The sequence below is a fragment of the Helianthus annuus genome, chromosome 15 (genome assembly GCF_002127325.2).
Source record: "Helianthus annuus cultivar XRQ/B chromosome 15, HanXRQr2.0-SUNRISE, whole genome shotgun sequence".
NCBI classification, from domain to species: domain Eukaryota; kingdom Viridiplantae; phylum Streptophyta; class Magnoliopsida; order Asterales; family Asteraceae; genus Helianthus; species Helianthus annuus.
In genome coordinates, this window is record NC_035447.2 from 166,152,823 (window position 1) to 166,224,911 (window position 72,089).

At 36.2% G+C, this 72,089-nt stretch overlaps 3 protein-coding genes and 2 long non-coding RNA genes across 10 annotated transcripts; 2 read left to right on the plus strand and 3 right to left on the minus strand.

Moving 5' to 3' along the window:
- Positions 1–5,338: 5,338 nt before the first annotated feature.
- On the minus strand, positions 5,339–17,140 carry LOC110912895 (serine carboxypeptidase-like 13). 2 transcript variants are annotated; one of them, XM_035983639.1, is made up of 15 exons: positions 16,926–17,140; positions 16,687–16,832; positions 16,522–16,598; positions 10,215–10,337; positions 10,048–10,150; positions 9,934–9,971; positions 9,715–9,813; positions 9,545–9,637; positions 9,217–9,336; positions 9,030–9,101; positions 8,381–8,499; positions 8,173–8,286; positions 8,048–8,093; positions 7,905–7,963; positions 5,339–5,625 (listed from the first exon to the last, which is right to left on the minus strand). In XM_035983639.1, the coding sequence occupies exons 1-15, from the start codon at positions 17,060–17,062 to the stop codon at positions 5,604–5,606; spliced, it is 1,368 nt and encodes a 455-aa protein (XP_035839532.1). In that variant the 5' UTR covers positions 17,063–17,140; the 3' UTR covers positions 5,339–5,603. The 2 variants fall into 2 exon arrangements, with proteins under 2 accessions (XP_035839532.1, XP_022013422.1); XM_022157730.2 differs by lacking the exon at positions 5,339–5,625 and having other exon boundaries at positions 7,731–7,963; positions 16,926–17,139.
- Positions 17,141–17,592: 452 nt separating this feature from the next.
- LOC110912894 (serine carboxypeptidase-like 13) lies at positions 17,593–22,017 on the minus strand. Of its 2 annotated transcripts, none has more exons than XM_022157728.2 (14): positions 21,798–22,017; positions 21,562–21,707; positions 21,416–21,492; positions 20,486–20,608; positions 20,309–20,411; positions 20,200–20,237; positions 20,020–20,118; positions 19,851–19,943; positions 19,655–19,762; positions 19,468–19,539; positions 18,857–18,972; positions 18,650–18,763; positions 18,444–18,571; positions 17,593–17,836 (listed from the first exon to the last, which is right to left on the minus strand). In XM_022157728.2, the coding sequence occupies exons 1-13, from the start codon at positions 21,932–21,934 to the stop codon at positions 18,478–18,480; spliced, it is 1,320 nt and encodes a 439-aa protein (XP_022013420.1). In that variant the 5' UTR covers positions 21,935–22,017; the 3' UTR covers positions 17,593–17,836; positions 18,444–18,477. The 2 variants fall into 2 exon arrangements, with proteins under 2 accessions (XP_022013420.1, XP_022013417.1); XM_022157725.2 differs by having other exon boundaries at positions 18,526–18,571; positions 21,798–22,015.
- A 6,699-nt stretch (positions 22,018–28,716) lies between these two features.
- On the plus strand, positions 28,717–29,919 carry LOC110912896. The gene is made up of 2 exons (XR_002578241.2): positions 28,717–29,086; positions 29,174–29,919. It is a non-coding gene; the product is annotated as an uncharacterized LOC110912896 (long non-coding RNA).
- Positions 29,920–36,506: 6,587 nt separating this feature from the next.
- LOC110912898 lies at positions 36,507–39,325 on the plus strand. Of its 2 annotated transcripts, none has more exons than XR_004880279.1 (3): positions 36,507–36,641; positions 37,632–37,715; positions 39,148–39,325. It is a non-coding gene; the product is annotated as an uncharacterized LOC110912898 (long non-coding RNA). The 2 variants fall into 2 exon arrangements; XR_002578243.2 differs by having other exon boundaries at positions 36,515–36,641; positions 37,627–37,715.
- An 8,531-nt stretch (positions 39,326–47,856) lies between these two features.
- On the minus strand, positions 47,857–52,443 carry LOC110912890 (serine carboxypeptidase-like 13). 3 transcript variants are annotated; one of them, XM_022157720.2, is made up of 14 exons: positions 52,258–52,442; positions 52,020–52,165; positions 51,858–51,934; positions 50,409–50,531; positions 50,210–50,312; positions 50,095–50,132; positions 49,919–50,017; positions 49,594–49,686; positions 49,382–49,504; positions 49,225–49,296; positions 48,918–49,036; positions 48,342–48,455; positions 48,221–48,266; positions 47,857–48,147 (listed from the first exon to the last, which is right to left on the minus strand). In XM_022157720.2, the coding sequence occupies exons 1-14, from the start codon at positions 52,401–52,403 to the stop codon at positions 48,064–48,066; spliced, it is 1,383 nt and encodes a 460-aa protein (XP_022013412.1). In that variant the 5' UTR covers positions 52,404–52,442; the 3' UTR covers positions 47,857–48,063. The 3 variants fall into 3 exon arrangements, with proteins under 3 accessions (XP_022013412.1, XP_022013413.1, XP_035839528.1); XM_022157721.2 differs by lacking the exon at positions 49,919–50,017 and having other exon boundaries at positions 52,258–52,443; XM_035983635.1 differs by lacking the exons at positions 49,919–50,017; positions 50,095–50,132; positions 50,210–50,312.
- Between the last annotated feature and the right edge of the window lie 19,646 nt (positions 52,444–72,089).

Sequence of the window (72,089 nt, forward strand, 5' to 3'; positions counted from 1 at the left end):
TTAATCTCTCTTCCTCTTCTTCCTCTTCTTCGAGCTTTCTCCGTCTTGCTTCAGCAGCTTCCATGACTTTCCTGCATTTTTCAGCACATTTCAAATCTTAAGCATTTGCAATGAAAGCATTAACATTTGAAGTGTTTTTGGACATCTCTTTGGCCATGAGTTCTTGATCTGGGCAAAAATTGTCCCAACAAAAACCTTCAGCCAACTTTTCATCATCTTGTTCTGCCAAACATACTTTGCTGTTTGTTGGAAGATACTTATCCCAGGTAAAATTGTCATATTTGCCTAGACATGCTCTTTTTGACCTGTCAATCACATCTCTCCCGTGTGCAGTTTGTGCCTGATGCTGTGCTGGTGGCGTGACTTGATGATAAATCGCCTTTTTGTGATAATCGGTGTTTCCAAAAGGATTCTGGGCTCCAGTAGCTTCACGATTTTTGCACTCCCTCTTGAAATGCCCCTTTTCCCTGCAACGAAAACACGTAACTTTAGATTTATCAAATCCTAAAGTTGAAACATTCGCATCACGAAAATCATCTCGGCCTGTAATTTGTTTAAACTTCTCAGCTCGTCTCATCACACTAGCCATGCACCATTTAATGTCCATTAATTCCATTTCTTCAGCATCAATTTGATCGTAATCCTCTTTCGTGAGCATTGGATTACCGATATTTCCGGCCACAAAACTACTATAGGATTCCAATATCATTCCCAACAAAGACATTTGATTTTTAGCGACCTCTTCAGTATAATCTTGATCATTTTCCAGATTTAGAACAATATTGCACTGAAGTTTTCTTCCATTCTTTGTTACTGAAATGTTTGGATCGAATGATGAAAATCTTGTGCTGCTTGATCTCTGGGATGATTTCTTTTCAGAAGAGTCTTTAACACTGAACGCAGTTTCAATTTTTGGAGAATGATTTGTCGTTCCAGTGACACCACTTTTGTAATACAAGCTGATGTCCTGTTCTCCATCATAGTTCTTCATCCTTGCAATCTTCCTTTGCTCCATCTCTTGAGCTTCCAGGTGTTTGATGAAATCTCCCAGTGTCATATTTTTATAATCTTTTCTGTTAGATCTCAGCATCATCAGAAACGTTCCCCAAGTCTCATATGGTAGCGCATCTACAAGTTTTTCAATCAATTCGTCAGTATCTTTCTTAATTCCAAGTTTTGTCATATTTCTCACCAAATTACAATATCTATCAATTATTTGCTTGGTGTTTTCAGATTTCAAACCACGGAATAAATCGAATTCTTTCTTCATGAGAGACATTTTGTTTTTGAGCATATCATCACTTCCAACAAAGTTTGCTTCCAATTCTGTCCAGATAGAATAAGCAGTTCCATCATGTTGAAGCAGTATCAAGATATCTTCTTTTATCGCTTGCTGAAGCAGACTCACCATCAGTTTCTCATCCCTGTATTTCTTTTTATCCTCCGTACTCATTTCTCTAAGTGTTAACTGAGTATTATTTCTTGTGGGCCTAACATATGGTTCTTCAGTGTGTTCCCACGCATCTAAGTGATAAGCCTCAACCCAGTTCCCAAACCGTTCAGACCACGCATTATAATCATCAATATCCATGAGTTTAGGCGGTTTCTGAGACGTTCCGGTTTCGTTCTCAAACAAAGCATTTTGAGTCATTGTGATCGGACTAGCAAAGGCGTTATAGAATTCGTTGTCCATTGTTCGATTGTCCAAAGTTCACAAATTTCCAGGCTTAGGCAAAGTTGTTCACAAAAGCGAAACCTTTGTTGTCACTATAAGCGAAACCACTGGATGTACAGAAAAGCGAAACCAGGTTTGACCAGATGAGCGAAACCAGAGTGTATAGATGAGCGGAACACAGGATATCCTATGAGCGGAACCTTTAAGCGTATTATGAGCGGAACCTCAGAGTTGTCACAAAAGCGGAACTAGGTCAATATGTTCACAAGAGCGAAACAACTATGTCCCTTGGAGCGAAACTAGCTGATGTTTGGAGCGAAACCACCTGATGATGTCATCTTTTGCACGAGTCCGTAAAAGCGAAACCTTGAAAATCCTAAGTTCTAGATCGATTTTAGTTTTGAAACTTTCAAGGATTTATTAATACAAGATTCCGAGTGCTGTGTATGAAATCGAGCCGGTTTTATCGTGAAAAATTTTGTAATTTTGAAGAAAGTGTAGAAAAATAGAAGAAATGCAGCTAAAATGGCAAGAACTCTTCCTCCTGAGCTCTGATACCACTTGTAGGATCGTTTTCGGCCCAGACTAAGTCGATTAGAAGAATTCCTATCCAAAACAAGAGGCGAAAACTAATGCTTTGGTGCGATTACAGCTGGATTCACTTTAAACTGTTGTTGTATTGATCTTGAACACGATTACAAGCCCTGACAACACTTCGGAAGCACTTCGTGGCTTACCGGAAGACAACACCTACAACTATTACTTAGTTTCGCTTGAATGACCACCTATATATAGTTCACCGGGTTTCGCTTATTCAGACATGACGAATAATTGAAACTACATCAATGCCATACAAGCGAAACTACTAGACTGACACATAAGCGAAACCTAGGCTATTCCATATAAGCGAAACTATACAATTACATGATTCTAGGATTTCGTGCCATGTCTAACCTATACACAACTAGACTCGATATAAGACGTAGTCGACAGACGTAGTGCACCAACAAAATTAAAGATCCGTTAGGATTCTAATAGGTTATTATAAACCTTCGTTCCAAAATAGGAGATCCAGTAAAAGAAACTTGCACTTGCTTGTTGTGGTTTGTACTTGCTCAGGTAAATACTTTTAACTTATTTTCCCTTATACGGGCTTGGGGTATGGTATATAAAATACCGCTTGGTCGGGCATTTGACCTTAATCGATTAGTGGTTAAGTATTATCAAGATGACCTGTTTAAAAATTTGTTTCGTTTGTTTTACGCCTTTGGGAGTTTAATGACCATGTCCCGGATATCCTTGGCATCATTCATGAAATGGCCACGACCTTGACACGCGGGTGTAGGCGTACACCCGACAATGTGTCCATATTTATTAAGGTATAACCGTTGGTTTTTCGCGCCGCGGATTTATACTAAGTGGTGTGTCTATTAATCTTAAACCCGACACGAACCGGGCGACTAAACGCATAACAAACATGTAATTCTTTTACAAGTTTAAATTTGATTAATTATCCCAAGTTATAAAAAGTTTTGTGCCATGTGCATTCAAATCAATTTTTTTTAAAACTTTTTTAAAATAAGTCAGTTAAATTGTATTTACCAGTGTAAACTGACGTATTTTTCCCAAAAAGATTAAGTGCAGGTTCTACACGAAATAGGCTGGCCTCTCCTTAGCATCGTTTAGAGTCTCACAAGCTTGGATGCAATAAATTTGTTGAACAATTCTCCTTTTTATTTTGATCCGCCTGTGGATCTGTTTCGACTACTTGTGATACTTGGATATTACAATTTGTTGGTTGAAATAAATCTATCTTTTTGCTTCCGCTGTGCATTTATAATTTGTGTTGTTTGACTATAATGATATCAACTACGTCACGATACTCCCCCACCGGGCCCACCGGTGACACGTGGAAAATAGGGGTGTGACACTATCTTACTAACATGTAGTCATTTGGCTCAACATGGAGTTTAGTATTTTATAACTATTCTATACATAACGCCCCGACCTCTACACATCAATAGGATCGTAACCTACGCCCCCGGCCATAGGCTACGCCCCAGACAGCTTGGCCGATAGCTCCAGATGGGGTCTACGACCCTAGTTATCTACCCTACTACCACTTCCGGAACTAAATGTGTGCGCTGAGCTGATCTGTGCACTTCCATAAATTGTGCATTTTGCTAATTTGTGCACTTCGCTGATATGTGAATTATGCATTGATCTGTGCACTACAATAATTTGTGCATTTACTTCGCTAATATGTGCACTATGTAGTGACCTTTGAACTATGTTAGTCTGTGCACCTCGCTAAACTGTGCACTACGTATTGATCTGTACACTTCGATAAACTGTGCACTACGCATTGATGTGTGCACTACCCTAGTCTGTGCACTACACATTGATCTGTGCACCATGCTAGTCTGTGCACTTCACTAAACTGTGCACTATGCACTAACTTGACGAATCATCTATCCCGACTTCCACTTTAACCATCTTAAAGGTTAATTACATCAATGTTGACCCATTTATCCCAACTACTTTCCTTGTTGCTTAATGAACCATCCATGCCAACTTAACAACATCTCGTAACATTGTCATACTATAAATTACTTATCCATTCTTGCTTTTCATTCCACAATTACACATAAACATAAATATATCAAACTAAGAGATTAGTTCACAAGTCACTTACCTCGAGTCCTTGTTCTTGCTTGTTTCCTTGCCTTTTCCTGGCCCGTTAGCTTTCCGTGCTTGAGTCCATCTTGACGTGCTTCATATCCTTTCAGGTCACCACATTCACATCATTGTTAACATATATGATCATTCATTTTAACAATCATTTCCAACTCCTATGTCACATTGACTTTCATTGGTCAATTACTAACATGCATAAGACATAGATTAACAATCACATTGTTTGTAAATCAAGCAGTCCAACTTTCTGTCATGTATATCATATCAACAATTTAACATGTATCGCATGGTCTCTCTCTAATCTCATAGTTGTGTTAGGTGTAACGCCCGGCTATTTTGAGCCAGTACCATACTAGTGTGACATGTGTAATGAATAAATAAAGGCAGTATTTTATTAATATTTGGTATTTTTTGTGTTGGAAAATACAAACTTTGTTAAATATTATGTTGGCAATAATAAGATAAACGCATATCGCGTAACAAACAAAATGCGACACGAGTGTCGGTGACAGCCCGGATAATGTTAAAATCCTAAAAATATTCCGTTATGATTTAAATCCTCTTTTTAATCATATTCGTGAAGAAAAATTAATTGAAACGCTTAAAATCCTTGCTTTGAGAAATTAAGTGCGTACTGTGCAATACCAAGCGGTTTCAATTATGTGTCTATGTTTTCGTTCAACGACCCCGTTCCGTTGTGGGGTGTGTGCACAGGTAGTCTCAAGAAGAAATCCTTGTTCACTATAAAATTTGAACATGGCATTTGACGTAAACTCGCCACCATTGTCACACCTAATTCTTTTATCAATTTTCCAAACTGGGTGTGTACCATTTTATGAAAGTCTGTTAGCAACTTGCGTGCTTGATATTTAAATTTTAGCAAAAATACCCAAACGAATCTACTAAAATCATCAACAATAGTCAAAAATACCTTGCCCCCGAATGAGTAGGAAATCGATACTTTCCCCAAATATCATAATGTAAAAGCTCAAAACAACTATGAGTTTTAATGCCACCAATAGGAAAAGGTTGTTTGGTATGTTTTGCTCTTGAACAAGAGTCCACCTTTTATTGAAAACAGATTTACTAAGAAAATCAATTTAAGAGAGTTTGTCACCGGAAGCGTGTCCAAGCCTTTTGTGCCACGTATCAATAGTAGTCATCATGGCTTTCCTTTCTTTCCCAATCATTCCCATTCGGTAGAGACCACCCTTGCAATTACCCGCACCAATCAAGTTCCTCGTGTGAAGTTTCTGCACAACACAAAAATCGGGAAAAATGTTATGGCAGGTTGGAGGTCGTTGCTTAAACGACTTACCGACAAAAGATTACAGGTGAATTTGGGAATGTGTAAGACATTTTTTATTTTTATTCCTCCTGGTAAAGTACACTCCCCTCTTCCTTCAACGGGTATAGCATTCCCGTTGGGAATGAGCACCGGAGTTTCAATCCGATTATGGGTCTTGTTTTGTAGGATCACATCTTTGTAAGTGATATGCTCGGTCGATCGCGAGTCTATCACCCAATCATTATATTCATTACCTTGTTCTGCCATGCATGCCGTGTCGACGCAAGCAACCTTTGGCTTGATTTCTTCACGTTTTTTGTTTCCCGACCACCACTCGGGATACCCTATTCTTAAAAAAATAAATAAAAAAAACCTTCTCAAGAATGTCCGTCTATGTAGCACGGGGACTCCATTTATGTGGCCGTACCCATCTCGGGTACTTGTCGGGGACGGAAACACCATGGGTACTCGTCGGGGACGTTTCCTAAACGTTTCCAATGTCGGGGACGTATCTGGTAGAAGTATCCAGCCCGTTTTCATTTATTTTTAAGGTTTTTACTTTCAAATTCCACAACCGGCCATTAAATAAATAGACCTATCATATTCGTTTTCTCTAATCTCTAAACTCTCAAGTCTCATCATCTCTAATTCTCTATCGATTGCCGATCTCTCACTAGATGAACTGGAATTTGAAAATGATTTGATTATTGATAATTAATTACCTTTGGAAGATGTAGTATTTTTGGAATTTGTTTAATGTATTTTTATGTTTTTATATTTTTTGGAATTTGTTTAATTAATTACCTTTGAGTTTTGCCGTTCCTCGTTCCCGTATCGTCCCCGTACCCTGATCCCGTACCCGTTCCAGTGCTACTTAGATGTCCGTCTTTCCCACAGAAGGTACAATGCTCAACAACATTATTCAGTTTAGTATCCTTTTGTGCGGGTTTGTCGTGTCGTTGATGCGTGATTCCCTCACGTTTGGGAATGAAAGCTTTGAATGCCACTGCCTCCACAGTTGGTCTTTTCTCAGCTGTGATGGCTCTCTGTCGTTCATCCTCGACAACAAGGTGATATGCTGATCCCAAGGTCGGCACCGGTGTCATGGCTAGAATTTATGTTTTAATCACAGTGAATTCTCCATCAAGGCCCATTAAGAATTCATATAGTTTTTTGTTTTTCTTGATGCTCAACTAGCCTTTTTCCAACACCACATATACACCCATTGCAGGTGCATTGAGGCGTAGGAAGAACCGATTGGATCTCATCCCATAGGCTTCGAAGTTTCGTGTAGTAAGCCGAGACGGATGATCCGTCTTGGTGAGTGGTAGCGATTTGGGTTTTCAGTTCATAAGCCCTTGGTGCGCTTTCCTTTCCAAACCTTTCACGAACGTCGGTCCAGATTTCTGATGAAGTATTAGCGTATTTGACGCTACTTCGTATCTCCTTCTCCATGGCTGTTGTGAGCTACCCTTTTATCATAGCATCACATCGCATCCATGCCATGTGATTTTCTGCAGATTTATCCGGCTTCTTGATGGTCCCATCAACGAAACCGATCTTGTTTTTAGCAAAAGGAAAATTCCCCATTTCTTGCACCCAATCGGCAAAGTTCTTATCGGACAGGAGATCGTTTAAGGTTAGTTATGATTGGGATTGATCGGGTTACTGGTGTTGTTTTTGTTTGAGGTTTGGTCGTCGCCCGCCATGGTAGTGACACTAGAGAGAAAGGAGTTGGCTGCTAGGTTTTCTTTTAATTGAGCACGGGATGTTCCTGCTCTGATACCATCTCAATTTTGATAGTACCAAAGGCTTATTTATGTTTCATATATTTCTCAATTGAAGATCTCGATATACAAAAGGCATATAAATATGGAGAAGGAAAACATAAAAAAGGAATATACAGAATGTATGGCTGTAAATGAGGTTGGTCAATGGAGGGAATAAAGGAGTGAATCATGGGATAAAAATAAAATCTCAATAGTTGAAGCCGAGTTGAGCTCGAGAGTACACAGTATGTTACGAGCTGGGCTCGATTTAAAATACCAAGCTCGGCGAGCTCAATCTAACCGTTGATGTCATAATTATTTTTTTCAAATGATCAACTTGGATTTATAATCATTATGCTCAGGTCATAGATGGTACAACAACAGAAGAAGTGCATATATTGCTGACTATCACCTCATTTCGACATGATAGAATGCAATGATGGTTATAACTTATAATGGATGGTTAGATATCCACCTCTTGAACATGGCAACACTTTCTCTAGGTTTGTACTCCGGGGCTGTGTGCCCACCGCCCTGTAACATAAACAAACCGTTTCAGTTATCAACTTCGTATCTACACTCAAACAAAGAACAATTTGGATAAATCGGATTCCTTGCCTTCACAGTGACAAAGGTCATCTTATTCGAATAACTCTCTGTGTACCTATCAATATAAAAAAAACCAATATATATAACTATTTTTTATTACACTGGGCTATGAACAACATTAATCTGTAGATTACCCAGCAATTTGTCCATTAAGCTTCCATGATCGCCATCGATCGATGACAGAGTAGTTTAATTCTTTTATCCATGCTTGAGTTGACTGGTGAGGAATGACCATATCATGATCACCGCTGCATTAAATTATAAAACTTCATTAGTGACTTTGATGATATATTCTTTCACTAAAAAGATTAATTGCAACTGATGTTGTGAAATGAAGAGAACCTGTAGATGAGAGAACGGTAACCTTTGTTGCTGAGGTTTAAATGGTATGGTCTAACATCATAAACTGTTCTTGTGAAGTTCAAATCTGGGTTGCATCTTATCCACTCTCTTATGCTCCCCTGTGTTGTTGTAGCATGTGTGAGCAATGCTATAATACCACAAAACATATACGTATACATAAAGAGAGAGAGAGAGGGGGGGGGGGAGGGAGGTTCCTGTGCAAACTTAAAAATGGTGTGAATTATACCATTGGCGGAACTAGCCCAAAAAGTTAGGGGTATCCTAATTTTTTTTAGGAACATGGGTATCCTTTATAACGGAAACGGAGTTGAGGGGTATTTTTACACTACGGAAATGGAGTTAAGGGGTATTTTTACACTACGGAGACGGGGTTGAGGGGTAGCCCGTGCTACCCCTGGTAAGCTTCTAAGTCCGCCTCTGAATTCTACAAAGCCGTTAGGATGCTACACGTGTACTTTAAACAAAGGGTATATGCGTCCCTATAATTAGTTTAAACGAAGGATATCGTCATTCTTTCAATTTCAACCATTGGAAAAAGCATGATCAAGGCTCTAGATCTACTTTGCACCGAATATCATGTTCTTATTTGATTAGGTTCATCTCTCTTTATATATGTATATAAGAATACCTTTCGAATATGCAATGCTTCTCTAACACTGGCTTCATTAATCCAGTAGTAAGCTTGTTGAGTTCTATCTTTCTGCACAGTACAAACACATCCGTAAAATTTGCTATAATTGTCTTACGAGTTGGTTCGATTTTGTTTCCTACTATCAAGATATATGTTGGAAAAGAAAGCGATAGATTAGGCTTACACGACAGCTAGGTGAAGAAAGAGGATCGTTAAGCAGCTTCCGAGTGGGTAGTTTAATGAGCAGCATAGGATTACCGCAATAAGGTTCCAAAATATGTGGTTCTTCAATCCCATCTATGCACTAGAAATAATTCATTCAAGTTTGTTAGAATATTTATATTAGTATAGGTTAGTTTATAATTATATGTTAGAGTATTAATATTAATATTCGTATAGGTTACGCTTGTAATCTTTGAACTAGCTAGTATATACAGTCTTTACATTATCTTCATACCTTAGTATAATGTTAATATATTTCTGACTCATTCAATGAAAATCAAGTAAAGAACCTCTTGGTAGAAGTCAAGATTTTGACGACATCCTATGTTGCTTGTGCCTACATACTCTGCTCGATACTCTCCACGACACGTTTGGAACAATGACTACATGTTGTAAATGAAAAAAAACATTAGTTGCTAAAACAAGTAGGAAGTATACAAGATCATAGGACGGAACAAACCTTGTAGAGTTCCTCTGATATAAGTCCCATACCATTAGCAAAAAGAATTCGGTAATTAATTTCTCCTGGAAAAGTTGCAGGGTTGCCAAGAACATATCCCTAATGCCCAAAGTTAAAAAAAATAATAATAATAACATACAAACACTATTTCACAGTTATTCAAAGGTACTGATGAGATTAATTCATAATTTATTTTGATAGGATAAGACTGAAGACCACCTTTAGATTGATGTAAGGCACATTGCCAGCTTCATTGCCTGCACATTTGCAGCCAATAAGTTATGGAAAATTCGAGTGCACGTTATCGTAATTTATGAAGAATACCAGTATTACCATCTGATATGAGTTGTGTGATTATTGGGACTGGGATTCCAGAATAGGAATCTCCTCCAACATAAAATGCATTAGAAACGAACTCCGGGTGACTTTCAAACCACTGCACACAGAAATCCAAATTGTTATCATAAATGTTACTCCAAGAACCAAATCACTTCCTGTACCTTTCTCATAAATTCATGGGCATGGACACTAAGTAGGGTGTCCGTGGATCGCGAGGCCCATTTGGTTCTTGCATATGAAAAACCAGTACCAACAGGAATATCTAGGAAAATTATACTTGCCATCTGCATGAATATCAATAATATTCCCAAACCATTAATCATAAAGATTTTGGCATCAAATGAAGTTTCCAAGTCACACAAACGCACGAGCACATATATGACGCTTTCCTTCTAGAACAATATTATGTTGAGAGCTGCAAGAACCACATAAAGCACTTGTACATAGTGCACTGATGGGTAGGCGGTTATATAAAGGGTGAGGGTATTGATACATCCCTACTTTTTATGTGCACATCCCCCCCCAGAGGCAGTGTATAGGGCTGTAAGGGGTGTATATGGTGTGAAAGCGTTAAATGTGTCAGAAAAAGTGAATCTATACGCCTCTCATTGCACTATGAGCGGCGTACAGGTACGACTTTTAATGAATTTAAGGTATAATTACTGACATTCAGGGAGTTCAGTCTGAAAAGTGTGAAAAGGAAACCCCGTATACGCCCTTATTGATCTATACGCCACTTATCGACCGAGAAAATGTTATTTATCCAAGCATACGGGAACTATTTCATTCAAATGTTCAAAACTCACAAAACACCGATGAAAATGATGAAAATTCTCAAATAAAAACGTTGGTTGAAACCGTGAAGCATAAAGATGTCGTTTTTGGGACATTGGTAATGTTTTTGGCGAAGATTCGAACCAGTCATACGTCTCACGTCTCTGAAAGCGTTTGGTTATCCGGCGTTGATCGAGGTAAGGAGGAGGTTGTGTCCGTGCCTCGTTGTGATGACGGGGGTGTGCGTCCCGTGTTACCTAATTTGAACCAGGTGTTCGTAGATGAGGCAGAACCATCTTACATTGCCCAAAGTTATCCGCGACACGAATACGGGACTTACCATTCGTATACGGAAAACCAAGACAAGTTAGAGTATGAGAAAGGTGCTAAGGACTTTCAGGAAAATGATAACAAAGTCGAAGAAGGTGCTAACGACTTTGAGGAAAATGATAACGAAGTCGAGGAATGTGCTAAGGAATTTGAGGAAAATGATAACGAAATCGAGGAAGGTGTAATGCACTTTGAGAAAGGTGTTGACGACGACGAAGGTGCTAACGAGGAAGGTGTTGACGACGACGGACGTGCTAACGAGGAAGGTGCTAACAAGGAAGGTTCTAATGACGAGAAAAAAACAAAAAAAAGGTATGACATAACCGTCAATTACGTATTATTCATGTTATATAATGTTTATATAATTTTAGAGTGAAAAAATGATTTTGTATACGTGTTATTCGTTATATATAATTTTTATTAGGTATGAGAAAACTAGAAAACGTATGACCCGACCCGAAATTTCAAACAAACCCGAAAATTGTGTCATAAATATTAACCCGATTTCGTTATCATTTTAGTGAAATATTTTATATGTTCTGGTGAAATATTTTGTTAAAAATAGATTAGTTCATGTTCTTTCGTTTAGAAAAGGAAAATGTTCATGTTCGTTTATTAATAGTGTAAACGAACAGTTCACGAACATAAACGAGCATAAACGAACGCAATCTCACATAAGCGAATCTAAACGAACATAAATGAGAATAAAATATATTTAATACCATACAAAGGTTGTTTTGAAATCAGAAACTCAAAACATGTAATGGGATGGTAAAGAAATATGTAGTTTTGAAATCTAAACGAAACTAAACTGAACATTTGGTTCATTTACAAGCCTAAGATTAGTCAAACATGTTGTAATCTAAATAAGAGTTAAGATATGGAATAAATATGTAGAATATTATATATTTACTAATATGTTGACTCAAAATAAAAATGAAATTTGTTTTTTTCTTTTTTTTAAAAGAAAATGAATTAGTGTATATATATATATATAGGTTGAGGATCCTGTAAAAAGTGGGACTTTTGTGAGAAGTGTGAGAAATAATTTGGGAATGACAAGTGTCCTTTATCCTAATTAATTCAAAAGGGTATATTAGTAATTTGACATTTTTATCATTTAATTGATTTCCAAGAATAACTGCCAAAAAAAACTGCCGATGAGTTTTTTAAGGTTTGAATCGAATTTTGAATTAGGAGAAATTTTAGGAAACATTATACATCTGATTGTTTTATATTCTTCATCATCTTTTAATCGCAACATCTTTTAATCATACATTGTTCATGGCGTGGTGTTTTAAAAAACTGGAGACATTGACTATGATTCAAGTCATGGTGTTTTATCTGGAGACATTGTTCATGGCGTGGTGTTTTACCTATGACTTGAATCATACATTGTTCATGGCGTGGTGTTTTAAAAAGCTGGAGACATTGACTATGATTCAAGTCATGGTGTTTTATCTGGAGACATTGTTCATGGCGTGGTGTTTTATCTATGACTTGAATCATAGATGTTTAAAACACCACGCCATGAACAATGTCTCCAGATAAAACACCATGACTTGAGTCATAGTCATGGTGTTTTAAAATCTGGGAATGTTTTGTATTGATAAAACACCACGCCATGAACAATGTCTCCAGATAAAACACCATGACTTGAATCATAGATGTTTAAAACACCACGCCATGAACAATGTCTCCAGATAAAACACCATGACTTGAATCATAGATGTTTAAAACACCACGCCATGAACAATGTCTCCAGATAAAACACCATGAATTGAATCATAGTCAATTTTATCCAGTTGTTTTAAAACACCACGCCATGAATTTGATTACAGTTCTCTTTATGATAATGTATAACGAATATGTAACCAAAGACCTCCTACAATTAAGGTGAATCATTAATTCCTATATTTAAGGAAAAAGGAGTGAATGTAGGAGTTTTTGGTCGTGTATGATATGGTTACCATATTTCAAACATTGAAAAAGACATTATTGCCCTTCAATTTTACATAAGGTCCCTCTAATTAAAACACAATTTACATTTTTATACCCTATTGATCTCAACCATTAGATCAAATATCCAATGGTTTAAAACACTTCTTACCCTTCTTACATTTTAGACACTTTTTACCATATCCCTACCCTATTTATATATATATAAAATCCCAAAAAATGCCAAAAACCGGCCTCAAACCGATATCTACACGGATCGAACTCGAGACTTCTCAATTACGTGCACCCATCCCTTCCACTAGGACAAGTGTCTAACCTGTTCATAATCCTAATTCTTAATTCTCTTATTCAGAAATTATATGTTTCATAAATTAAAAATCCCCAAAAATGCCAAAAACCGGACTCAAACCAGTATCTTCCAGGATCGAACTCAAGACCTCTCAGTTACGTGCACCCGTTCCTTCCACTTGGACAAGTGTCTCACCCATTTATGAACATGATTCTTAAGTCTCTTATACAAAAATTATATATTTCATATATTAAAAAGAAACAATACAAGTGCAGCGAAGATATCATATGACATTATGTTTCATGTATACTGATTAAAACTAGAAAATGTATGACCTGAAATTTCATACAAACCCGAAAATGTGTCATGCATATTAACCCGAACCCGATGCTCAACCCGAATTTTTTTATTGTTTTTTCAACAAATTAATATATTAATTTCATTTACGTGGATTTCGGATGGGGTGGTGGTGGTGGTGGGTCGGCTGGGGTGGTGGTGGTGGTGGGTCGACTGGGGTGGTGGTGGTGGGTCGGCTGGGGTGGGGGTGGTGGTGGTGGTGAGTCGGCTCGGGTGGTGCCGTGGTGGTGGTGGTGGTGGTGGGTCGGTTGTGGTGGTGGTGGTGGGGGGTCGCCTGTGGAGGTAGATGAGGTGGTTAAGGGTGGTGGTGGGCTATGGTGGGTGGTGGTTGTGGTGGTGCTTGGATTTGTTTTTTTTTTTTTTTATTTTTACAATATATTTTCGAATGCCGAGTCTAATGCTATAATTGTATTTTTTATTAACAGGATATCGAAAGTCGGTGTTTTGATAGTGGTGGTAGCTTAATCCTTATGGAGAAACTGCGTTTGTATTTCAGATTCATGCACTAGAACGCCGATCTAGGATTATGTGTGATCAGAATAGCCTGTGGCGTCGTCAGCTCCCAGTGACGCTAGCCAACACGGTCTACCCTGTTGCATGTCCTTCCAAGAGAGGCGTTCATTAGTGTTCTCATGAGCCTTCCACCAACGGGAATGGCACTGCACTCACCATCCCGAGGGGGCACGGAAGACTGGACGGTGGTTGATAAACGAAATTCCGACTCCACTGCTCCAACCTCCTGATCCCTTGTGCCATTGAAATGTGGTAGATGGGAAGCAAAAACCCCGTTGGAAGATAGGGTTTGGTACACAATTTCGAGATAGTCGGCCTGTCTTGGTGTTTGTGTGTTACACCCATCGTTTTCCTTTGCAAGAATTCAAGAATATGTAACAATTAGCGATTTAGGGTTTAGTCGTTACATTTTGTATGAAAGTAACATGTTTTGTGTATTAGTATAAACGGATGTTTAATTACATTTTAATTACGTTTCCTGTTGCGTTATGGTTAATAAACGACAAGTGAAAACAATTATAGACGTAATAATAATTGATAAATAAAAAGTTGACATTTAATAAAATGTTATAATATACCCATTTAATAAAATTTGACACTTAAAAATTTGACAATTAAAAACATAAAAATACTCATTTAATAATATTTTATAAATGCCCATTTAATAAAATTTGACACTTAAAAATTTTGACAATTAAAGACATAATAATAATTCATAAATAAAAAAACTTTATATACAATTCGTTTTATAAAAAAAAATTGACATTTAATAATACTTATAAAAATTCGACATTTTATAATATATACACAATGCGTTATGGTTAATAAATGATAAGTGAAAAACAATTAAAGACATAATAATAATTGATAAATAAAAAAATTACATTTAATAAAATGTTATAATATACCCATTTAATAAAATTTGACTTTTAAAAATTTGACAATTAAAGACATAATAATACTCATTTAATAAAAATTTGACATTTAAAAAAGTTTGATAGTTAAAACATAATAATAATTCATAAATAAATAAAACTTTATTATAACATATACAATTCGTTTTATAAAAAAATTGACATTTAATAATCCTTATAAAAATTTACATTTTATAATATACACATTTCATTTCATAAAAATATGAAGTTTTTAATAATAATATTTAATAAAAAAACATATGCACATTTTTTATTAAAAAACGATGATATTTTCTTCTAATGAAAACATGACGTTTTATAATATTAATACATTTTTATAACAACATTTTATAAAAAATCTATTAATTTTCTTCTATAAATATTTCACAACTTCCTCATACTAAAACATCCATCAACTAAAATAAAGTTCCATATGTACATCTCAATCATTGGGTAATCATTGGCTAACACCCAATGATTGGCATTAATTAGATGGTAGGGACCATTTTTAAACGTATAGAGCTATGAGGGGCGTATGCGAGGGGTCATTTTGAGGCGTATTGGACAATGAGGGGTGTACAGGGTTTGGGGGATGTCTAGATACTTTTAGGGGATGTGTGGATACCCCTTCCATATATAAGGGTGTCCGGTGTGGTGCGGCAAAGGGTGTCGGCAAAGGCTTTTGCCGCGCGGCAACACCGCCGCCAACCCTTTGCCACTGCGGTTTCGATGATCACACGGTGAAGGGATGCCGCTCGGGGGAATCATGAGAGAGAGAGGGGGTAGTGTGAGAGAGAGAGGGTAGTGTGGGGTGGGGTCCATTCCAATCTCAACCAATCACACTTTTTTTCCTTTTTTTTTAATAGTTTACCACTTCACCAAGTGTCTAACCATTGCCAACACTTTTGAGCATAGTTTACCACTTTGACATGGCACACTCTCATTTGTTGATTTTTTAGTTTGCCACTCTCAATTGTCTAACCACTCCTTACACCCAAAATGCTATTAGACTTAGGGGCTGTTTGGTATCCTCTTAATGGTTTAAAACCTCTGAATGAATAAGAGGTAACCTCAAGTCTGAATGGTTAAGAGGTAACCTCTGAATGGTAAATCATCACATGTCACATTTTTCTACCTTCTCATTGGTAAAATTCTTAATGGTTCCATTAAGAGATAGCCTCTTAATGACCATTCAGAGGCTACCAAACAGCCCCTTCAAAGTTAAAACACAACGTTCAAGTGCTTTGAGAGTTCTTAGCATATTATTGGTTCTAAAACAAAGGCCCTCTATACAAACATTATTCTGCAGGGAGAGAGAGAGAAGAGAGAAACCTTTGTCCACGAATACGGTGTCGAAATCAAGGTGGGCAAGCTTCCATTGTAGCGCACAGCCTCAAACTGAATCGGACCTGTATTGTTGTTCAAATGGTTTCAAACATCCATGCAACAAACAAAATGCTGATTGAAGAAACTTAAGATATAAATATTTAAAAATACCAATCTCATATAGCAGGCCGGAGATGGAAGAACACCCGGGACCACCGGTAATCCAAAGCATGAGAGGATCATCGTCGGGATTCGACTCGGACCGAATGAAGTAGTAAAAAAGTTGTGCATCTTCATTCTCATCCACACCCACATAACTACATGATATCATGTATCCAATTAATCATATCTACACACTTACTTATGTATCTAACGTAGATGGTAAATAATGTATAAATAAAAAAGAGTACCCAGTTTCAAGATAAAAAGGGAGGGGCCCTTGGAAACCTGGAAGATACTCCACTCTTCCTCCTGAGTTTGCAGAGGTTGAGGTTGAAGCATAAGAACATATTACGAGAATGATGATGAGAAACCAGTACATGATCATTTTAGCAAGTGATCAGTGATAAACAACCGATATGGGTCATGAGTGAAGTATGGCCATTTTGGTTTGGAATCGTTAGGAATTAAGATGAAATAGACATCCACATTTACGTGTCAAAGTGAAAGCTGTTGGTTCAGTATCCATCTTTTACGTGCTGAATTTGAATGTTGTTTACCAATTAGAAGCCGATTCATGTATTAGTGTGATATCTTATTTACTCAATAATTCAATTTAATTGTTTTTTCAAGATAAAAAAATGAAAAAATATCAAAATGGTGAAAAATATTCAAAAGGGTTATTTTTACCGGTTAGTTTGACAAAATAGTCCTAACTTTTTATTGACACTTGCACTTTTTCACACTAGATTTCAATCTTGGCATAACAAATTTTCATCCGGCTTCCAAAACATCATAGATTAGTTTGAGACGTTGTTTCGTTTGTAACTGCTTGACTTCGTGAGTAACCTCTAAACTGTGTAAAGCGACCATCCAACCTAAGTGTTTGTGGTCTACGACCCATACGATAATAAACACTTGACCCAAATGTGTTAGACCCATTAAACATATCATGAAATAAGACAAACTGAAACCCAAAACGATTATGTTGATTAATCGGGCAACACATAGAACAACACAAGAGCTGCATAGGTTGTCGACTATCAAATTATTTCAACATTGTAAAATGCAATGATGGTCATAATGGTTGGTAAGATATCCACCTCTTGAACATTGCAAAAGATTCTTCAGGCTTGTACTCGGGAGCTGTGTGCCCACCGCCCTGTAACCAAACAAACCGTTTTAGTTAGAGCTATCACATCCAACCCTCCATGTTATGTGAGAGGGATTTTTATTTTATGAAAAGTGGTTGTAGGTAGTTGTAAGTGGTTAGTAATAGAGGAGAGAGAAAATGTTACTGTTCATTTATAAATTTGAGTTGACACTGTTCATCACTTATTTTTTTAATATATTTTAAAAGTGGTTGCGTGTGGAAGAAAAAAAATCTAATGATATAGGTATTAAAAGTATTATTTAATTGAAAATGAGAGAAAAAGAGTTAATTACTGTTTTCGTCCCTGTGGTTTGTCAAAAATCACTATTTCAGTTCATTAGTTTAAAAATTGCGATTTCAGTCCCCGTGGTTTCACTTTCGTAACCATTTCAGTCCCTGTGGTTTCACTTTCGTAACCATATCAATCTATTTATTCTGTAAGTACAAGGACTGAAATGGTTACGAGGTGGACTGAAATGGTTACGAAAGTGAAACCATAGGGACTGAAAACGCAATTTTTAAACTAATAGACTGAAATAGTGATTTTTGAAAAACCACAAGGACGAAAACAGTAATTAACTCGAGAGAAAAAAGATAGTGATTTTTAGTGTAATACAGGCTAAAATATGAGAGGTTGGATGTGAATGCTCTTAATAGTCTTTATCTACACTCAAAATAAGAACATTCGGGTTCCTTGCCTTCACGGTAGCAAACGTCATCATATTCGAATAACTTTCTGTATACCTATCAATATAAACAAATAACCCAATATAAGTACATTTGATTACGCCGTACAGGGAACAACATTAAATGGCAGATTACCCAGCAATTTGACCACTAAGCTTCCATGATCGCCATTGATCGGTGACAAAGTAGTTTAAGTCTCTTATCCATGCTTGAGTTGACTGGTGGGGAATGGCCATATCATGATCACCGCTGCGTTAAATTATAGAACTTCACTAGTAACTTTGATCATATATTCTTTCACACAAAGCTCAATTGCGATTCAAGTTGTAGAATGCAGCGTACCTGTATATCAGAGAGCGGTAACCTTTCATGCTGAGGTTTTGATGGTATGGTCTAACATCATCAAGTGTGCTTGTGAAGTTCAAATCGGCGCATCTTGTCCACTCTCTTATGGTCCCCTAGGTGTAATTGTAGCCTGTGTGAGCTATGCTATATAATTCTAGAGTTAATAGCTAAAATGGTCCCTGAGGTTTGCTCACTTTTGCCACTTTAGTCCAAAATCCAAAATTTTTAAATTTGGGTCCCTGAGGTTTGCATTTTGTTGTCATTTTAGTCCAAATTTCAAAAACTCTCTTTTTGTACTGTTGCAACCAGCCTATTTTGTCCTTTTGTGCAGGGGTATTTTGGTCATTTTTATGAGTTATTATAACAAACTCAGATCAATCAAGAACCCAGAATACCCCTGCGCAAAAGGACAAAATAGGCTGGTTGCAACAGTAAAAAGAGGGGGTGTTTGAAATTTGGACTAAAATGGCAACAAAATACAAACCTCAGGGACCCAGATTTAAAAATTTTGGATTTTGGACTAAAGTGGCAAAGGTGAGCAAACCTCAGGGACCATTTTGGCTATTAACTCATAATTCTATAAACCAAAAAGATGTATATAAGAATACCTCGCGAATATGCAACGCTTCTCTAACACTGGCTTCAAGAATCCAGTAGTTAACCAGCTGACTCCTATAAAACTGCAAGATTCAAAAACATCCTTAAAATATGCTATAATTGTCCTACGAGTTGGTTCCATTATGTTTCATAGAATCTAGATATATGTCGGAAAAGAAAGTGATAGATTACACTTACATAACACTTAAACTCGTTAAGCAGCTTCGGAGTGGGTATTCTAATTAGATTCCTAGGATGACCACAATTAGGTTCCAAAACATGCATTTCTTCAATCCCATCTATGCACTAGAAAAGTCGATTCAAGTTAATTTCATGTGTTTCGCATCAAGATGAAGTAAAGAGCCAATGTAAACTTGTAAAGTTAGTAAAGAACCTCTTCATACAGCTCAAGATTTTGACGACATTCTATGTTGCTCGCGCTTATATACTCTGATCGATACTCTCCACGACACGTGTGGAACAATGACTATGGATGTTGAACATGAAGAACATTAGTTGCTAAAACAAATAGGAAATTTATAAGATCTTAGGACAAAACAAACCTTGTAGAGTTCATCTGATATAAGTCCCATACCATTTGCGAAGCGAATTTTGTAATTACTTTGTTCTGGAAATGTGAAAGGGTTGCCAAGAATATACCCCTAACGCCCAAAACAAATCCGTTCAGCAAATCAGTTTCCTAAATTTTAATTTATTTTCATAGGAATAGGACTTGAGACCACCTTCAGATTAATGTAAGGCTCATTGCCGGCTTCATTTCCTGTATACATTTTCAGTCAATAAGTTATTGAAATTTCGAGTGCAGATGATCAAGTCTGTCATGATAATTACCATCTGATATCAGATGTGTGATTATTGGGACCGGGATTCCCGAATAGGAATCTCCTCCGACATAGAATGGATTAGAAACGAACTCTGGGTGACTTTCAAACCACTGCACAAAGTTATAATGTTACTCGGTCTCCAAGAACTGAATCATCTCATAGAAAGCCAAATACTTTCATATACCTTTCTCATGAATTCATAGGCATGGTCGCTAAGTTGGATGTCGTTGGAATGCGAGGCGCGTGTGGTTCTTGCATAGGAAAAACCAGTACCAACAGGAATATCTAGGAATATTATGCTTACCATCTGCAAATATATCAATAATAATTCCAGACCATCATCTATAAAGACATTGGCATTACGTACAATTGAATTATGCAGTTCTCAACATATTCTTGGTTCTAAAATGAGCCGAACCCGAGCCCGAGCTCTTCTAAGCTTGAGCTCAGCTCGTTTAACTTACGAGAGTTCGAGCTCGAGCATGGCTCGTGAGTAGATTTCAAACTCGAGCTCGGTTTTAACTCAGCTCATTTATTACTTGGTAATTAATTTATATGGATTTTTATTATATTTAGTGTATATTTATAATTAACAATTTTATATATAACATAGTATATGTTATTTAGTTATTTTCATTTTAATTATAGATAAGATAGTAATTATTAGTTTATTATATAACTATATATTGATTAACAATTGTAAAACAAATGGGCCAGCTCGAGCTCAGTAAGTGAAGCCTGAACTTAGATTGGTTTGTTAAACAAGCTTGGCTTGGTAAGGCAGGCCATTCTCGAACATCTCATAAGCAACTTTTGCACCTCTGTATATAGAGAGAGATTGTTAGACAATCCTAGCCTAATATGTGTTTTTATCATGCTTATTTTTATTTCCTATTTGTTATTGTACCTAAGTGTAACTTTTGTATCTATTTATTAACCTGGGTTATGGATGGTGTTAGTTACATGGGCCAAAATAGTTAGATAACGAGACGTTGGGTACAGATAACAAAAGTTGCCTTTTTGGGCTAATAAGGTAAAAGTGATTTAACCACAGGGGCCAAATTGTAATTTACTCTTAAATCAATAATAGAGATATATGTAAGATAGGAGAAACCTTGGTCCAGGAAGTGGGTATCAAAGTCAATGTGGGCAAGCTTCCATTATATTGCCAACCCTCAAATTGAATTGGACCTGTATTCATCAAATCAAATTCAAGCAACAAAACAAGTGGAAGAACATTAAAGATAAAAATGAAAATACCAATCTCATATAACAGGCCGGTAATGGAAGAACAACCCGGGCCGCCGGTAATCCAAAGCATGAGAGGATCATGCTCGGGATCCGACTCGGACCGAATGAAGTAGTAAAAAAGCTGCACATCTTCATTCTCATCCACACCCACATAACTACACAATATCATGTATCCAATTAATCATATCTACACAGTTGCTTATATATCTAACATAAACGGTAAATATATGAATAAAAAAGAGTACCCAGTTTCAAGATAAAAAGGGAGGGGTCCTTGGAAGCCTGGAAGATACTCTACTCTCCCTGCTGAATTTGCTGAAGTTGAGGTTGAAACATGAGAACAGATGATGAGGATGATGGTGAGAAACCAGTACATGATCATTTTAGCAAGTGAGCAGTGATAAACAACAGATATGATTGAATAATATCAGTTGTTCGGATTAGATATTTAGATGTGGTAGGCCATTGCAGAGACACGTGAATATGAATGTTGTTGTTTTATTCACATACATATGGGGTGTGGCGGGACTTAGGTTAGGTTGAGGGTATTGTTTGACATACGTGGTTGAGTGTGGGATTCATAAGGTAATACTAAAAAATTAGAGGTGTGGTGTGGCGTGGTTTAGCTTAGCATGACCAGCCCAGTGGCGGATCCCGGGGTGTTTTGGGGGTTCCCAGAAACCCCTCGGTTTGGAAAAAATTGAAAAAAATACTGGAAATTTTATATGATTTAAAAAAAATAATGAGAATTAATGACAAAACTAACAAAAGGAACCCCATAGAAAAAATTACTGGATCCGCCACTGGACCAGCCATGTGGATTTTTTTTTATTTGGCAACAGCTACCCCCAACGACTAGATCGAACCAACCAACCAAAGTCAGCCGTGTCACCCAGCCTCCCACCCCACACCAAGGTCAATCCCCACGCCAAAGGGGTAACGCCATGCCCACGCTTGCCCGGGGTTGAGCAGCCGGCGTTGAACCCAAACCTCCAACCTTCGTCCCCCACACACGTGACATGTTGGAAGACATGTTGGAAAAAGTAAAAAAAAAAAAACCGGTGAAATTGGGTTGATACTCCACCAGTACATGATTATTTTAGCAAGCGATCATTCTATATAATATAACAATTCATGAAGGCTCTTAAAAATAGTAGATTCATTGGACAAGAGTATGATACTACTTACGAATTTACCATCATTGTAACTTTGTTGTACACATATTATTAATTAAATAAGTACAAGCTTTTCGTGCACTACTTAATATTTTACAACCCTTAAAACATGCTCGCGAATCTGCTATCATAGTAACTTTGCTACTCACATATTGGTGGCTAATTAGCAAAAAGAAAACTTTTAAACACCTAGTTGATAAACAAACGATGTGGGAAATTATACGGATTAGATATTTAGAAATGTGCGAATATATGAGTTATTCATTTTATTTTTCTTATTTATTGTAATAATGGTTATTTAGATGTTTTATTCTAACTTTTCTAAAAGTGCATTAGTCTAACTTAAATCAGTTGTTAGTTCGTTTATTCGAACAGATTTTGATCTAACCCTGTCATTAGAAACAATATGGGTTAACCAGTGTTGCAAAAATCGTGATTACTCGACGATTAATCGCCGACTAGTCGCTAGTCGGCCTCCTACTGAGTAATTTTTCACTAATCAGTCAAAAAATCGCTAGTCGGTCAAAGTCGGTCCAAGCCGCCCTAGTCGGCCCAAGTCGCCCTAGTCGGCCCATTTGAAATCTTTACAAAACAGGCCCAAGATTACAAATTTAGCCCATTTTCCTTATCCCTTACCCTAATATGACAAAGAATTTGAGTCGGAGAAAGAGGATGAAGTAGACGAGCAGATTGAATACGAGTCGGATGGTGTCGAAATCATTGAACACTACGGGGATGACGATTACATTTGAGCTACTTGTTAACGTTTGAATTTTAAGTACTGAGACTTGTTATATTATGACTTATATGTAAGTTTAGTTTATATTTTGAACTACTTTTACCTTTTTAAGTATTATATTGATATGGATGTGTGAGTATATATATACATATTTATAAAAATAATAAAATTTACATATAAAATTTCTGATCCGAGTAATTCCGAGTAATCCCGAGTAGTCGCTAGTCCCCACCTCACCGGCCGACTAGCGACTAGCGAGTTCTCCAACCTTGGGGTTAACTAATCAATTAAATTTAGTAAATTTAAGTCTGCATTCAATTCCATTGATTCGAGGGATAATTTAGGATTGCTAGATTATTAGCTTTTAGTTGTTTAACAGTTTGGGTGACCGATAACTTGAATTCATCTGTTTATTCGTGTCTAGTTATTTCATAGGTAAATGGTTTATCATCTTAGAAGTAGCTTCGCAATTAGAAGGTTGTTTAAGGGGTACTTTCACAAGTCTAATAGTTGTGGGATTCGGTGTCGATAGGTCGAGCAATCCGTCTTAGCACTTCATACACATTCTTGTTGTTTGGCATAGCTTGGTTTTTAGGATATGGAGAGTGGGGGTCCCACTCTTAGCTGAATAGTTACAATAGGACTTAATCATTTCTAACGAGAGGTTGGTCGGATTAGAAATTAGAACATGATAAATTATCATATTAGAGGTTATTACATGTCATTCGGGATTCTTACCTGGGTGGTTTGTTCGTTACTTGCTAGTTGCCTTTGTTTTCGTTTAGTTAGTTCACGTTTATTTAATTAGTTAATTAAATACTCACTTCAAAACCCAAATCCAAATAAAGCAGTTAAGTATTTAGTTGAGTCAGAGCCTAGTTTAGCATCGCTAGTGTCACGTGGGTTCAATATCCAGACTTCATTAGGCTTTGCTATAATCCAATGGTACACTTGCATGTTTTGTGGTCTAGCATTAGGGGAGTCTAGAGTAAAACTAAAATGTCTAGTTTAGTTTTATTTTAGTAGACCATATTTTGCACATCAAGTTTTTGGCGTTGTTGCCCGGGACACTTAGGCAATAGCGTAACTAGATTTGATTGATTTTAACAAATGAATTGGTCTTATTTTTAATTTGTGTCTAGTATTAGTTTGTCTAGTCGTTTTTTAAATATTTTTATTAGTTATTTTTTTGTAAATATTTTAATTATGTGGAAATATGTGGAGGATCCCATCATACTCGGCATTGCCCAAATTCATCGGGGTATTCCATAGATTACTATGGTAATTCTTATCCGCAGCCGCAACTATATTAGAGTTCGTACTCGCAACCATATCAACCACGAGAGGAATTGCTTAAATGGGTTATAGCTGCTAAAGTAGAAAGAGATAGGGAAACCCAGGCTATCCTTGATCATTTGGATCAAACGTGACATCTACGACAAACGTGACATTTATGACTGGGTGGAAATCTGATAGGATATCAACTTCCTCAGGAAAGATGATCTAGACACAACTGTAGAATCAGAGAATCAGGATATTTATAATGATGATGATGATGATGTTGGCTTGGAAAGATAGGATGAGGAAGAAGGGAAGTAGATGAAGAAGAGATTGAATAGAAGCTTCCCGGTGATCCAAAGTTGTCAGGAATAAGGCATAGAATGAACAGGAAATGATAACGTACAAAATAGTCCCACCTCCGGTTCAACGGGATATTAAGCCCTATTGGTATCCCACGCCATGGAGTTACGGCCTGGAAACCATTGATAATGACTTTTGGAGTGATGATGATGAAGGGTGGTAGAAGAGATAGAGTTAGAGATTGACGATTACGCCACGGTCCTTAGGGAAGAAGTTCTTAGTGAGCTACTTGACAAGATAGAGGATGAGAAGATTGAGGAGTGTGTACCATTTTGGGAGGAAGAGTTTGGTGATTAGTTTGTAGGTTTATCGACTCTTGAAGAAGAAGAAGAATTTGACCCTATTGGTGAACTTGAATGTTTAGAGAAATAACTTAAAGGTGAACCAACAAAGGAGATCAAACATACACCAAACGAGAGAAAAAAAGTGGCTAAGGAGCATGATAACCGCTCTATGCGAGAATTAGATGGTTGATCACCACCCAGACCAACAAAAACATGGGAGAAGGCATGAATGCACTTGGATCAACATATTTTGACGATTTCAAAAATGGTACAAACAGAAGCACAAGAACTGAAGTGTAGAGACAACCTTCCTCCTTGTTATGTGTCTCGTATCAGGTTTGATCCAGATAAGTTTAAATTTTGGTGGTCTGACCAGTTTGCATGTCTTAAAACATTATAGAGTTTCATCATTGGTTTCTGATATGCACCATATGCAACATATAACTTGTATCAAATACCGTATAAAAATAACCCTTTTCAGTACTAGTTGGAAAAAGTGTGTTTCTTTGTTTACTTTTGATTTTCAGGATTAAAAGAACTTAGATGAACAAAAGGAACAAATTAACGGCAAAAACCAACATATACAGAAGAAGGGAAGTTGATACACTATACTGAACCCCAAGATTCACCCCAAGAATAAAAACAACAATCCAGAAGCTAAACACGGGGCTGTGCCTACCAGGCATGTAGTCGTGCCCCACTCAAGATTCCCTGAAGAAAGAGACAAACAAAAGGCGACAAGGGACACGGGGCCATGTCTCAATAGATACGGGTCGTGGTCAACTCTCAGATTTGCAAATCTGGGTTCGTACAGCAAGTACAAGGGCCACGGGGTCGTGTCGTTGACACACGCGGTCGTTGGTGTGTAGATGAGCTGACAAGTGCATTAAATGAAGACAGAGAAAGTGAAGGACAGGCGGCCGTGTGAACCTACTGTTTCCAACTATAAATAGAGGTGCTTGGTTCACTTGCAACTCATCCCTTGGCAAACCACTTCTCTCACACCTGCCACCACTCCACCGCCACTACTACCATCATCCACCACATCCATCCATCATCCATCCTTAGAGTGTGTGTAGTAGTCTTGAGATCCAAGATCAATAGTAAGAGTTTTTGCCAAACAAAGGTCATGCTTGGCTAATCTCTTACATCACTTGGTGAAGACAAATCATTTATATATTACTTTTGATTTCTATAAGCTTTGGTAACTTTTTATTTGGGCATGTATTAATGACTTTAATAACTAGTTTTTTATATTGAAAGTGAACTTTATTCAATCATCTCTTCATGTTTTGTTGATTCACTCATTCGTGTCTTTACGGTCTATATAAGCGCGTTAACTGCTTGGAAGGGGGTTAGAAGGGTGGTTTGGGTAAAGTTCTTGCCTCGTTCAATGTATAGATCCTGCGAGGACATAATTCAAGCTTATTAGGACTTCCTTTGAAGCAGATAGCATCAAATCGGTGGAAGTATGAACGCTTGAATCCCTTATAAATAAAATACTATTAAAACTTTAAACCGGCCTTACATGACTGTATCCCTGCTGACTCAGACCAATATGGTCGAGGGTAGCGTTATCTCCAAAAGAGGGACATGCCACATTTTGCATTAATAACTTACTTAATTATCTTTCAATAATCTGTCCTTGCGAGACTGTATCCTTGCTGACTCAGACCAATATGGCTGAGGCTAGCGCTGCCTCCAAAAGAGGGACATGCCACTATAACTAAGATAATCTCTTAAAAAAACCCAAAGCGCGGAAATCATCAAATGATACATAAATGACGAGTCGGATCCAAGTGCTTCTATCTTGTCTATCTGTTCTTTTATTTATTTATTTATTTTGTTTCTTTATTTACTTAACTAAAAATCTTTTTCCCAAAATTTGGTTAGATTAGACGTCGATGATATTCCGGTATTAAAAGCTCTTGTGTCCTTGGACGACCTCAGTATCTTACCATCACTATACTACGCCAACGATGGGTGCACTTGCATTAGCGTGTTGTAGAGAGTGAGAGTTTATATCGTGTTTTAATTTAAAGCTTGATAAAAGAGTAAAAAAGTACTAAAAATATATTGAAAAATCCGTACACCCTCCATCACGTCAGTTTCTTAATAAACAATGATGAACAATTCAAACTAAACGGGTTAGATAAAAGAAAACTTCTTCATTGAGGTTCTTGGATTAGGACCCAAGTTGTAGAGTTTGTATAGTGTTCTGTGTTTATTTTACTCTTATTTTTTGAGTTTTTGGTTTGCGTTTTGTGTTGTGTGTATTTTACAGGGATTTGTGACTTATTAGGTGTAACATTCCTATTTTTATATAAGAATTATAGGTTTGGTTAAATTTATTAACCACTAGTAACTAATAACTAGTTTATTTTTAATATAAATATTCAACCCAAATAGTTTTAAACACTATTTTATATAGTTGGTTGAAAAATTATAATTAATTGGCCTGTATATGGGTGACCTTCCTATTCAAATAAAAGTGTACAAAAACTTATATTATTAGACGGGTAGATTATGGGTAAGTTGACTGTAAGAAATATGAAGTACCTGGACAGGCCCAGGAACCGTTTACTAACTAAACTTGTGACAACCGGTAATTAACGGCCTCTAATTACGTGATTAACGAACATTTAAGGCGATAATTAATAGTGTTTAAGGCACGAATTAACCCAATTAGGCTTTTGTAATGCCTAGGAACGTCTATTCGACTCTACAGTACGTGAATGTGGATTTGTGAGAAGATACTGAACGATACGCAAAAACGAACTGATACTGTACAAGATACCGACAACGCCGACATACAAAGTTTCTTTTTCATATATTTTATATATAAGGATTTCGTTTTGCGAAATTTTCATGCTTTCGAACGACACAAACAGTAAACGCGAACGAAAAACACGGAAACCGTAACGCACCGGCAATCAACAACGAAACGGAAGCATCAGAGATGCGCATTACCTTTAAATCTTAAGTTTTACGATATATTTGGTTTTGTAATTCAATCTTAACTACCGTAGTCGAAAACGGATAGGAAAAAAAAAACGGTTAAAACGACAAATAACGTGACTTTACGCGAATATTAGTAACCAGCAACCAAACGCGCAAACAACGACAACCGACCGTATCTTACGTGTTTTACTACCAAAATTTATAATTTATGACGATTTGAGAGCTCGGGTTTTTATAACGGGTCTTGTAGGAATTACGGGCCACCTAAACACGCGATGTTGGGCTTGTGGGCCTTGGGCCCAAGCCCAAAGCCCACTACACTAACCCTAGGTTTAAATAAGTGAGTAAACCCTAATATCCCTCATTTTCCTTCAACCAAAACCTGCGCACACCACTGCCCTTCATCTTTTTCTTCTCTGCACATGACTTCTTGGAGAAACCATAACCTCCTTCACCAATTTAAAACACAGAGACATCACACAAACTCAGATCATCCCCAAAACACATAACCACACCCCCTTCACCTCCAATACACCCACCCTCCCTTCGGTTTGGGTAATCGGCCGACCACCACCGGCTGGTGGTGGTGCGATGACGGATCAAAGAGAGAGAGACGGAGAGAGAGCGAGACCGAAGAGAGAGAGGATGGCGGAGAAGGAGCGCCGCCGCCGCTCAAGGCGGCGACAATAGCGGCGTGGCGGTGGTTTGTGTGTCGGTCCGACGATTTTAAACCGGTAAACACCCTCCATTTCATTTTCTTTCCTACAAAACTGAAGCTGATGATGTTTGGTTCACATATGGTTATTTTTTTTCGGTTCAAGCTTCAAGGCGCGAGTCGGCTCGGGAGGACTTTGGATGTTTATGGTCTCGTTTGGTTCGAGTCTCGGGTCAGGTTGCGGATTATTTCGAATTCGGGTCAGATCTGGTCATGTCTCGGTTCGGGTCAGCAGCGGGTTCGAGTTATGGTTTGGTTTAACTCGGGTTTAAACTCGAGTCAGAATTGGTCGCGTGGGATTCTGTTCAACAGATTAATGGGTTTCGGTTCATCTCAGTTTAGTATGGTTCGGGTTTTTGGTCTGAGTCAGCTCGGTTAAACCGAGTTAACTCGGTTCGGACTCAGGTCAAAGCGCGTCGACTCGGTCAACACCCGAGTCCACTCGGGTCAATAGGTGGTCAACTGTTAGTCAGCAGGTCAACAGCGGGTCAACGCCCGTCAAACATCATCTCGGGTCAGTTTTGAGTATGCGGTTTACTTTTGGTTCGGTCTCGATTCACCTCAAGTTTGTTCGGTTCGACAGGTTCGGATTCAATTCAAAACGGGTCAGGTCAACAAAAGTCAATTCTGGTCAAGCAGCCAACTGTAGGGCCAACTGGTCAAACATAAGATCCGGTAAAGTTAACGTCACGAAATTAGTATAGATTTTTATACTACGCGAACCGAGCTCGACCCGAATCGATTAGTGATTAGTTACATTTTACCTTGTCGTATTTCGTATAAATTTTAGTATATATTGTTTACTTGGTGAAAATTGTTGAATTTTGTTAAAAAGATCGACAGTTTGATTGTCGGGATCGTCCAAAAACAGGGGAAACTCTGTTCGATTTTCGTCAAAATACGAAATATCAAAAATGATTATGTTATATAAACGACGTCTAACGAGATTGAGGTATTTTTATAAAATAAATATAAGAGTACATTCATTTTGGCGACACTTTACGACTTACAAAACGCGTTTATAACGTTTCGACAAAAGGGGATTACAAGTCAACGAAAACATATTGAAACTTTAACACTTTTATAAAATAAATATAATTAGTTATATTTATTTCAAACGTTGAAAATTATATTTTATAAAATAAATATAATGTCTTATATTTATTCCTAATGTCAATGATTCGGAAGCCGTATTCCAAAAGTCTAGTATTCGGAAAATATATAACATAAAATATAATTATTTATATTTATTTCGAGTGTCGAGACTTCGAATACTCTTATAAAGCTTATTCGTTTCAAACATCTAACCGAACACGACACGTATCGCACAATTATAACACATTGCTAACCGAGTTAGTTGATAACTAGTATATATATTATATATACTTACACTTTACGAAAACTACGAGAACGTATTACTATTTCATCTACGCCTTTTATTCTCGAGAACTAACACGACTTTGTAATTATACTTATATCTATATATATATATATATAAATATATATATCCTACATCACTCGGAAATTAAGTTGTTCCCGAGGCTTAGCGTTATCCCGACCATAAACGGGATCAAATAACCATCGATTGGTTATTTTAAGTCAAACTAACAACACCTTCGTAAAGACGTTTTATTTACAACTCGGTAGAGCTCGGACACGTAGTTTAACTACGTTTAAGTTAGAAACTTATAAGTATTCCTTCGTAGGAATGTCACAGTTATACGCTAGCGATTCACGTTCTTGGAACGGCACTACGGAAACACGCTAGGCTAGCTTTGCACCGGAATGTCAAGGTGAGTTCATAACCCCCACTTTTTACTGTTTTATATTTTTATGAATGTTTTCGGGGGTGGAAAGACATGCAAGTTTTTACAAAAGCAAACACTATTTTGATGAACGAAAACACATATTTATAAACCATGTTGCAAATGAATTTCAACGAACTCGAAAGGTTTACGAAAGGTTTATACTAAACATACCGGTTTTACAAAACGTGCATGATTTTCATGACTAGTGACAAGAATGTCCTAGTTACTACAACGGAACTGGGTTGGCCTGCATACGAAAAACGAGACAACTCAGGGAGATCATATCCCCCTTTTCTTCCAACGTTTCGGTTTACAACTTTAGGGGGAAATACATGTCAAACTTAGGTATGATTAAGTTATGGAATGAACTCTTAGATCATGTGAGCATAGGCTGTAACTGAGGTGCCATTAATCCTTTTGAGGACCAAGGAACAAAGGTTAGATCTAATGGGTACGGGCGAGCCCCACTCACGGTCCATGGGTGACCACTTAGAGTGCTGTTGTGTCCCAGTCGAGGTGATTCGACACTAAAAATTGCCTACGCGGGTTGAGTACCTCCTATGTCGTCGCATATATTAATGTCCTCGCGAAACATTAATGATCAACATGTTCATAGACGCTTTTCATACCAACTTACAACACTATAACCTTCAAATGTTTTTTATATTCATTTGACACAAACTCATAATACATGTATTTACAAACTTTGATAATGTTTTCAACTTATGTACAAGTAAGAGGATGAGTTGGTCCTGCTTACAAAGACTCTCGTGGGCTAAACTCACAACTTTCATATATCATGCCAAGAAAATGATTTTACTATATTTTCTCAGCAACTTTAAAACCGGTTATCAAAAAGATTTATTTTAAATCTTTTCAAAGCAAACTATGAACTCGCTCAACTTTATGTTGACTTTTTCGCATGTTCTTTCTCAGGTTGCATTTTTCAAAACTATGGAACGGTTGGAATAGGAGAACCCATTGGAATTCGAGTACTTAGCGGCGTTAAATTTCTAGAAGTCTTAGCTTATTTGCTTCCGCTGTGCAATGAAGATACCGGTCCAGTCACGCCAGCTCTGATATTTCGGGGTGTGACAAAACTTACATTGTATTTTGAACCTACTCTATTTTTAATAAAACTTAGACTCAAATGTAGACAAAAATATTCTCATTCTAATGACATATTCATTATTTTCTAGAACGTTATGTTTTAAAAGTTATACGCGCCAAATAAGTGAAGCAGTTAAATTAATTATAATATATATATATATAAATAAAATTACATTTGAAAAGTCAATCCATGCTATGTATCTTTTTGATAAAGATAACAAAATTTCATCCAATGACATGAAAGTATATGTCTAAGATAAAGTACATACGTGTCTCTAAATTGGAAAAGAATAAGATGATCAGGAGACCATACCTTCAGTATAAATTGATAGCCTTTGCAAACAAATTCCATGCTCTGTCGCCATCTCCCATAAATCAATACTTCTAATTTTTATTTTATTTTTCCTTATAATAATAATAATAAGGTTCTGTCCCTTTTTAAGTACTGTAACTTCCGATCACCGCTACCTTTTCCGATTGATCTGAGCCTCATAACATATGTCAGGGCTCTGCCCGACTAAGTTGTTGGGATTTGGTCTCGGGACTTCGGGACAAGGTTGAGTGAGGGGTACTATACTTAACACGAGTGCATTTTTAATAAGTTCAGAAGTTATACCTAATATTCTACCAGGAGTCTTTCTAGTTGAACCCTAAAGTTACAAAGTGGGTCCATTCTCTTTTATCACCGTTTTATTCCCTTTTGTCCCAAACCATAACAACTCTCACTAAAACTATTATATTTTTATTATTAGTATTATTACTTATATTTTTGTCTAAAAAGAAACCCTAATTGAGACACCCACGTAATTCTACATAAACCTTAAGATTTTCAGAACAATCATAATCAGGATCAGGGCCCCTAAACCTCAGAGGGGGTGTTTCCTAATTGATATTATCTAAACAGTTTTCAATAGAATTCGAATTTTATCGTTCCGTCGACTCACCCAAGCTACTGAGACGCGTGGCAACCCTATGCTAAAACCGCCCTCCTCGAGCCACGCGACAGGGCCTCGCGCCACGCGGGTGCGCCCTTTTTCCAGTATATATAGAGGGGTGTGGGACTTGATTTCTGGCACTGGAGCGATGTTAAAATTCGTTATACACTCCGAGATATTCTTTGATTATTACCAAACACACACTAGCTCGAATTCTGCTACGATACCGGGTATTAACTCGATCGCTGTTACGATTCAATGTCCGATCGACTGAAACTATCCAACCGGATGTTTAAGCGCTATCCTTTTCATTAGTCGTGATTCCGACAGGATGTTTGAGTGCCACCCGAACTCGGGGAATACTCTGTCATTCGTTGTGAATCCGATGGATGTTTAAGGGATTGCACTTTGTCATTCGTTGTGAGGGTTTTAATCTCGTAAGTTATCGTAATTGTTGTATTAAGTTACCTACCTAGTTCGTGTGCACTAGGTTACAAGAATAATTAATAGGCTAAGCTCTGCCTATATAAATCTGCAATATCAAGGCTAATCAATAGGCTAAACTTTGCCTGTATGAATCTGCATGCTTATAATGTGAGTCATTCTCTTTTTATCAACTGTTTTACAAAACTCTAAGTTATTTTTAAAGTTATAATTACAGGGATTAAGTCTTTGTAATCACCAAGTTACAGCCGGTATGTGGGGTTTTGTATACATTACTTGATAATCTTCACCATTGGACAACGAGTTAGGCAAGGGGTGATATGACCATAGTCACAGACACCATTGGACGAATGGGCCAATGGGTCGAGTGACAAATACTGTGGGTAGTTGGTTGATATCAGAAACATTGTAATCGCTCTTAATATTGTAAATTATAACAAATCTGTTTTGTATAAAACCTGAATGAACTCACTCAGTATTTCCCCGCTGACAAAACCTTTTTAAAACGCATTTCAGGTAATTACAAAAGATTGGAGTAAGGATTGGATCTGGCACTGAAGGACTTCAAGAAGTGGCTTATTTTATTAATTAAATCAAATTAAGAAATATTGATTTATATAATCAAATTTATCTATAAAAGCTACCATTGTAAAACATGGGTTTTATCCCATCTATTTAATAAATAAAATCCGGTGTTTTTAACTCTGATATTTTTCCTAACTCACGGTCCTGATGAAATTTCCGTTGCAATGTTTTTCAAAATAATCACCGGTACCACTGGGCTGCTCGCGGCTCCCGATTCCGTCAAGGGTGGGATCGGGGGTCGTGACATTAGGTGATGAAATTTGGTAGAGGACGAAGTTACAGCTATCTTTGCTTTGAAATTTAAGTTTGGGACTTGTTTGGGGGTAAAAAAAAGGTGTGAAAAACTAAAAAAATGGCTAAGTAATGAAGCTAGTAAACAAAATTAGATGGTTGATCGTCACCCAAACCCACAAAAACACGAGAGAAGGCATGAGTGCACTTGGATCAACATATTATGAGGAATCAAAGATGGTACAAACAGAAGCACAAGGCAAAACTAAAGTGTAGAGACAACCATCCTCCTCATTATGTGTCTCGTATCAGGTTTGATCCAGATAAGTTTAAATTTTGATGGTCTGACTAGTTTGCATGTCTTAAAACATTATAGAGTTTCATCATTGGTTTCTTAATAAACAATGATGAACAGCTAAAGCTAAACGGGTTGAATAAAAGAAAACTTCTTGATTGAGGTTCTTGTATTAGGACCCAAGTTGTAGAGTTTGTATAGCGTTTGTGTTTATTTTTACTCTTATTTTTTCGAGTTTTTGGTTTGCATTTTGTGTTGTGTCTATTTTGCAGGGATTCGTGAGATGAAATTTGGTAGAGGAAGAAGTTCCAGCTATGTTTACTTTGAAATTTAAGTTTGGGACTTGTTTGGAGGTAAAAAAAGGTGTGAAAAATTAAAAAAAATGGCTAAGTAATGAAGCTAGTAAACAAAATAAACATTTTGGTCAAATTTTGATGTTGGCGCGTCGCGAGCTGAGGGGCAGCTCACATCACAACACGCCAACCATGGAAAGTCAAAGGAGTAGTCATCATGTGGCCATAAGCGCTATGCAATGAGAAGAGTCCAGCCGCATCGTCAGATTAAATTTTCAGCTCGTATGCTCAATTTTGCCCCACCAGAGCCAATCTGACACGTGTTTCCTTATATTTTTGTGTATTTTAAGTTGTGTCAGTCCGTATCAAGCCTGAGTCGGTCAATTCGTTGCAGTTTTGAGTCTATTTTTCTGTTTGAGTCAATATTATGCTTGGGGTTTGTTTGTCTGTTTTTCTCTATTCGGGTGGGGATCCTAGCTATATCATTGTGTAAAGGGAAACCCTAGTTGTTCAGATGACTACGAATGAAATGCTATACAACCATGCGCTTGGATTCCAACTAAAGATTTTGTTAACCAGACGAGTTTATTCCTTTTATAGTTTCTTGTTCATTTTTTAGTAGTCTCTTGTTCTTCATTGAGGACAAATAGAATTTAAGTGTGGGGATAGGAGACTCTCATCTAGGTCGGTATTTGTAGTTGGTTTTTTTTTTTTTTTTTTTTTTTTTTTTTTTTGTGTGTTTTAGGTAGAATTTAAAAAAAAATAAAAATTTAAAAAAAAAATTAAAATCCAAAAACATTAAAAAAATGTTCCTGATTTTGTTGTAATAAAATGGAAGATGATAGGTAAAATTGAGATTTTGGTTTTGATTTATATATGTAGAAGATAATAATGGATAGAAAACGCATTAGCTTGTGATGAGTTGGTAGGCCCAGCTAGAACCGAAAGGTTTTCCCTAGGATTGTTTTAATGTGCCTTTATTATAAATGGTATTTTGTGGGTTTTCATCTTAGAAGAAACGATTAAACTGAAACTGTTTATCATAATTGGTACTGCTGTAGATTTAAAAACAGAATGTATATTTAATTAAACTAGTTGGAATCCCTGTGCTACGTGGCGGGCTTACAGTCAGTATTTGTTAGGTTCATTACACTATCGGTATGATACCCACACTCGGTATAGAAATCCACACGTGTTTTACAATAATCGAAAATCATAAAAATGAATATCGGTTCAATTTCGGTTCAATTTGTCACAGTACATGTGCATGTTTATATTGAAACGTAGATGGTACATGAAGAGAGGCGCATGAAATTGTTACGGCTAGATTTGAATATTGAACATACATAAAAGAACATGTCGCAACGATATATATCTAAAAACAAAGGAAAAGTTACGTTGTTGTAAAATGAGCGTTAGCAATTAGAATGTATGTACTTTATTGGTGTAACTTTGTTCTTGTTGTTGTCGTGTAACGCCCCAAAACTCGGGTTTAAATATTTCAGTTAGACATTTTATTAGGTTAGCATAAGTAAGTAGGATTCATTGGTTAAGTGGGTTGTTTCACTAATAACCAAGTTACCTCACTTGGTTAGATAGTGTTGGTTATAGATTGAGAGTGGAAAACAATGGGGCCAACTATGTTTAATTAACAATCATGAGGGACTAATGTGGGTTAAAATGAAAGTTGGGATATTATAAGGAAATAACAACACACACAAACACACATCTCGTGTGTGTTCTGGAACGATCAGGAGCTCCCAAAGGAGCCAAACCCTAGCTCAAGCTTATATGATCAAATTGAAGGGTAAATCGAAGCTCAAATTCATGAATAAACACGGATTAATGATCACCATCACAAGAGGATCAAAAGGTATGTCTCAAAACTAAGATTGGTGATCTTGTATGAAATGGGTTATGTCTTAATCCATGAATTGGGATGAAATTGAGCATGAGAATGTATTAGTATCATGATATAGAGCATAGATTACACATGGTTTAGGTTAATTAGATGATTAGAGATGAAACCCACTTGTAGTAGTGAAGATGATGATATGGATAATCATGCATGTTTAATTGTTGTGTAAAGTTTATGTATGATGTTGTATGTAATGAGTAATAGTTAGTTAATTTAGGCATATTATGAGGATTATATGATTCTAAGTGAAACTTGATGATCTTGACATGAACTTGTAATATTATGCATGAATTAGTTGTATATTGTGCAATAAATGGTGTACGCACACCATGTGTTTGATGAAATGCCTAAGTGAAGTTAGGATGTGAGATTGTAGCAAACGGCTTGACATATATGAATGGAATATGATAATGATATGACTAGTAGTTTACTAACTTGAAGAATGTGCTCTAGATGGAACTCGTATAAGAATTCGGGTTGAATATATGCGTAAGTCAAGTTTATGCATTTGGAGCTTGTATGTCGAGTATGTGACTAGGTAATTATGTAGTGGTTTGTGTCACACAACATTTTGTATGAAATAAATATCACGTCATTAATATAAGTTACCCTATTAAGAAGGATACATGTTCATAAGTTGAAAGTATGTAAATAGGACATTTGACTTCTTGAAAGTCAATAATGAATGTATAGCGTGATTAGCCTTTCGGACATGATTATAATAGTAGAGAAGTCATGTGTATCGTAGTAGATGATCTATGTGTCGTAAATGATGATAATTGAGTTGTATGAATATGGGCCAATGTGACTCTTAGTCTATGCTTTGTGTATGTGGTATTTGGTTAATATAAAGTCAAAGTAATGTATGAATGGAAGGAAACGAATATTAGTATGAATGAGCAAATATGCTAATCATAGTGTGATTGTGATGACATGAAAGGATAGGAATCACATTAGCATGGACTCAAGAACGGAAGGTTAACGGGTCAAGCGGAGGCGAGGAATCAAGCATGAACACTAACGCTTAAGGTAAGTGACTTCCGACTCACTTCTTAGTATACATAAGAACTTTCTTGTTTATAAATGAAGGGAAGCCATGTATGGTATGAAATGATTGAAGGTATTAAGATATGTATTGATGTAGATAGTCGAAGGTAGTTTGTGGGACCAAACGGGTCGAATAAATAAGAATAAGTGAGGTAACGGTAATAAAGTTGGTAACGATTAAGGACCCGGGGTAAGGATTCTTAGTCTAATACGTAAGGAATTGTTTTACGAATGTTTAGGAACAGGTTTCAAGTGAAACGGATGCAAAACGAACGAGTTATGCGAGTTTTAGTATTAAATTGGGGGTTAAACTGGGCACCACCGTAGCTTACGGTGCCCACCGTAAGCTACGGTGGGTGCTGGACTTTGTTTTCTGCCGTAAGGCAGTCCCTAGCTGCCGTAAGAAGTTTTATGACCACCGTAAGCTACGGTAGCCACCGTAGCTTACGGTGGAGCTATCGCGCCCCGCGTTGATGTAAGTTTAGGCTTACGCGGCCCGCGAGGGACCGTGCTGCTGGCTTTTTGCTGGAATTTTGATTTTTTGAGCATGCGACTTGACTAAGAATGTTTTTTTAAGGCCACATACCTTATGTTAAGAATGGTTTCGTATATCAATGATGTTAAAGGTCGTCGGTTAGTCCATGAACAGGATGCCTCGTGTTAGCGTAGGAATTTTATAAGTATACTTGTGTAAGAATCCAGAAGGCGTGTAGGTTGAATTGTACATCGTCTAGACTATGTAAAGTTGTAAGTGCGTCAGTCCGGCATAAACTTACGTGTAAGAAATTGTAAAAGAAGCTTGTGTATACAATTGGGTTGTGGGAGCGAGTATGCGGGGTAATGAGCTAAGTATGTGGGTATGTATGTATCGATTTAACTCCTTCCCAATACGCTTAAGCTAATAAGTAATCATGAATACGAGTTAGTATGTATGTATGAATGTATTTATGTAATTATGTAAGTACATGTACGTGTGAGTGAAGGTATGCACGTGTGTAGTTATGATCCGTTTTATGAAGGCATGATTGTATGTAGTTATGTATGTATGTATGTATGTGACAAGGTATGTTTGTATGTATGTATGTATGTATGTATGTATGTATGTATGTATGTATGTATGTATGTATGTATGTATGTATGTATGTATGTATGTATGTATGTATGTATGTATGTATGTATGTGGTTTCAATGCATTTAAGTATTGACGTTATTAACAGTGTGCCTCGAGAATGAATGTAGTGCAGGTACTATATTGAAGTTTCGTCAAGGATTAGACACCCGGATGGAATGGATAAATCTAGAAGGATAACGTGATGGAAAGTAGATGTGGATAGAACGTAACAAGGTTACATGATTAAGAGTCTTGCTCGTATATAATGTATACTAATGTTGTGAATATATGTGGTGGGTGCAGGTTGTACGAGTCACAGATAATCACCATGAGGTGTAGCGATCAAAGACCGAGTCACAAGATAGATTGTACGGGAATGCTTGATTATGTAAAATGATAGTTATAAGTTATGCTTTTATTTTGTAAATGAGTACAAAAGATGCATATATTGTAAGAAGGTATTTTATAATGAACTTGCAAGTAGGTTAAAACGTTTTTAATGAAAGAAATTTTTATGGTACGAATTTCCGCTGCGTCTTTTCCGTTAAAGCGAATTAGGGTCTTACATGTCGCTAGCCAGGAATAAAAGTTCTTGTTTACATGAACATGATTTATAAATCTAGGGACGAAACCTTAAAGATGTTTTAATTAGAGGATGTTTCTTATTAATTGTAATATAAATCAAGAAGAACACACATGTAAATAATTGAGAACTAAATGCCAAAAGTGCAGCTCACATTTATTTGGCTAAAATAAAAACCATCAAACTTTAGTGGTGCTCAAACTTGTATTTTAATAATAGTGCTTGAATCATCTACAAGACAACTTTCCTGTGAGAAGCACACGTGAGAAGGATATGAGGATAAGTGTCATTGGCATCAAGGGTAATTTGGCCCTTTCCTAAGTGAACAACTCCTCCCTTGGTTTTTCTATGTTTTTGGTCATTTTAGGATTTTATTTGATTAGTTGGTGTTTATGTGCAATTAGAGCTAAAACAAGTAAAAACGGTGAAGAAACGAGCACACGGGAGGAGCCGAAACAAGAAAACAAAAATTCTAGTTGAAGATCATCTAAGTGTGTCATGATGTGGAGTAGCTAGTTGGCTCGCGTGTCGCTTAGATGTGTTAATGTGTGCAAAAAGACCAAAATGACCGAATTGCCCTCAAAGTTCCAATTAATTACCCCCTAGATGCCACCGCGTTAGTGTTTATGTATTTAAAGGTCAAGCGTGTCGGGATGGGCCTTGGTCTCCTGGTTCGTGATGCGTGATGTCGAGAAAAGTGTGTTTTAGCCATATATAAACATGTTTCAAACCATAATTCGGAAACACAACATTCCCGACCATCAAGGACGAATTTTAGCCCAAGTTGAAGCTTGAGAAGAAGTTTGAATTGAAGGAGCAACAAAGTGTAAAACTTTAACGAGTTTTGCAACCTGCCGTTTAGTTATATCTTCAATTCTTTCTCATTTAATCGGTGATGAATGCTATGTTTGCTACTGAATTTGATTGTTTTAATAGTGTAAACATGTTTGGAGCCTAAACTCTTTGAGCCACCTAGGTTTAGATGAACTTTTGACTGTGCGTTAACTTTTCGGTTTGACTTTTTAACAAGTTTGTATTTGATTTAAAGTAGTTCTATCTTGTTGTTGATTATGATCATGCATGCTCATGTTTCGGTGTGATTGATTAATTAGTTGTCATTATTGATGTGTCTGGAAAGAAGAAATTCACACTAGGCACATTAAAATCAATTGTTAGTGCGTTTATTCGGCCGGTTTTCGATATAACCCTATCATTAGAAACAATACAGGTTAACTAATCAATTAAAATTAGTAGACTTGAGTGTGCATCCAATTCCATTGATTCGAGAGATAATTTGGGATTAGTAGGTATTAGTTTTTCGTTGTTTGACAATTTAGGTGACCGATAGCTCGTATTCATTTGTTTATTCGCGTCTAGTTATTTCCTAGGTAATTGGTTATCATCTTAGAACTTACTTAACAATTAGAAGGTTGTTTAAGCTGTACTCTTACAAGTCTAATAGTTGTTGGATTTAGTGTCGATAAGTCGTGTCGGTCTATCTTAGCACTTCATGCAAATTCTGGTTGTTCTTCATAGCTCAGTTTCTAGGATTTGGAGAGTGTGAGTCCGACTCTGAGCTGAATAGTTACTATAGGACTTAATGATTTCTAGCAGGTGGTTGGTCGGGATAGAAATTAGAACTTGGTAGACTGTCATATTAGAGGTCATTACATGTCATTAGGGATTCTTACCTGGGTGGTTTGTTCATTCTTATTGGTTACACCTTCACTTGCTAGTTACATTTGCTTTCGTTAATTCGTTAATTCACATTAGTTTAATTAGTTAATTAAAATCTCACTTCAACACTCAAATCCAAATAAACCTGTTAAGCATTAGGCTTTGTTAGTATCTCGTGGGTTCAATATCCGGACTTCATTAGGCTTTACTAGAGTCAACAGGTACACTTATATGTTTTGTGGTCTAGCATTAGGAGAGTCTAGAGTAAAATCAGAGTGTCTAAATTAGGTTAATTTTAGTATACCATATTTTGCACCTCACAAGATGAGTCCAACATTTCTTTTCGCATCCCATGCCCGCGGTCGCCTCCCCCTTTACCCTTTATCATACCCTATAACGCCCAAGGGAAGCAGTGTTCTGCGCATCCACATCCTACGTGGCCCGACACTACACCCCCCCCCCCTTCACATTCGGTAATACATGGTCTAAATTTAGAAAGATTAATTCGCTAATTTCTTAAAAGCAAAATTAGTTATCCTTTAATAACAAAAATTTCATAATATGAATAAGGTGTCTTTAAAAACGTGTATAATCTTATCGTATGAAATTATAACTTGGAAAAAATCAACAATATTATATTAAAGCAAGATGATGTCTAGTCTTAAGAATCATAAACATCCTGCCAATCAATTAAAGCAAGATGATGTACAGTCTTAAGAATCACAAACATCCTGCCAATTATGTATTTGATAAAACATCTTTATTAATAAAAGAAATTACTTTGGGGACACTTGTCATTATATTAAGACATCTTTTATAGATAATTATTATTTTAGTTTAATCTCTTCCAATTAATTATAGATAACCCTTCTACTAAATATTATTTAGTTTAATATCTTATGGATAATTATTATTTAGTTTAATCTTCTTCTTATTTATAAGAAAAAATGTCATAGAAATGTAACCAAGTTTGCTCATTCTTCCAATTAAGTCATCCAAACTTTTTTTATCTTTTTAAAATAACTAAACTTTAATTTAGCGTTCTAATAGTGTGTAACTACCAGGTCACCAGGTTATATTTTTTTTATCTTATTTTATATTTTTTTAATGATTATGCGGGACGTTGATTTATTTTATATTTTCTTTTAATGCTATGTTTACATCCAAATTTCACCCAAATAAAAAATATCACAAACTGATGCGACTTTATTTCACGAACTTGTTAATATCTACCATTGTTAGAAAAGCAAGAAACCAGTGGAAACATTATTCAACAAAGTTATCAAAAACAAAATCACAAGATTTAACTTTTAAAACTTTAAATCGAGTAATGGAAAATTGCATACGGAGTTCAATTAATGAGAAGAGAAATGTCAAATGTGGATTCATGGTGACAGTTAGAGAGATATGAGAAGTTGTTTGGGAAAAAAGGGAGATTGGTGTTTGACAGTGCAAGTGAAGAAGACGAAGATAGTAGGGTGCTTGGTGTGTTGTGAGGCATTCATTCTACCATTATTTAATTAAAAAGTCCTATGTAATTGTATATTTTTTCATTTCATATTAAAGTTTAAAAGAATTCAATGAAACCTGATAAATCATCATTAGTATTTAGTAACCTGGTAACCTGATAATTACATGATATTAGAACAACAAATGAAACTTCAATAACTTTAAAGAGACAAAAAAAGTTTTAGTGACTTAATTAGAACAATTCACAAACTTAATTACATTTCTACGAAGTTACCCCTATTTATAATATTATTTATTCGAATTAGTTATTACTTTTATATTTATCTATTTACATCAAATTCAAACTTAATTATCTAATTTGATCTTAACTATATATTTGAACATTTTGTTTAGTTTGATATCAAATAGATTTTACGAAACTTAAAATAAAATTACCTAATGTTATTTATCATTTATACATTTACGGAGTTTTAAATAAAGGGTTAAATTTATCAGAATAATCTATTTTTATCACGAAAACCAAACTTTGTGTTTCTATATTAAACATTTTTATTTTCACTATACAAAATTACATTTACTCGACCTATGTAATACATGAGATTTTTTAAGATATAACTTTTTATTATTTGATGTATAAAATTAGATTTATTCAATTCGTACAATACACGGGGGTTTTTATGGATATATATATATATATATATATATTATTTAGTACAGAAAATTAAATTTATTCAAACCGTGTAATACACATATTTTTAAAGATGTAATTTTTTTATTATTTGGTATATAAAATTACATTTATTCAACCCGTGCAATAAATGAGGTTTTTAAAGATATGTTGCTTTATTATTTAGTATATAAAATTTATTTATTCAACCCGTCTAATACATGTGGTTTTAAAGATATAATTTTTTTATTTGGTATATAAAATTACATTTATTCAACCCGTACAATATTTTTCGTATATATATAACTTTTTATTATTTAATAAATAAATTATATTTATTCAACCCGTGCAATAAATGAGGTTTTTAAAGATATATTGATTTATTTTAGTATATTAAATTTATTTATTCAACTCGTGTAATACACGGGGTTATAACCTAGTTCTATTATATGTAATAAAATCATTAAGTAATCTTTAAAAAAGAGATGGAATTAATTAATTAAGTATATATTAAATTTTGAATTAACGTTATGCTATTAACATTGACAAGGACATTGTTGTTTACCTTTAATCAATCTTCTAAATATTAGAGCCGACGGGGCGGTACGTGATAATATCACGGAATCGATTTTTCAACGCGTTATTCCACCTCGACAAGAAAGTTCAACGTATTATTTTATCACGAAATCAATTTTTCGTTATTTTTATCACGCGTTGAAATTGTTGAATTTTGAAACGATGATGGGACCAGAATTGATGGGACCAGAAGTGAATTTTTATCACTCATGATTTTTATCAAGCAGGAGGTAGAAGAAGACGATGCAGAAAACTGGGCCTACACAAAAGGCTATCTGAATTAATTGGGCCTACACAAAAGATATGATTATGGATTATATAAAAACAGAAAAACAATTTTTTTTATAAAAACAGAAAACTGTTTTAATTTATTTGTGATTTTAAAATGAAAATTAAAAAAATTTGGGAGTGATAGAATTCCATCACTAGTGATACCACCCTCCCTACATTTCTATCACTAGTGATAGAATATTGGGTGATGACATGGCATAATTTGATTGGATAGTGGGAGTGATAGAAATCTATCACTAGTGACCACCCCTCCTCCCTTAGACCGGTTGTCGTTTTAAAGTTCAATCTTTAAAACAGAATATAATTAAATTAAAATATAAAAAAAGTTATAATTAAATTAATAACGAGTATTATATAAAGTAATAATAGTGGAGCTGGTAGAAGTTAAGATTATTCTACTAACTCTAATAAAATATTACATTCTTCTTATTACCAAAGATTAAAGAATAGGATAATGCGTTAAGGTGTTGATGAAAATATAAAACAACTAATGAGAGGTTAGATTCATCCATATTTCAAACCTTATCTCTAATTTTGACCAAAAACACTAGTATCCAGCATGGTTTGTGTAACACCAATCCGGTTTAAGGCTGACATATAGTATATTAGAGGTGTAAATATCATTCTATGAATTATAAAACTTTACATTATTTCAAATAAGTCAAAATATTATACAAACCATTTTAAAGTTTATGAAAATTCATGTACGTCTTTATTTCCTCAAGCCATCCATCCAAGTCTTCCCGACCATCCATGAAAACCTAACGTACATAAGAAGGAAAACGTATGCCAGAGTAAACGGGTTACTTAGTGGGACAACAATAATATACGTATAACATATCCAGTTAGTCACTTTCAATGCGTCACATTCAGTAGTTCAGTGTGTAGTTAGTTCACATACATTGTGTCACCTAATCACATCCAGTAATTCACATTCAGATTTTCAGTGCGTCACCTTATGATGCGACACAATCAGTAGTTCGGTGCGTCAAGATCAATATTTGCTAAAACAATATAACTATATATATGTATATGTGTGTGTGTGTATATGTATATATATATATATGATTATATTCATTTGTGAACAACTTTTTGAGAGTGAACTGAGTGTACTATTCTTAGACCTTAATATTTTTTAGATAAAAATGGTAAGACTGTCATTAGTCAAGTATTTTTAATTAAAATCCCTTAATTTTCTTATCTTATAACTCTCTCTCCCTCTCTCTCATTTTAATTATGTCTCCATTATTTTAATTATAAGAGATTGAAGGGGTAATGTTTTTTTAAATAAACTCTTATGTTTTTTTAAATTAAATATTAAACCTAGGGTGGAGTTATTGTAAAAAAGACCAAAAGTGTGAGAAAGGTAAGAAAGAATCTCAACCATTAGATCTAAATTAATTAAAAAGGGTAAGATTGTAAATGCATTAACAAATTCAAATATGGTAATCCTTGATTTAAGGATTTGGAGAGAGAAAATTCTTGATTTAAGGAATATAACCGTCCATAACATCATTCATTTTATTTTTTTTTGCATCATTCACAGAATCATAGCCATGTTCATGACATGGTGTTTTAAAAAATTCATAGTTCAGTGCATGGTGTTTTTACGAAAATAATATAACACCATTCAGTAAACAAAAATATAACACCATTCAGTACAAGCTATAACACCATTCAGTAAACAAAAAAATAACACCATTCAGAAACAAGATAACACCATACAGAAACAAAATAACACCATTCAGAAACAAAATAACACCATTCAGAAAAAAAAAAAAAACCATCCAGTAAACAAAAAATAACATCATTCAATAAACAATATAACACCATTCAGTCAATAATATAACACCATTCAGTAAATAAATATAACACCATTCAGAAAAAGAAAATAACATTATTCAGAAACAAAATAACACCATTCAGAAAAGAAAATAACACCATTCAGAAAAGAAAATAAACACCATGACTGAAAGAAAAATAACACCTCTGCATCATCTTCTCCACTTCCGGCACCGTTCGATGTAGAGAGAGAGATCGCACGACCACCACCACTGCCATCCATCATCTCCGACATTCTCCGAATCGTTCATCTGCTTCGCTCGCACCACCACCACCGCCGCTGCCGCTCGCACCACCACCGCCGCCGCTGCCGCTGTCGTGTTTGATCTTCCGATTTCCGATTAACAAACAAACTCGTTAATATAATCATTCCGATTTTCGATTTCCGAATGGCCGCTGTCATGATTATGAGAGAGATCTTTGATCGTAGATGGAGATCATCTGGAGAGAGAGAGAGAGAGATTGTAGGGATTATGATTTACAGTTTCCATTTTTTGAATGGATATAAGGACTTTATTACCCCTAGAATTTTCAATTCAGTCCAAAAAAATAAATCAAATTTTACAATATGGTCCCTATTAATCTCAACCATTAGATCAAAGATCTAATGGTGTAGATTATTTCTTACCTTTCTCACACTTTAAGCCTTTTTTACAGGATCCTCTACCATTAAACCTAATTAGATTATGTTTTTTAACATATGTGTACAGTGTATACAGGTCAGTATATATACAAGACTTATACACTTGTGTATTATTATATCTTGTTTCCACAGGTCGGTATAAACCAGATTTATACACCTGTGTATTATTCAAGTACATATGTGTATACAGGTCGGTATATACCAGACGTATACACCTGTGTATTATTCAAGTACATAGTGTATACAGATGGGTATATACCAGATTTATACACTTGTGTATTATTATATATTGTTTCTCCTATGCATCTTTTCATCAAACATTGATCTAATACATATACGTATAGAGAATGTAATTAAATATTTTTAATCGTGTTCTAGATAGAACAATATTTGATAATGTTTGTATTTTTTTTAAATTATTAAATATTAAGTTAGGTAATTTGTGAGAGAAAAAAGTATAGAGAATGTAATTAAATATTCTTTTAATTGGAAAGAGAACCAGGAGAAAGAAAAAAATCAATTAATTAAATGAAGAGAGAAAAATATCATTATACGCTTTGTCATATATAATACGTCTTCACTATGCAGTACATAAGTTCAAGTTACTTTACGATTCAAAGTTGCCGCAACGCGTGCTACCAATTTTTAACTTCAAAAAAACTACTATTTTCTTACGTGTTTTATTTAAGTACGTTTTGGTATAAATCCAAGTCGGTTTACGTTTTGACGTAAATTTTTCTTGGTATGTTTTTAGTTGGTCTACGTTTTGGTTTTGACGTAAGTTTTGTTCGGGAACGAGTTGAGTCACCTATTTGACGGTATAGATCCGGGTTACTTTAAGTTTCTGCGCCATTGAAACGCGCGGCGGATCAAAATACTAGTATAATACATTTTCTCTTGTGGTATATAAGTTCGAGTTACTTTGTGTCTCAAAGATGCCACAACGTGTGGTACCATTTTAACTTTAAAAAATATTATTTTCTTACATGCTTTATTTAAGTACGTTTCGGTATAAATCCAAGTTGATTTACGTTTAGAAGTAAATTTTTTTCGGTAACGAGGCAGGTCAAATATAATACATTTTTCGTGCTTATTTTATGAATGTTTTCAGTTGGTCTATGTTTTGACGTAAGTTTTGTTCGGAAACGAGTAGGATCAGATAGATATTTGACATTATAAATTCAAGTTATTTTAAGTTTCGATGCCGCCGCAACACGCGATGGATCAAAATATTAGTTACTTATAATCTTGATTACGTCCAAATCATATTTAAACACTTATTTGATAAAATTCGATTAATAAAAATACAACTATTAATGTCTCCATAAATTTCTCAAATTGATCCAAATAGAATAAGTTGGATCATTAAAATGACTATTAGTCTATGCTCATGTCAAAGAACACAAGAGCTACATATTACATGCATGATGGACTATCGAAAAAGTTCAACATGGTAAGATGCAAAGATGGTTATAATGGTTGATTAGATATCCACCTCTTGAACATGGCAAAACATTCTTCAGGCTTGTACTCAGGGGCCGTGTGCCCACCGCCCTGCAACGTTAAGAAACCGTTTTAGTTAACAACCTTTAGCTATACTCGAAATAAGAACTTTCTGATTCCTTGCCTTCACGGTGGCATACGTCATCATATTCGAATAACTCTCTGTATACCTATCAATATAAACAAATAATCCAATATAAGTACATTTGGTTACACTATGATGTGAACATTAAGTTCTACATTACCCAGCAATTTGACCATTAAGCTTCCATGATCGCCATCGATCGATGACTGAGTAGTTAAGGTCTTTTATCCATGCTTCAGTTGACTGGTAGGGAATGATCATATCATGATCACCGCTGCGTTAAAACACAAAACTTCATTAATGACATTGACAGTGGCGGATGCAGGACTTTTTTCAGTCGAGGCCAACAATGGGTCATGTTACAACGGGTCAGGCAAAAAAAAGTACATTATAACCCTAGAAAAAAAAATCAAACTCCAAAGATAACAACATGATTTTAAGTGATAATATAGCCAACAAAACCACAATAAAAAATATTTTAACTGCACATAAGCTTGATGGTGTCAATGGGTCGAGGGAAACCAAGAATGTCGCGTTAATGATGTATTCCTTCACAAAATAATAATAATAATAATAATAATAATAATAATAAAAATAATAATAATCATAGTAATAATAATAATAATAGTAATAATAATAATAATAATAATAATAATAATAATAATAATAATAATAATAATAATAATAATAATAATAATAATAATCATCTTGATGCATATTGTGAAATGAGGAGGACCTGTAGACGAGAGACCGGTAGCCCTTGTTGCTAAGGTTTAGATGGTATGGTCTGACATCAGAAAGTGTTTTTGTGAAATTCAAATCTGATTTGCACCTTATCCAATCTGTTATGGTTCCCTGTGTTGCAGCATGCATGAACAATTCTATCAACTAGAAATATATCTATTTGCACTCATTTCATAACCAATAACATGTCGAGAACAATGATAAATCGCATAATACATTTGTATCTATTACTTTGAATGCGATACACAAGACAACTTATTATTGGTTTCAAAGCATATGTGCTCTATATATAAGAATACCTTCCGAATATGCAATGCTTCTCTAACACTGGCTTCATTAATCCAGTAGTAAACCAGGTTATATCCATCAGTCTGCACAACTAAAAACAACCTTAAAATTTGCTACAATTGCCTTACAAGATATGTGTTGGAAATGAAACCGATACATTAGACTTACACGACAGTAAGATGAAGAAACACGGTTGTGCTCGTTAAGCAGCTTTTGAGTGGGAAGTTTGATTTGAAAAATAGAATCACAACGAGGCTCCAAAACATGTGCAGTTTCAATCCCATCTACGCACTAGAAAAGGTTCATTCCTTTTAGTATATTTTTTTCCTTTGTTTTTCATCTAGATGGAGTATGGAACCAATGTAAAGCAAGTAAAGAACCTCATGGTACAATTCAAGAGTTTGGCGACACACTAAGTTGCTCGTGCTTATATACTCTGACCGATACTCTCCACGACACGTGTGGAACAATGACTACAGACATTAAAAATTAACAACATTAGTTGCTAAAACAAGTAGGAAATATATTAGATCATAGGAGGGCGGACCTAGCCTTTCGCCAGGGTGGGCGGCCGCACCCCTTGAAAAAAAAATTAGTTTATATTTTAGGCAAAAAACCCGACCGCACCCCTTGAAAATATGGCTGAACACCTCATCCGCACCCCCAGCAAATAATTTCTGGGTCCGCCATTAGGACAGAACAAACCTTGTAGAGTTCATCTGATATAAGTCCCATACCATTAGCAAACCGAATTTGGTAATTATCTTCTTCTGGAAAAGTCACAGGGTTTCCAAGAACATATCCCTAATGCTCAAACTTAATCCGTTCAGCAAATCTATTTTTTAATTCATAATTTATATTCATAGGATAAGACTTAAGACCTTTAGATTAATGTAAGGCTCAATGCCAGCTTCATTTCCTGCACATTTGGAGCTGGTATGTTATGGATCCATGATGAAGACAGCCATGATTATTTATGAAGAAAACTATTGTTACCATCTGATATTAGTTGTGTGATTATTGGGACCGGTCTTCCGGAATAGGAATCTCCTCCTACATAGAATGGATTAGAGACGAACTCCGGGTGACTTTCAAACCACTGCAAAAGTCCAAATTATTAAAAAAAAAAAAAAAAAAAAAAAAAACCACGAGTCTTCTAACACATTTGAATATCATAAAATGTTACTTGATGTACCTTTCTCATAAATTCATAGGCTTGGTCACAAAGTTGGATGTCGGTGGAATGTGAGGCGCGTGTGGTTCTTGCATACGAAAAACCAGTACCAACAGGAAGATCTAGGAAAATTATGCTTGCCATCTGCATAATTTAAAATGTTAAGTCATCCACCTCCGGTTTTGCAAGTTTAATGACCATAACCACATAACACTCTTGAGGCACAAATAATTAATTAAAATAAATTTCATTAGCTGATATGTAAACATGTTTAATGGGTATGTTTTTAGTCAATCATTAATATGAATATATATGATAGGATTAGGATCATATACAAAGGATCCTAATTGTAAGAAGTGTAAAAATGATTTATAAAGTGACAAGTGACCAATAACCTAAAAAAACTCACTACAAAAAATAAAAATAAAAAAAAAAAAAAAAAAACTTAAACATCCACCACCACCAAAAACCTAAACCCCCACCCCCCTCCCCCATCCCCCAAAAAAAAAAAAAAAAAATTGCCCAGGGGGTGGGGGTTTAGGTTTTTGGGTGGTGGTGGGGGTGGGTGTTTAGTTTTTTTTAGTTTTTTTTTTTTTTTTTTTTGGGGGGGGGGGGGGGTAGGTTTTTTTTGGTGAGGTATAAAGGGACCGCAACCACAATATGTACTGTTGATATTTTTATGCAAGAATGATATTGTGTGGTATTGTGACATTCAGCTTCACCATAAATGGAAAAAATTTCAATCTTCTTTATATTTCTAAAGTGAAATTTCAATTAGTATGGTATACTCACAGTCTATAGTTGTTGATTTATGACATACTCATAGTGGTCAAAGGCTCAAGCTCAAGCTCAAGGCGCGAAAGGTGAGCCTTGGGCCTAGGGACAACGTACTTGAGAGGCAAAGGCTTTCTAAGCAAGGTACACAATATAAATAGTTCCAGGCCATTTTTGAATGTTTAAGACCACGTTTAGCTGTTCATGCTCAGGCCGGAATTTGTAGAATCTTGCCAGAATCGCGTCTAAGTGTCTTGATGGCCTCTCCTGGTTCGCCTTTGTCTGATATGGTTGTGTATGGGCGCACGCCTGGTTCGCCTTTGACTGGTATGGTTGCGTCTACAGGGCGCCTAGACGAGCGCCTTTGACTACTATGATATACAAATCAGTTTTTTTTCCGGTAATATACATAATTAGTTTTTTCATTTACCCATGATGGAAAAATTATGACGAGCGACAATAAAAATACAGACTAAAAACATTTAACTCGTGGAAAAAGTTTTTGATCCGCCACTGCTCACAGGGGCGGACCTAGTTTTATAATAGGGGTAACCGTAACCCCCACTACCCCTTGACGCTCCGGCGGTAGTGTAAATTTTGGAAAAAAAAAATGACGTTTTTTTTATTTCGTTACCCATTTTTTTTAAACGTTGCCTCTATAACGATTTTCTAGATCCGCCACTAACTACTCATCACCTTGGTCCATGAATTGGGTGACAAAATCAAGGTGGGAAAGCTTCCATCATAGTACAAAGCCTCAAACTTAATTGAACCTGTATGGTTCAAATAAACTTCAGATATCAAAGCAACAAAAGAAGTGCACACCTGGAATAAATTTAAGAATTATGTAAAAGATACCAATCTCATATAGCAGGCCAGAGATGGAAGAACAACCCGGGCCGCCGGTAATCCAAAGCATGAGAGGATCAAGCTCAGGATCCGACTCGGACCGAATGAAGTAGTAAAAAAGCTGCACATCTTCATTCTCATCCACACCCACATACCTACATAAAATATCATGTATCCAATTAATCATATCTACACACTTGCTTATGTATCTAACATAAACGATAAATATATGAATAAAAAAGAGTACCCAGTTTCAAGGTAAAAAGGGAGGGGTCCTTGGAAACCTGGAAGATACTCCACTCTCCCTGCTGAATTTGCTGAAGTTGAGGTTGAAACATGAGAACAGATGAAGAAGGTGATGATGAGGAACCAATTTATCATTTTACCAATCATTCAGTGACAAACAAGTGAGGTTGGTGAATGAAATGTACATTATAGTATGAAATCTTTTGGAATATATGTGGTTGCTAGCCATCATTTACTGAATTTGAATTTTTATTTTCATTTTTCTTATTTATTGAAACTAGTGGGATTCCCGTGATTCACGGCGGGCTTTCGGTTAGTATTAGTTTGGTTCATTACAGTGTCAATATGATGTCGAAACACGGCAGTAATCGAAGCGTTTTTTATATCGATTGAAAACCATAAAAACATATACATGTATTGGTGTTGTTCGGTCGTACAAGTATGGTACCGGCACTCGATACCTCTTACGATACCAAAAAAATACTTTATTGCGAATACTAGGGTGTGCATGGGTCGGTTTTGACCAATAATCATAACTGTGATGTCGGTTAATGGATAATCATAAACATAACCGATCAGTTATGTTTGTTATGGTTAATCAGTTTTGATGGTTATAGCGGGCGGTTATGGTTGGTTAATCGTGAATTTACGTCTAGCAAAAAATTAACTCAATTCTTTTGTCCGTGAAATAAGTTGTTATTAACTTTTGCATATATAAATGTATTACATAGTACTAAAAATACTATAATCTATAATATTAATGCCGATTATTACCGAATATTCAAACAAAACAAGGATATGATATAAACAGTTAATTCAAACAAATATTCAACCAAAACAAAACAATATGATATAACTCATAAATGCTAACAAACGATTAACAAAAAACATCAAATATTAAAAAATTGGTGAAATGTCCAAAACTCGACAAAGATTTTACAACATTCGGTTCGGTTATGGCGGGTATGGAAACATTGGTAACCATAACCGACCTGCTACTTTCGGTTTAAAAAAAAACAATTAACTGACTCACCGGTTTTTTATTTATTGTGTTCAAAAAGCTGAAGAAGCGTAAAGTATTGAGCAACATAGAGAGGCAGGGCTGTTGTCAAAAGTAGAGGAGCTAGGGTTTGTTAGTCACCCCTATTGAGAAATTGGGGCTTCTATCAAAATCCGAGGAGTTAGGGCTTCTCAGCTTGCTTAAAAGTGCTGACGGATACTCTCTTACAACTTTAGTGTATGTTGCGCTACTAGCTCTGATGGCAGTGATACTAGCAGTTGTATTGATACCGGATGATTTTACTGCTTTGGTAGTGGTGCAGACCGTTGTACTAGGTATGCTTGCTGCTACTGGAGCTGGATTGTTTGTTGGTTAGATTGTCTTAGACGGACTACATGAAGCTGATTTAGAGTGTTGTTTTGTATCATTTATCAGTTAATGTATTTGACTGTGAATAATCATTGTTTGTTGTAATCCAAATTTGTAACCAATGGATGCGATTATATTATAGTGGTTCCCCGTCGTGATACGACGGGTGATAAATCTAGTTATATTGAATTATTAACCGGCTCTTGTTGTATTTCTAATATCTTTTAATTGAATTTTGTGTTGGAATGTCTCTATATTTTTTTGTATTAATTGAACTAGTGGAAATACCAATGTTATACGTGTAAAAATTCAGTCGGTATCACTTTGGTGTATTTTGGTATCGGCACTTACTATAGCAAGCGAAAAAGAAAACTCAAATGCCAAATAATTTACGTCGATAACTCGGTCTTGAGTAAAATTTATGCTAAGAAGTAAATAAAAATAACCACGTTGTAACGAAATATTTGAAATTTTAGAAATATCGTACGTTCTTCGGTTCTTCGCGGTTGAAAATACGCAAGGAGAATGTACAAATGGGACCGTTTTATATGTTTTAACATACCCGTAGCGACAGTAATTTTAACTAAATAAAATATTAAATGTAGAACCTAAGTTAATAAATTATTTACTTGAATAATGAATAATGAATAATCAATACTTGAACGTAGAACTTAAGTTAATAAATTATTTACTTGAATAATGAATAATCAATAGCTGAAATAATCTCTATGTAAGTTGAATAGTGTTTATAGGCTAATGTGAGCTTTGGGGTTTGCAAATATGCACTTGCTATTTTTTTATTTCTTTTTTGCTTTTCTTAGTTTTTTTTTTCTTTTTTTTATTTTTTTAAAGGAACACGTCAATATCCTTTTAAACATATTTTTTTACTTTTCTTTTTCTTTGCTATAACGAGTGCACTAAACTGGTCGAGTTCTTATCGTTTTCTTTTCCATTTACCCTTTTTACCTTTATTATTTACCTTATATTGTTTTACCTTTAATTATTATTTTGATGCCCGGACCTTTATTATTTACCTTATACTGTTTTACCTTTTCTTATTAGTTTGATGTCCAGAGTCGAGTTACGACGCAAATAAGATAACGCATTTAGATATGATTTTGTTAGATTTTATAAATTTTTTCATTGGTTATCATGGTTTGCAACACGTACCGAATTTCAACCACGTTCTTGCGTAACGCATGGGTAACTACGACCCTAGTTTTAATTAAATCAGTTAATTAAGAACTTTAAATCTATTATTATGAAAAAGAGGCTAATAAAAAATATTTCTCATTATTTTCACACCCCTGTATTGTATTTAACTACCTAAAAAAAAGAACAATGCTTCCAAAACAGGACCACTTCTTGCATTTTGGTTTTTCATTTACAAAGCTTCAAAACCACGTGCCATTTCAATCTGTCTTTCTTTATGTCTACAACCACCAAAACAACCCTACCATCATAAAAGTCTTTTATATACATTAACTCACTCTCTGTCTACCATAAAACCATTATTTGAAGGCGGTTCAGCGATGCCCCGATAAAAAAATAAAGAGAAAATGTACCTACTCACCTAAGACTAGCAAGGGTAAGAAGAGTGTCGAGTTCACAAGAACTTAGTGCATGGTAACAAATTCATATTGATATTGAAAATATAAATCGTTGTTGGTAATTAATTCTAAAACTTAAATGAATAAGATTAAATAGCAAGTTATCACGTATATGAGGAAATATAGTCACTTCCGGTTTGGGGGTCTAATCACTTACTTTATTTGTAAATTTACTAATATGTTTAACAAATCACATAGACATGATTCGTGCACCTTTCGCATAAACCAACTAGATTACCATCAGTCAATCACATAGGTCATAATACAATATAATGGAATTAACAATAAACTACAACAAGATACAGTGATTCAATCACGTAAGGACATAATACAATCCTCTAGAGTTGTAAGATAAAAGTATAAACACAAACACAAACACAATTGTAAACATTTACTCCAATATGAAAACAATTGTTTAATCTTCAAACGTATTAACAAGCCAAATCTTACAACTGATGAATAAAAAACCCCAACCCGGTTGTGACTACAAGTGATTTATAGCTACTCACGATTTTTTTTTTTTTTTTTTTTTTTTTTTGCCCGAAACTAGATTTTCATTTACAGACTAATGGCAGTAGACGGACAACAAGCTGCGTCGCTACCCATTTCTGAATAGCAAACCCTACCCTGCTAAACACAAAATTCTTGATTGAACGAAATGAATACTTGAATGAAATCCATCCAAAATAGAATACCAAATGATAATAATCAATTCATTGCCTTTTTCCAATTCTCCAAAACGTGAATGATTGTTTCAAACATCTCAAAACAGTAGATGAAATGAACTTACGAATTGTTATTCGAACCAAAGAAGAAAAAAACAACTGTTCCATTCATCCGTCCTTTTTAGTTGGCCCAAGACTCACATTAACAACCCAATTTAATTGATCTTCTTTTTTATAACTTCTTTACATAGTTAGCAAGCCCATATACATTTGTATTTATTAATTCCAGCCCACAATATCCCCCATTGTGTTCTCATGCTCTTAAATAGTTAGTGACCACTTTAATTGAAAGGTTTCCATCCGCTTGTAAATTTGTCATTTTTAACTCGTCTACAAAACGATAAAACAATGTAAAGGGGGTGGCGGCGCAGCTTGTTGCCTGACTACCTGCCATTACTTTGTAATTACCCTTTTTCGTGTGGAATGATATTGTAGTAAAAAAAATGTAAAGGAGTATATTTTATAAAAAATAAAAAAAACATCGGTGCAATTAAGAGTTAAATAATATGCAATAACGTGTATATAAATTGCACCGATTAGCAGCTCTTGTGTATTTTGTGTTTCGAAGACCAAAAACATCCCCTAAATGGCGGCAAATGTGGTTGTTCGAAGGTCCAATGACGACGATAACATCATCTGGGTTTAGATCAGCGACCGGGCAGGCTATTTTCGGTTGTTTAAGGTCATCACGGTCCCGATCTACCTTTGCATGTGGTTTTCTCGGCCCAATCTATGGCGGCTAGGGTTTCTAGGTAAGTTTCCAACCTTTTTTTCGATTTGCCAGCTACATTTTTTGTTGTTTCCAAGGTTTAATGACATTCTGGTCATCTTAAGGCTTATGCTAGCAGCGATGATGGAGCTATGGTACTGATCTGATGGTTAGCATGGTGATTTCGAGAGTGTGTACGGAAGTTGTTGTGGATTAGGAGCGACAAGATCTAGTGTTCTTCCAATAGCGTCCGGCAACATCTCCATTTCTGGTGGTTAGCCAACTGGATCCCAACTAAGGGCATTATTGTAATTTCACAAGAAAGGGCAATATTGTAATTTGGTCGGTGCTACTATAACACAGACGTTGTGTTTTAATTATATCTATATATATAATGGATGTGTGTATATATAATGGTTGTATACTTTCTAAAAAAAGGTACCATGTCACTCATGACCGATACGCTTCACCATGTTTGGACAGAGAATGGAACAATCTAACGGGATCCATAGTATATATTTTGTTCCATGGCATATGTTATGTCTCTATCTCTATAATTTAACTGAAAACGCGTACATTTATAAGTTATCATTAAAACTTGTTTATCTTTTAAAAACCACCGGGCATTGCATTCCCCGTCCCTATCCTTATTCTGGTACATAATATTATTTATGTTTTTTTCTCCTTCCAATGACGTGTGCAAATAGTGACACGAATCTTATTCATCCACTCACAGAAAAATATAGGGATGACTAATGAATCTCTATATTTAGGGAATCACTATAGTTTCCTTTACAATTGCTATTGATTTTAAAAATCCCGATGAGGTGGTAATATAGTTGATTTCTCTAAAATTTTCCCAAAAATTTAAGGATGTGGTGTAAATCGAGACGTTGATTGTTTGGGGTAGAATTTTATGACCAGGATCCTGAGTTCTAAAGTCTATGGTATGGTCCTGACATGTGGAACATGAGGTAGGATCCTAAGCGAAGGTAGCTCAAGAAAACGTGTAGAAAAGGAGTTAGGAACTTCCAAGGGTCACTAACTTGTTCTCTTTAAGATCCCCGAATTCTCGGAGATGTAGTTAGGATTCATTTTTGTATTGCACTATAAAAAGGCTTGACCGGATCATTTTTGACACACAATTTGCACACTTCAAACACTATACGCTTGTTCACAAACACGATTATCAGTTGTAACACCTAGTTTGATCTATCAAGCCTCATCGTTGTAACTTTTTTGATATTAATAATAGTGGAGCTGAGTAGTTTCCAGGCTCCCAAGGTTTTTTATGTCGGAGATCAACTTCAAGAAGAGGATCAAGGGTTTTTCCCCGTGATAAATACATCGTGTTCATCGCATTCATCTTACATTCACCACATTTTACTTTAGAAATTGTTTTACTAACTGAGGATCCTGACTGTTCATCCAAGATCTTGAATATCAAACCCGCCATTTTAATAGGCACCTTACCTCACTTCTTATATTAGTTGTTAAATCTACCTTGTTAATTTTTCACCAAAACACTTATAAGAATGCTTGAAAAGGTTTGACCAGGATTAGTTCCGTAATACCCATATGCGTCTATTTGACCCGATCAACTCGGGAAGCGTTTAGCCGCAAGAGTTGATATGTCTATGTGGAATATACGATAGAAAGAAGTTTTGTCACACCCCCAAATTACCACCTAGGGTATGTCCCTATTGGAGGTGCAACGATCCAACCAAAGAGCCACCAATCATATCAAACACAAGTTATAATGTATTAAAATACTCAATTGAAAGAAATGTATCGTTTGAAAAGTTAAACCAAAACCAAAGTACTGAGCGGAAGCATAAATGTATAAGTGTGTAAATGTATCCAAAACCAAATCAAAATAACTGTTTATTATGACCATAACCACTCCAGCAGCATCAGACAGCAAACTCCCAAGTTCCTTCAATAATTACCTACAAGCATGTAAACAAGTGTGTCAGACTACGCTGGTGAGTTCAAGGTTTGTGTTTGTTTACCAAGTTGTGTTACCGATCATGTGAGTAAAACAGTTTACAAGACGATATGTTGTTTGTTGTTGTGATGTTTGATGTTTCGATGTTGTTATTACTCGATTACCGTATGTGGCGACTAGATGTGAATGCCCAACCCCAATGCCTCCATTTAGGCATTGGTCATGAGGTCAAGGTATCAAACAACCTTGAGTAGATGTAAGGGGTCTTATATGTACACGATGAGAATGCCCAACCCCAATGCCTCTAACTAGGCATTGGTCATGAAGTCCAGGTAATTAGTTCACGCCCGTCCTTTCGGCCCGGTGTGAGGGTGCCAAACCTAATAGCGCTATCAACTAAATACCTCGTTGCTTCTTCAGCAACACGGTAGATGTACGGGGTCTTACATGATTTATACTGTGTTCAATAACCAACATCCCAATTAAACAGTTTACCCAATATTCCCTTCAGAAACGTTTACCAGTTGTCCCAAACCACCGGGACGCATGCTTAGAAAAGTGCAGTGAACTCACCTTTGGTTTGCTCGGTTAGACTTAGTTACTTGTATTGTTGTTGGACACCCCAAACCCTAATATGGTTTCAATGGTAATTAGTTTCGTTTACATAGAATTCGCTTATTCATCATATATTTTCTACATGTGATAGGCAAGTACGACACACATTATCATACAAGTTATAACGAGTATTCGGGGTATATGCATCTTCATAATACAAACTCATATATCATAATAACACACATCGACAACTCACACCTCATTCACATGAATATGCACGTAATAACCATAACTCACAACACCTTATGACCATTTCGGGTTACAAAGACATCGTATCGAAACCACCTAAAGCCCAACCCAAGCAATTAATCCGTCCCCCTAATTCGCAGCCCACTTAATATCGGCCCAACTAAGCAAAAGACACAATGTTACTGACCTGCAATTCATGCCACCACCGCTTAACATAACCAAATTTACCCAATAACATTAGCAACCCATGGCCCTAACGTACCCTTACTATTTCTTTGAGTTGCACAATTAACGAATCATCAAAACAATGTTCGGCTCAGATTAATTAACAAAAGGGTATTCAAAACAACTAGGTAGTTCATCGCATGACCACATATCAACAATTATAACTCACCATTCAATCTAAATAATCGTCAATATTCTTTGTGTACCAAAATATTGCATCATGCATTCTAATGAAGAAAAATCATTACACAAGCCACATTTATTATCCTTGATTGCCACCTTAACAGACCTCGAATTCACAAACCAGCCATCACTTCAACATTTATTAATTGCACATGCAATGCTTATAAAATAACATGGTTTGATTTGATCTGCACATGCGCCGCCCTTTTCTATTTTAAAGTTAAGAACTTATATGATTACCAACCTTCTTTATTATTTACCAATTACCGGTTATACACACATATTACCCAGCCTGTTAAGGCATTCGGCCCACTTACACAAACAATTACAACCCACTAACTAAGCATACATATAGTATTATCGGTCCAATCCCAATCCTCCCACAAACAACACCAAAACTGTTTCACCTATCAAAGTTGTTACATGCTAATTATTTGCCTGACAACTATATGACATCCCAACTCACAATTAAACATCACATAACAGAATCAGTAGCAATATGATATTCCTTTCATTGTTAAAGTCCCTAACATAAGCCATTAATGTTCTGGAAACTATCGAAAACCTTTCTATTGATCATCACATCAAATTAATTCCTATCTCCATTACTAATGTTCACTAGTCTGACACCTCCCACATGAGCCGCCCATTTGACTAGTTACACCCCCTATTATTGGACCAACCATGCCACTATCATCCACTTTAATTATGAATCATATACACATATATTACTGTTAATCAAATTCATGCATATTATTGGACCAACCATGCCACTATCATCCACTTTAATTATGAATATAAATCCAAAACTATGAAGAATTAAAATACATACCAACTGTTAATGATGATGTTGATTCGATGGGGGGCACTCTACTGTTGCCGTGCGTCGCAATTTAGGGAAGAGAGGGGGTAGGGTTTGCTTTTAGTTTAGAGTTTTATCTAATCAACTATCATATTACGTATATATATACGATATGGGGGTTTGGGGCAGTTTGGGCTTTGACCGAACTGGGCTGCCATCGGTTCCCAAATACAGATAGGGGTGGGTTTGTTTGTTAATATTGTGAGTTGTAAGATAACAAACTATATTTACCCCTAATATAATACCAAACTATCTAACATCTAATAATCAAAACAAAGTGGGCCGAAAACAATATTTACACGCACAATGCACAGTGTATTGGGCCAAGATCAAATTAAAACACGTGGTGTATTGAGCTCAGGCGTGAAGATGCGGCCCAGTTGAGGTGCGACCCAATGTCAACACATTATCTAATAGGTTATTGTACCAATCAATTTAACTAGGTTATACGAGTAGAACATTTTAACATATTAGAGAAAGATGACGAGAAGTAAAGATCAAAAGATGGAACATTACCGACCTTAAAAGTTCGGGTTGTCACATCATCCCCAACTTGAAAGAAATTTCGTCCCGAAATTTGACAAGTAAGCACAGAGGAATGAAGTGATGAAAACTCTAATTAAACTATATGTAATACTACGCAAATAATAATCACAAATAAAAAAAATCAAGCATTACACGCGATCACTAAGCATCCAAGTACCGCACAGGCACTACGTAAACCAAATTGTAAACAGGATTGCTAGGTTAGTTGGGTGCCACATCATCCCCAACTTGAAAGGGAATTTCGTCCCGAAATTCGCCAAGGATATCGAAAGTTGGTCCCACCGTTGAACAATCGGGGATAACAGAGTTTCACCTGATCTTTGCGTTCTCCCACCGCAAATTTCCACTATTTCTTAAGCTTAACAGCTTCCCAAGGGGTTCAAGTACAAATCCTGGATCTGTGACTAGGTTCTCATTTCCATATATGTGTTTCTGGTTGCTAAAATCCTACCTTGACTTTCCCATATGTCAAACTTCGTTCCCATGCGTGGCTATCTGGGCCTTCAGGCCCGGTCACCCACATATGGTCTTCAGGTTTTAATGCATCCTATCAAAACTCAGGTGAATAGGATATCGAGGCCCATGTGCTTCGCCTACCCCACTACCCTAAGCTGAGAAAGCTGAGAAGACGTCCTCCTAATTTGGTTCCCAAGAGTTCACCGCTCCCCGCAGTGCTAACGAGGTTAAGGCTACGCAATCTTCGAAAATCCCGTGATGAATCTGTGATAGTATCCAGCGAATCCAAGGGATTGCTGTATCCCAGAAGGAAATCAGGATTGGCATAAGGTCAATTCTGGAATTCTACCTAACGATGTGGAAGTAAACCAGGTAACTCTTCAGAAGACACGTCAGAAAATTCACGAATACTGGAAGATACTCTACCTTTCTTCCTTAAAGTGGCGAATCGGTGACAAGAGCTAGTATAGCAGAGTAGCCCTTCCGTAGACACTTCTGGGCTTTCACGACTGTGACAATGCCAACAACGGCACCACTACGATGATCTTAAACTGATAAGGATTCCCCACTGGGGAGAGGGAACGCACGATTTTCTTTTTGCAGAGAATTTTCTGCTTGATACATAGATAACCAAGTCCATGTCAACGACCATGTCAAAACTTACAAGAGTATTGGGAAGTAGGTCAATGTCGAACACTTGACCCACGAGATCAAGTTTACAACCAAAAAGAACGTGAAAAGCTTCTATCGATTTACTATCAGTTAGTTCTACTACATGCTTATTTACAAGAAAGGTGGAAGTCAGTCCTAACTAACGACTGAACCCTAAGGCACATAACTCCAATCGAAACAAGAGTCAAATAAAACAGAAGCAGAAGAAGATCATTCAAAGAAGACGTACCGGTCTCAACATTGCCATCATTGCGAGTCTCCCCCAGCGCCAATAGTAAATACTCTTCCACGTGCTCCGTTCCCACCATTGTTCCCATTGTTGCCGCTCCCAGTATTGTTGTTGTTGCCAGCATTCTGATTAAGCTGAGGGCAATCCCTCTTAAAATGACCCTCATCACCACACTGAAAGCACCCCTTTTGATTTCCCTGGTTCTGTTGAGACTGTTGCCCTTGCTGTCTCTGATTTGACTGAGTCTGCTGCTGCTGCTTTGGCTGAGGAGCCCTACAATCCTTGGCCTCATGGCCTACCTTGTCGCACCTGCGACAAACTCGATCACACTGCCCATAATGATGAAACCCACATTTGCTACACTGAGGCTTCTTTCCCACATAAGGTCTCTGATTTTGATTCACTGAGGATGATTGGCCAAAGCTGCGAGTACTGCCAGTATCTGTCTTCTTTTGGGGCTGAACCGAGTTGGACGCCTTGTCCATATCACCCCACTTGTGTTTGCCATCAGTGACAGGAGTAGTGGCTGTAGTGGCGGCGGTAGTAGCTTTAGAAACACGCGGTGGCAGTGAGTCGCTTTCCACCTCTTGATCAATAATCTTGTGAGTCAACCAGACAATCTGGGTCAAGTTATTGAGGTTTGCAGCGGTAACCAAACCCTTCACTCGTGGAGGTAACCCCTTGATGAATAACTCGATCCTTCGTGACATAGGTCGAGACAAATTCGGACACAAGTCAGCCAATTCATACGACCGCTTCACATATGCCTCAACCTCAGATCCCACCAGTTTCAGATCGTAATACTCGTTCTCTAGCTTCTGTATCTCGTCACGAGGACAGTATTCCTCCCTCATTAATTCCTTGAAGTCGTCCCAAGTAGTAGCGTTTGCTGCATCAATACCCAGCAGCTGAACCTGGGCATTCCACCAGGTTAAGGCACCATCCTCAAGCGTGCCTGTCGCATACTTCACGCGGTCCCCCACGGGACAGTTGCACATAGCGAACACTGACTCAGCTTTCTCGAACCACCTCAATAGTCCCACAGCCCCTTCCGTCCCACTGAAGGTCTGTGGCTTACAATCCATAAACATCTTGAACGTACAGGCAGGCTGGTTGTTTGGGTGCGCAGCTTGGTAGGCTGCCAGAGCCTCAGCCACACGTGTGTTTATCAGATTTGTTAACTCGGCCTGGGTCATGTTGATGCTACCACGTCCGTGTACTCTTCCACTCATGTTTCTATATATGGAAATGAACTAATTTAGGTGTCGAAAACGAGGAAGGTGCTCAGGTTTATCACGTTAAGAACGATTAACTACCATGTTAATACACAGACAGGGAAGAACCCCTCTTACATTCGCTAAGCCTCATTGGGATTTGCATGCACCACGCGTTATTATTATGTGTGCACCCATGATAATAAGGCGGTTTGCATGCTCCTCTCAATGCTTCTTAACTTATGTTTGAAGTTTCTCCCACCCCAATCAACACAAAATAAGCACTACCAACAAGATTAAAATTTACTAGATGCAAGTGTTATGTTGCACTATCAACGTGTCATGATGCCTACCATGTCGTATCGTGCATGCTATAAATATAGTTACGTTTACTAGTCATATAAAGCATAAGCTAACGAGGAACGAACCTTGCAGTCTGAAGCTGAGTGTCATGGTCATCGTTTGGATCAATTCGGTTATAGTCTGGTTTTATGAAAACGTTTTAAAACCGAGTTCTCTATAACCAGTGGCTCTGATACCAAACTGTCACACCCCCAAATTACCACCTAGGGTATGTCCCTATTGGAGGTGCAACGATCCAACCAAAGAGCCACCAATCATATCAAACACAAGTTATAATGTATTAAAATACTCAATTGAAAGAAATGTATCGTTTGAAAAGTTAAACCAAAACCAAAGTACTGAGCGGAAGCATAAATGTATAAGTGTGTAAATGTATCCAAAACCAAATCAAAATAACTGTTTATTATGACCATAACCACTCCAGCAGCATCAGACAGCAAACTCCCAAGTTCCTTCAATAATTACCTACAAGCATGTAAACAAGTGTGTCAGACTACGCTGGTGAGTTCAAGGTTTGTGTTTGTTTACCAAGTTGTGTTACCGATCATGTGAGTAAAACAGTTTACAAGACGATATGTTGTTTGTTGTTGTGATGTTTGATGTTTCGATGTTGTTATTACTCGATTACCGTATGTGGCGACTAGATGTGAATGCCCAACCCCAATGCCTCCATTTAGGCATTGGTCATGAGGTCAAGGTATCAAACAACCTTGAGTAGATGTAAGGGGTCTTATATGTACACGATGAGAATGCCCAACCCCAATGCCTCTAACTAGGCATTGGTCATGAAGTCCAGGTAATTAGTTCACGCCCGTCCTTTCGGCCCGGTGTGAGGGTGCCAAACCTAATAGCGCTATCAACTAAATACCTCGTTGCTTCTTCAGCAACACGGTAGATGTACGGGGTCTTACATGATTTATACTGTGTTCAATAACCAACATCCCAATTAAACAGTTTACCCAATATTCCCTTCAGAAACGTTTACCAGTTGTCCCAAACCACCGGGACGCATGCTTAGAAAAGTGCAGTGAACTCACCTTTGGTTTGCTCGGTTAGACTTAGTTACTTGTATTGTTGTTGGACACCCCAAACCCTAATATGGTTTCAATGGTAATCAGTTTCGTTTACATAGAATTCGCTTATTCATCATATATTTTCTACATGTGATAGGCAAGTACGACACACATTATCATACAAGTTATAACGAGTATTCGGGGTATATGCATCTTCATAATACAAACTCATATATCATAATAACACACATCGACAACTCACACCTCATTCACATGAATATGCACGTAATAACCATAACTCACAACACCTTATGACCATTTCGGGTTACAAAGACATCGTATCGAAACCACCTAAAGCCCAACCCAAGCACTTAATCCGTCCCCCTAATTCGCAGCCCACTTAATATCGGCCCAACTAAGCAAAAGACACAATGTTACTGACCTGCAAGTCATGCCACCACCGCTTAACATAACCAAATTTACCCAATAACATTAGCAACCCATGGCCCTAACGTACCCTTACTATTTCTTTGAGTTGCACAATTAACGAATCATCAAAACAATGTTCGGCTCAGATTAATTAACAAAAGGGTATTCAAAACAACTAGGTAGTTCATCGCATGACCACATATCAACAATTATAACTCACCATTCAATCTAAATAATCGTCAATATTCTTTGTGTACCAAAATATTGCATCATGCATTCTAATGAAGAAAAATCATTACACAAGCCACATTTATTATCCTTGATTGCCACCTTAACAGACCTCGAATTCACAAACCAGCCATCACTTCAACATTTATTAATTGCACATGCAATGCTTATAAAATAACATGGTTTGATTTGATCTGCACATGCGCCGCCCTTTTCTATTTTAAAGTTAAGAACTTATATGATTACCAACCTTCTTTATTATTTACCAATTACCGGTTATACACACATATTACCCAGCCTGTTAAGGCATTCGGCCCACTTACACAAACAATTACAACCCACTAACTAAGCATACATATAGTATTATCGGTCCAATCCCAATCCTCCCACAAACAACACCAAAACTGTTTCACCTATCAAAGTTGTTACATGCTAATTATTTGCCTGACAACTATATGACATCCCAACTCACAATTAAACATCACATAACAGAATCAGTAGCAATATGATATTCCTTTCATTGTTAAAGTCCCTAACATAAGCCATTAATGTTCTGGAAACTATCGAAAACCTTTCTATTGATCATCACATCAAATTAATTCCTATCTCCATTACTAATGTTCACTAGTCTGACACCTCCCACATGAGCCGCCCATTTGACTAGTTACACCCCCTATTATTGGACCAACCATGCCACTATCATCCACTTTAATTATGAATCATATACACATATATTACTGTTAATCAAATTCATGCATATTATTGGACCAACCATGCCACTATCATCCACTTTAATTATGAATATAAATCCAAAACTATGAAGAATTAAAATACATACCAACTGTTAATGATGATGTTGATTCGATGGGGGGCACTCTACTGTTGCCGTGCGTCGCAATTTAGGGAAGAGAGGGGGTAGGGTTTGCTTTTAGTTTAGAGTTTTATCTAATCAACTATCATATTACGTATATATATACGATATGGGGGTTTGGGGCAGTTTGGGCTTTGACCGAACTGGGCTGCCATCGGTTCCCAAATACAGATAGGGGTGGGTTTGTTTGTTAATATTGTGAGTTGTAAGATAACAAACTATATTTACCCCTAATATAATACCAAACTATCTAACATCTAATAATCAAAACAAAGTGGGCCGAAAACAATATTTACACGCACAATGCACAGTGTATTGGGCCGAGATCAAATTAAAACACGTGGTGTATTGAGCTCGGGCGTGAAGATGCGGCCCAGTTGAGGTGCGACCCAATGTCAACACATTATCTAATAGGTTATTGTACCAATCAATTTAACTAGGTTATACGAGTAGAACATTTTAACATATTAGAGAAAGATGACGAGAAGTAAAGATCAAAAGATGGAACATTACCGACCTTAAAAGTTCGGGTTGTCACAAGTTTGCCTTCCACCAAAGAAAGGAGGGACGTCACTATCAAAGCGCCTATACCCCAATAGGCCCTAGATTATATGATGGCGATGATAACCCTAATTCCCTCTCCACAAATACTCCAAGACAAGGGTAATGCAGATCTCATGCACTCTCATTAAGCATAACTCCATACTTACATATCTTACATTCTTATTCACTCTTAAAGAATGGATACTTGTTCTCACACCTGGGGGTGTTCACAGGGAGAACCCCCTTTCCTGTGGTATGACTGACGGTGTTGGTTTTACAGAGGTCAAATATTAATAGAACCCCACTGAAAAGGAACAAGACACATCACCTAGTTCAGCAATCTATTCTACCCTTCTTGTCGAACGCCTCAGCTAGGTTCAAAAAATCCAAGTTACATTTCAGAGTTAAGCAAGATACATAATAAAAATGATCTACATCTCAATCAGACAATAGGTGAATTCTCTAACTCTACATCGATCAAATCCTTTTCCGACATTCTATCTAAAGAGAATGTGAAGCTCAATACACTACGCGCAATGAAATAAAGTACCACATGTTAGAACAAAGTATTGTAATACCATAAACCAGTGGGTCCTGACACAGACTAGTGTTGGCAATTGAGAAAACAAATCAATCATTATGTCAAAATAAGGAAGTTGGCACATTTGACCAACGACGTTAAAGCATGGCCAGATGGAGAAAAAGAAAAAGAAGAGCACAAGCGCTTTTATGAAATAAACATGATCAACATAAGATAAACAATCGACTTCAAACGTGCAATGGAAAGGTCTGGCCCTAAATGGAATAGGCCAATGACAATTCCCCCACACAAAAGAGAGCTCTAGATGGACCCTCTCATCATAAGTAACTACAGCGATGGGAACTTATCGGATGAGGTGAATCCTTGTAGACACTGGGAGTATAAGGTGGTGTTTGTTTTTCTAAAAAAGATATGCGCAGGCTCTTCTGTCTGCCCTGCGCACACCACGCGCAAACATTGCCATCTGCGGACTGTTTGTTTTTCTGAAGACGTTTCATAAAAAATAGTCTACGCAAGCTCTTCTTGGTGTAGACTTGGCCCAACCACTTTTAAGATCTTCTGAGGTCTGCAGAGGGTTAAACACCACCACCAACCACCACCACGCACCACCGTCTACCACCACTGTCCACCACCACAACCCACCGCCCACGTCCACCACCGTCCAGCACCACCAGTTTATTTTAGAAGTCTACATACGTTAAAAAAACAAACATCCTTCTTCTTGCAGACTAAAGAGGTTTGGTCCACTTCTTGTTCCATAGATATCTGCAGATGTGGTCCACATACTGCAAACATTATAACTCTTAAAAACAAACTGAACCTAAAAGACATCAACCTTGGGATAACAATGTGTTTAATGTTAATTCTAACAAATTAAGAAACATAAATGATCCCTAGTTTTAATATGATTGAAATTAGGAACTTATGTAATTAAGTTGTTGTTAGTCAATGTGCATATACCACATACATGTCCCCAATACACTTAGTGTATACATCAAGAATGGTGATGAAGAGCTAGAAGTTCAACTAGAATTTAATTAGTTAGGTATTTGTTATTTAACAAGATTAACAATGAAAAATTGGTATGTATTGATCAAATATTGAAGATTAGGATCCACATACATCAATTGATTGAATATTAGTAAAGATCATTGGCAATTGACATCAACTGATCGAAGATCAAGGTGGTTACAAGTCAAATTTGATGATTCGGGAACTTACAAAGATCAACATATGAAAACCGACATCACCAAGTGAAAAAAAGTGAGGCTGATAACTGAATTAATTGAGAAAAAAGAAAGGTATAACAAAATGGTTTTCATATAATCATCACTAATTTATAAAAATACATTTTTATAAAACAATGACAAGTTTTTGAAGATATTTTATAAAACATCCAAATAATACACTAACAATGTCTTCAAGTTTATAAAACTATTTTACTTTGAAATTTGAATTTAAGAATGTGGATGTAACTTACTAGATGAAGTAGGAATTCACCTAACATCCACATTGAAGATACTACAACACTTAAAATTATTTCAAGACAAACAAATTGCTAAAGCATTAAAACACTTTACAGAATCCTGAAAGCAAACTTTCCATTTTGATGATTAAAAGGTTTTCAACTTAAGAGGCCAAATTGTGACATCCAACAAAATTTCAGGGTAATCTGTGCAAACTAATCATTGTTTAAATAGTAATCACATGCATTTAGACTTAATTATATATTAATTGAGTCCATCAAGGCTAGCAATCTCCGGGTAATTGCATAGGTTTGATGTCCGTTTGGTATCGTCTTATCGTGTAGCCATAAAAATGTCTAAAATCGAGTGTTGGTGATTATCCGTTTGTACTATAAGATAATGAAACTGTTACAATATGCTTGGAACTTTAAATCAATGGCATTATTATATGTTTGGTGTGAATAATATATAAAACTTATTTCGGATAATAAAATATCGTATTCATTCGGTTTATCGCGTAAATGTTATTTAGACTACGTTTTCACACCTATACGCGTGGTTTTACACAAAACAAAGTGCTATTGTGTGATTATTAGTGTCTAGTAATATTAAAACAAGATTAGTGTTTTAATAAGACCCTAACCATCCGAATTAACTTAAACACCTAATTATCTTCTTGCACCACCTTTCCTAGTAACCAAAAAGTTAAACTAACCCAACCAAACCCTCCCCCATTTTCTCGTCCAATATACCCCCCCCACCATTCTCTCTTGTACCTTGATTTGATATGGGGAGAAAATGGTGTCCAAAGGCATGGTGGTGGCATGATATTGTCTAAATAGTTTGGTAAAGTTGAATATATATATAAGACTTACCCTTCATTTTAAACCAAAAACACAAGTCTATAACTCTATCTCCTCTCCCTCTCTCTTTGCTCTCGGCCTAGACCCCCCCTCTTTTTCATTTTCCAAATTCCATTAAAAACAAAATAACCCTTAAGTCCCCTAAATGTTGAGGTATTAAAGCAAATTTGGAGCTATACTTTAACATATAAACTCCTACCATCCATTTTTTAAAAAGAAATCTTCCCTAATTTTAGACTAGTGGTGAGGATCTTATTTCCATTTTGATTATACACTTGTTTGATGTCTATTTATGAAAGTTTTGGTCACCAAATGGGATGTTAAAAGGTGTTTTTGTTAAAACAAATAACTTAATGATAACTTAGAAATTCATCAAGTGTATGGATGAGTGTGTAAATCAGGTGTTAATGGTAGTTGTGAGTGTGTTCTTGCTTGTCAAAGTGTGATGTTGGACACTTGTTTGTAAAAATAGGTTAAATACAAGTCTTAGAAGGTGTAGGATGTTGTTATGTGGAGTTTATGACTGAAGTGGAGGGTTTAAATGAGAAGAAACATTTTGTAAGAATAAAAAGAATAACCTTTAAACCAATAGAAATGCTCCATTTTACTTCATTTAATACGTGTATTTAATGTTATTAATAAGGGCATATAGGTAAATTTCTAATTGTAATTAATCAGCTAACAAACTAAAATTGTAACTCACTTTTAAATATACTCTTTGAAGATTAAATAATTTAGGATGAATGACAATTTTCGACATGTGTAGGATAAATTTTAGTATGTGTAGGATAAATTCTTAAATGTGCATGATAAATTTAGATATGCGTAGGGTAAATTTCGGTAAGTGTAAGATATATGTAGGATAAATTTTGAAATGTGTGGGAATAAAATGTTTTTTTGCTTTATTAATGAGAGATAACATAATTAATGGGGAAGTTATAAACTATTTAATGTTTTACCATTATGTCCTTTCTTCTTTTTCTTCTCAAATTAAATTTTTTCTCAAATGAACTTTCCCATATGACTAAAATGGAAGTATTGATGTATGTATGCATAATTGATCTTGTAATTTGTTAAAAGTATGCTTGAAAGTGTTACAAGAGGTAAAATGTGTTTTAGAACTTGTTGGTGGTTTGATGATGATCTTGAAGTGATACTTTTATATGTATCTATATATGTGTGTGTGTGTTAGAGCTCATGCTAGTATGTTAAAATTGTACAAGTATGATGTGGTATGTTTCACTAAAAATGGAGAATATGTATGGGTGAGTGATGGGTTTGTAAAATTCCATAGCTTAATGGTTTTAATTTCGGTTAATTACACGAAGTTACTTTCTAGAATACACTACTTTGATGTGGTTTGTGTTTTGCAGGCATTGACGGGTTTAAGGTGCATTTTGAAGATTTACTGAAGCTTTGGGCGGATGCTAGAGAGAACACAATTGAAGAAAATGCAAAAGAGGCAAAACTGAGCTGAACTCTGCGCCAGAAACAGTCCAAACTTCATTTTGGCTTATCCTGAGCTAGAAAATGAGTTTCGGGGCTTATAATATATGCATTTGGGGTAGCTCGACGAGACGAATCAAAATATAAGGTTTTGAAGGGCCAGAATTTGACGCATTATCTGCTGCACACCGGCTGATTAGTAAAAACGGTATTTTTTGAGAGAAAAAGTCAATTTTGGTAAAGGGAGTTCAAAAACACTAGAGGGGATCAATCCTAAGGATCTAACCCATTCCCAATCATCTCTAACACCACCTACCATTCACCTCTAACCTAGAACCCTAATCCATTCCACAATCACCATTTCCATCATCTTCAATCACTCTCCATCAAACCTTCAAACCCTAACCTCCACCACTCCTCAAGGCTCAAGGTTATGGCTCCGTGTTCGTGCTCGTCGGCCGGGGATCGCGTCCACCCAACCATGTGCGGCTAGTCTCTTCGGTTTCACCCTGGTGTAG

Excerpts from the sequence above, each read along its gene's own strand:
- LOC110912895 (XM_022157730.2), bottom strand. The coding sequence starts at position 17,062 with ATGATCATGTACTGGTTTCTCATCATCATTCTCGTAATATGTTCTTAT. Across the intron at positions 9,638-9,714 it reads TATCAGAGGAACTCTACAAG|TCATTGTTCCAAACGTGTCG; the intron begins GTTTGTTCCGTC and ends TACAACATGTAG. Across the intron at positions 7,964-8,047 it reads TGACCTTTGTCACTGTGAAG|GGCGGTGGGCACACAGCCCC; the intron begins GCAAGGAATCCG and ends TTTATGTTACAG.
- LOC110912894 (XM_022157725.2), bottom strand. The coding sequence starts at position 21,934 with ATGATCATGTACTGGTTTCTCACCATCATCCTCATCATCTGTTCTCAT. Across the intron at positions 19,540-19,654 it reads TTAACGAGTTTAAGTGTTAT|TTTTATAGGAGTCAGCTGGT; the intron begins GTAAGTGTAATC and ends TGAATCTTGCAG. Across the intron at positions 17,837-18,525 it reads TGACGTTTGCTACCGTGAAG|GGCGGTGGGCACACAGCTCC; the intron begins GCAAGGAACCCG and ends GTTTGGTTACAG.
- LOC110912890 (XM_022157720.2), bottom strand. The coding sequence starts at position 52,403 with ATGATTGGTAAAATGATAAATTGGTTCCTCATCATCACCTTCTTCATC. Across the intron at positions 50,532-51,857 it reads CACCCAATTCATGGACCAAG|ATGGCAAGCATAATTTTCCT; the intron begins GTGATGAGTAGT and ends TAAATTATGCAG. Across the intron at positions 48,267-48,341 it reads CTTAATGGTCAAATTGCTGG|GTATACAGAGAGTTATTCGA; the intron begins GTAATGTAGAAC and ends TTATATTGATAG.